The sequence below is a fragment of the Bos javanicus genome, chromosome 1, assembly GCF_032452875.1.
Source record: "Bos javanicus breed banteng chromosome 1, ARS-OSU_banteng_1.0, whole genome shotgun sequence".
NCBI lineage: Eukaryota > Metazoa > Chordata > Mammalia > Artiodactyla > Bovidae > Bos > Bos javanicus.
In genome coordinates, this window is record NC_083868.1 from 157,231,453 (window position 1) to 157,303,177 (window position 71,725).

The 71,725-nt window shown below is 43.1% G+C and overlaps 1 protein-coding gene and 1 pseudogene across 1 annotated transcript; both read right to left on the minus strand.

Moving 5' to 3' along the window:
* Positions 1 to 16,529: 16,529 nt before the first annotated feature.
* Positions 16,530 to 34,096, minus strand: SGO1 (shugoshin 1). Its single transcript, XM_061425487.1, has 8 exons — positions 33,863 to 34,096; positions 32,299 to 32,451; positions 32,024 to 32,217; positions 27,992 to 28,086; positions 26,305 to 26,360; positions 25,031 to 25,792; positions 17,325 to 17,517; positions 16,530 to 17,102 (listed from the first exon to the last, which is right to left on the minus strand). Exons 1-8 carry the CDS (start codon positions 34,011 to 34,013, stop codon positions 17,000 to 17,002), a joined length of 1,707 nt encoding a protein of 568 aa, XP_061281471.1. The 5' UTR covers positions 34,014 to 34,096; the 3' UTR covers positions 16,530 to 16,999.
* Positions 34,097 to 54,705: 20,609 nt separating this feature from the next.
* LOC133252676 (nuclear receptor subfamily 2 group C member 2-like) lies at positions 54,706 to 56,006 on the minus strand (annotated as a pseudogene).
* Between the last annotated feature and the right edge of the window lie 15,719 nt (positions 56,007 to 71,725).

Genomic DNA, 71,725 nt, shown 5'->3' on the forward strand with positions numbered 1-71,725 from the left:
GCCCTTGGCCTGTGCTGTGTTCTGAGCTGCTCCTCTCTGGCCCTGTCCTTACCTTTCTTAACAAAGTAGAAAACCCGAAGAGAAGACCAAAGCCACTCTGGAATCTCAAAAGACATGATGGCTGCACGTTTGCAATTGAGTTGCTCAGTCGTGTCCGACTCTGCGACCCCATGAACTGCAGCACACCAGGCCTCCCTGTCCATCACCAACTCCCAGAGTTACTCAAACTCATGTCCATCGAGTCAGTGATGCCATCCAGCCATCTCATCCTCTGTCATCCCCTTCTCGTCCTGCCCTCAATCTTTCCCAGCATCAGGGTCTTTTCCAATGAGCCAGCTCTGCACAGCAAGTTGCCAAAGTATTGGAGTTTCAGCTTCAGCATCAGTCTTTTCCAATGAATATTCAGAACTGATTTCCTTTAGGATGGACTGGTTGGATCTCCTCACAGGCCAAAGGTCTCTCAAGAGTCTTCTCCAACACCACAGTTCAAAAGCATCAAACTAAGGTAGCTTTTTTTCTTTATCATCATGAAATAAATGTTTAGATTTGTTGACTATTCGTTTATCCCTGGCAGGAAAAGAGGGATGTGTTTGCAGAGGTGGAGGTTGGGGTGGGAGGAGGGCGGCAGGGAAAGAAAGTGGTGCCTTTACCAGAGTCTCCAGGCTTTTAGTGATGCTTTCTCCTCTGGGTGCATCAGTGCTGTTAGTATCAGATGGAGGCTGAAAGGGGAAAATAGGGTCAGTAATGTTCCGGTTTGGGAAAGAGATGAACGTGAAGCTAGAAAAACAAAAACAAAGTAGAAGAAGGTTTTCAGGGGCTTTTTAGAGAAGAAGTTTCAACAAAGTAAACAGGACTTTGGGGGTGCGAGAACACCCGTAAATATCAGTTTTCAGATGTGATTCATGTGTATTCAGGCCTTGGTTTCTTCGTGGTAGAATTTTTTTTTTTTTAACAGAATAAGAATGTCAAAGCTAGAGATGTTCTTTGGGTTTATTTTAAAAAGCAATATAATTTCAACAAAGCAGAGAAAACCCAGAAAAACATAAGCCAGCCTTCCTCCCCGCTCCTGTTACTGGGAAGTCTGGCACCACCTTGGCAGAATTAGCTTAAAAAATGAGAAACAACACATGTTATTTGTGTGTGTAATTTTCTGAGCTGAAGTGAAGGTTACCAGTTTTTGTTTGTCTAAGTTTGAAGTTATTTTTCTTAGGAAATCCCCTGGAAAATATTGGACTAAAGGACCTTCTCAAAGTAATGCACATGTTAACAAACATTTTGCATACCTGTTCCCTTGGTTCTTGGACGCTCCCTAAAATTCACTGATCTCTGTCCTTTGCTCTGTTAACCTCACATTTTTGACAGTAAAAGGTGGATATCTAATTTACACTTTAAAATACCTAAGAACAGAGAATCTGCCTTTTTGTACAGTTGAGCTCTCCGACAATAAACACAGGCAGAGGTGATGAAGTCGTTAGGTTGATGTTGGCTATTTTAAAGAGTTGAGTAGAACACGCTCTTGGTTGATGCAGAGTGTGATCAAGGTCCCTCTCAAGTCTCTGCCCTTTAGAGTGCTGTTCAGTCATCAAGGTCCCTCTCAAGTCTCTGCTGTTCAGTCATCGGGGCAGCACTGTTTCTCCTCAGCACACCCCAAATGCCGTGCTCAGCTGCTCAGTCACGTTCTACTCTGTGCAACCCCATAGACTGCAGCCCACCAGGCTCCTCTGTCCGTGGGATCCTCCAGGAAAGAATATGGAGTGGGTTGCCCTGCGGTCCTCCAGGCGATCTTCCCGACCCAGGGATCTAACCCAGGTCTCCCACGTTGTAGGTGGATTCTTTACTGTCTGAGCCACCAGGGAAGCCTATATACATTTTCAGTTGAAGTATAGTTGATGTACAATATTGTGTTAATTTCTGCTGAATAGCAAAGTGATTTAGTTATTTATATATATACACACACACACACACGTTCTTTTTTTATATTCTTTTCCATTTTGATTATCACAGGATATTGAATACTGTTCCCTGTGCTATAAAGTAGGACCTTGTTGTTTATCGGTTCTTTCTGGGTCTTCGTTTTGGCATGCGGGGTCTCCAGTCTCTGTTGCAGCCTGAGGGATCTTAGTTGTGATGTGCAGACTCTTGGTTGCCACGTGTGGTGTCTCACTCCCTGGCCGGGGATTGAACCTGGGCCCGCTGCACTGGGAGTGTGGAGTCTTAGCTGCTGAACCGCCCGGGGTGTCCCATGTCCATTCTGTATGGAAGAGTCCGCCTCCCGCCCCCTCCATCCCTCCTCTCGCCCTCGGCAGTCACAAGTCTGTTCTCTGCGTCTGTGATTCTGTTTCCTGGGTAGGTTCATTTGCGTCATATCCTCATAAATGATGTCATATGGTATTTGTCTTTCTCTGACTTCTCTAATTCCATCCTCATTGCTACAGACGGCATTATTTCATTCTTTTTATGGCTGAGTAATGTTCCGTCTATATACACACATACACACACACACACGGAGAGGGAAATGGCAACCACTTCAGTATCTTGCCTGGGAAATCCCATGGACAGGGGAGCCTGGCGGGCTTCAGTCCACAGGGTGGCCAAAGAATCAGACACGACTTAGCGACTGAACAACACAGATACGCACACACACACACACCCCCTGCATCTTGTCCATTCATCCAGCAGTGGGCATTGATCGCTGCGTCCACGTCTTGGCTGTTGTAAATAATGCTGCAGTGAACATTGGGGTGCATTATCTTTCTGAACTAAGCTTTGTCTGGATATATGTCCAGGAGCAGGATTGCAGGAGGCAGCTCTAGTCTAGTTTTTTGAGGACCGTCCCTACTGTCCTCCACAGTGGGTGCACCAAGCTGCATTCCCACCACCAGTGTAGGAGGGTTCCCTTTTCTCCACACCCTCTCCCGCATTTGTTATTTGTAGACTTGGATGGTGGCCATTTTGACCGTTGTGGGGTGGTGTCTCACTGTAGTTCAGATTTGCATTTCTCTAATAATTAGCAATGTTGAATGGCTTTTCCTGTGCCTGTTGGCCACCTGTCTCCTTTGGAGAAATGTCTGTTTAGGTCTTCAGGCATTTTCTGATTGGGTTGTTTTGCTGCTATTGAGTTGTATGAGCTGTCTGTATATTTTGGAAACTAAACCTTTGGAGGTCACAAATGTTTGCAAATATTTTCTCTTGTTCCACAGGTTGTCTTTTTCCCCTGGGCATATATGCATAATTTCTCCCAATACATTTTTGAAGCCCTCTCTTCCTTCTTCTAGTATTTCTAATATGTGTAGGTTGGCACATAATCCCATAAGTCTCTTATTTTAACTTCATTTTCTGTCAGCTGTTCTGGCTGGGTGACTTCCATTATTGTTTTCCAGAGCAGTGACTCCTGCATTATTATTTTGGTCTTCAGTACCTGTAGCCTAGCTTTTCGTCTTAGTGAATGTGTTTTCTAAGTTTTCTTGGCTCCTCTTTCTAGTTCGTTCTTATAATCATCTGCATTTCTGTCAATAGCTTTTCTTAATCTCTTCAGTATTTTTATTATCTCCTTTTTGAACTCTATATCTAGACTGAAGAAGTCTTTTTCATTGTCCTTTCAGGGGAGTTTTCTTGGTCTTACAACTGGGGATGGTTCCTTCGCTCCTCAATTTTACTTGTATTTCCCTTGCTCTGTGAAAGTGAAGTTGCTCAGTTGCGTCCGACTCTTTGCGACCCCAGGGACTGTAGCCCACCAGGCTCCTCCGGCCACGGGATTTTCCAGGCAAGAGTATTGGAGTGGGTTCCCATTTCCTTCTGCCCTGCTCTATGAGTTTAGGAGAAAAAAACCACCTCCTGTGTCTTCAAGGGCTGTTTTTGTGGGCGTGCCCCTTGTAGGGTTAAGGTTTCTGGGGCGAGGTCGGTGAGTGTGGCCGCCGCTGCCCGCCCGGAGCCCGCGCCTGGCGGGCACGCCTGCAGCGCGTGGAAGGCTGCGCGTTGCTGAGAGCGAGCGGAAGAAAGCGGCTTCTGGGGCCCAGCAGGCTGTGCGCACCGCCACCCGCGCTCCCCCAGGCCTGTCCGCCAGAGCCTGGGCCTCAGCCCCAGACACGGCAGACGCACGGCTCCGGCGGGGGTGCGGGGCTGCCCCCGGGGGCGGGGGGCGTTGCGGGCCTCTGTCCGTGAGCGAGAGCGGCGCTCTCCCCAGGGGCACTGAAGCGCCGCTCCGTCCTGGCCGACTTCCCTGCCAGTGTGGGGCCTTTCCAGACTTCTCGCTCTGGGGTTCTCTTGCCCTACCCAGTTGCATGGAGACTTTTCTCGCCCTTCAGAAGTCTGAAGTCCTCTGCTAGGGTCCGTGGGGCTCCTGTCAGCACTGTCCCACGTGCGAGTTTTTGCTGTATTTGTGGAAGGATGTGAGCTCTACATGTCTGCCCTGCCATCTTGATTGTCCCCCCCCCCCAATATCTAACATAAAAAATGGAAGTATAATAACAGTGCAGTTTTATACACAGACTTGAGGGGTTCCTTGTGTCCTTTTAATCTGTGGGGCTTTGTTGTAGCCACACGTGGCGTCCGGAGTGCACAGGCTCAGCGGCTGCAGCACGTGGCCTTGGCTGCCCCGGGACTCATGCAAGTAATTTTCTTTCTTGGGAAGCACTTACCAAGCACTGACTAGGTGTCAGGCACTCTTCTCAGCATTTTACTTAAGCATCTTAAGTCACTGAATCCTGGTAACAGTTTAATAAAAACACTGCGAAACAAAGAAGCAGTTTTGCTAAAGAAGTCACACGCTGGGATTCTTGATCCAGAGTCAGGATTATTAAACTCAGAGCAGCACCAGCCACGTCTACAGCTAAAGAGCTATCCTCCTGTGTTGCATGAAGTCTCTAAATACTGTGTATCTACATATTAACTGTAGTTCCAATTCCTTTTATACTATGAATTCTTACTATATTCCACATTAAACATTTTTTATGCATAAAATGACAAGAATACAAAGGTGAGTTGCCAGCTTTTGAGACTAAAATCTATTACTGGAGATGAAACGTAAGCCATGTGAGAGGTATAACATGTGAATTCAGAGGTGGGACTGTGAGGCTGGGGTGAAGGCTGATAATGTGCTCTGGATGGGTCATCAGCCACCTCTCTAAGGAGCCTGGGCTTTGCTAATAGGCTCATAAGAGCTGCGGAAACTGTATGTGTGTGTATTTTGCGTGTGTGTGTTTGTGTGTATTTTGTGTGTGTTTGTGTGTGTATTTTGTGTGTGTATTTGTGTGTGTGTGTTTGTGTGTGTATGCACCAAATGACCAGAGTTGGACGCACACGTCACAGAGGTCAGACACTGAACGAGTTTTGACAAAGGGCTGCTGGGAGAGAGGCAGCTTGCAGAGGGGGCGCAAAGGGGGGCTTCCGCCAACACACAAGTTGATAGAAAAAGACAAGCATATGAATTGCTTATATGTGGAATCTAAAAAAAAGTGAACTTATTTACAAAACAGAAACACGCACAGAAAACAAACATGGTTCTAAAGGGTTAAGGATGAGGAGAGAGGAATCAGGAGTTTGGAATTAGCAGACACACTGATGCGTATAAAATAAACGCGGACCTAGTGTACAACACAGGACACTGTTCAATAACTCGTGACAATCTGTGATGAAAGAAAATCTGAAAATCGCGCACACAGAAGCCCCACAGGTGGTGCAGTGGTAAAGAATCTGCCTGCCAACGCACGAGACATGGTACACATGGGTTTGACCCCTGGGTCAAGAAGATGCCCTGGAGTAGGAAATGGCACCCCACTCCAGTATTCTTGCCTGGGAAGTCCCATGGACAGAGGAACCTGGTGGGCTGCACTGCATGGGGTTGCAGAAGAGTCAGACAGGACGTAGTGACTAAGCAACAACAACAACAGAAATCACAACAGTGGGGAACTGGCACAAAAACAGATACAGTTACATGGAACAGGACAGAAAGCCAGAAGTAAACCCATTACTCTATGGTCAACTAATCCACAACAGGGTAGGCAAGAATACACACTGGAGAAGAGACATCTTCGATGAGTAGTGCTGTAAAAACTGGACTGCTACTTGCAAAAAAAAAAAGAAAGAAAGAAACTAGAACATTCTCTAAACCACACAGAAAACTAAAATGGATTAAAGACAAATGTAAGACTGGATACTATAAAACTCCTAGAGCAAAATATAGAATAATCATTGACATAAACCATAGCAATATCTTTTTGGTGCTGTCTCCTCTGATCAGTTCAGTCGCTCAGTCATGACCCCATGGACTGCACCATACCAGGCTTCCCTGTTCATCACCAACTCCCGAAGCTTGCTCAAACACATGCCCATCAAGTTGGTGATGCCATCCAACCATCTCATCCCGTCGTCCCCTTCTCCTCCTGCCTTCAATCTTTCCACCATTAGGGTCTTTTCCAATGAGGCAGTTCTTCACATTAGGTGGCCAAAGTATTGGAGTTGCAGCTTCAGCATCAGTCCTTCCAATGAGTATTCAGGGTTGATTTCCTTTAGGATGGACTGGTTGGATCTCCTTGCAGTCCAAGGGACTCTCAAGAGTCTTCTCCAACACCACAGTTCAAAAGCATCAATTCTTTGGCACTCTGCTTTCTTTGTAGTCCAACTCTCATATCCATACATGACCACTGGAAAAACCATAGCCTTGACTAGACGGACCTTTGTTGGCAAATAATGTCTCTGCTTTTTAATATGCTATCTAGGTTGATCACAGCTTTTCTTCCAAGGAGTAAGTGTCTTTTAATTTCATGGCTGCAGTCACCATCTGCAGTGATTTTGGAGCCCCCAAAAATAAAGTCTGACACTGTTTCCACTGTTTCCCCATCTATTTCCCATGAAGTGATGGGACCAGATGCCATGATCTTCGTTTTCTGAATGTTGAGCTTTAAGCCAACTTTTTCACTCTCCACTTTCACTTTCATCAAGAGGCTTTTGAGTTCCTCTTCACTTTCTGCCATAAGGGTGGTGTCATCTGCATATCTGAGGTTATTGATATTTCTCCCGGCAATCTTGATTCCAGCTTGTGCTTCTTCCAGCCCAGCGTTTCTCATGATGTACTCTGCATAGAAGTTAAATAAGCAGGGTGATAATATACAGTCTTGATGTACTCCTTTCCCGATTTACAACCAGTCTGTTGTTCCATGTCCAGTTCTGTTATTTCTTGACATGCATAGATTTCTCAGGAAGCAGGTCAGGTGTCTGCTATTGCCATCTCTTGAAGAATTTTCCAGTTTGTTGGGATTCTCACAGTCAAAGGCTTTGGTGTAGTCAATAAAGCAGATGTTTTTCTGGAACTCTCTTGCTTTTTCAATGATCCAGTAGATGTTGGCAATTTGATCTTTGGTTCCTCTGCCTTTTCTAAATCCAGCTTGAACATCTGGAATTTCACAGTTCACATATTGCTGAAGCCTGGCTTGGAGAATTTTGAGCATTACTTTACTAGCGTGTGAGATGAGTACAGTTGTGTGGTAGTTTGAGCATTCTTTGGCATTGCTTTTCTTTGGCATTGGAATGAAAACTGACCCTTTCCAGTCCTGTGGCCACTGCTGAGTTTTCCAAATTTGCTGGCATATTGAGTGCAGCACTTTCACAGCTTCCTCTTTCAGGATTTGAAATAGCTCAACTGGAATTCCATCACCTCCACTAGCTGTGTTCGTAGTGATGCTTTCTAAGGCCCACTTGACTTCACATTCCACGATGTCTGGCTCTAGGTGAGTGATCACACCATCGTGGTTATCTGGGTCATTAAGCTCTTTTTTGTACAGTTCTTCTGTGTATTCTTGCTACCTCTTCTTAGTATCTTCTGCTTCTGTTAGGTCCATATCATTTCTGTCCTTTATTGAGCCCTTCTTTGCATGAAATGTTCCCTTGGTATCTCTAATTTTCTTGAAGAGGTCTCTAGTCTTTCCCATTCTGTTGTTTTCCTCTATTTCTTTGCATTGATGACTGAGGAAGGCTTTCTTATCTCTCCTTGCTATTCTTGGGCACTCTGCATTTAAATGGGAATATCCTTCCTCTTCTCCTTTGCCTTTCATTTGTCTTCTCTTCTCAGCTATTTGTAAGGCCTCCTCAGACAACCATTTTACTTTTTTGCATTTCTTTTTCTTGGGGATGGACTTGATCACCGCCTCCTGTATAGTCATGAACCTCCGTCCATAGTTCATCAGGCACTCTGTCTATGAGATCTAGTCCCTTAAATCTATTTCTCACTTCCACTGTATAATCATAAGGGATTTGATTTAGGTCATACCTGAATGGTCTAGTGGTTTTCCCTACTTCCTTCAATTTAAGTCTGAATTTGGCAATAAGGAGTTCATGATCTGAGCCACAGTCAGCTCCTGGTCTTGTTTTTGCTGACTTTATAGAGTTTCTCCATCTTTGGCTGCAAAGAATATAATCAGTCTGATTTTGGTGTTGGCCATCTGGTGATGTCCATGTGTAGAGTCTTCTCTTGTGTTGTTGGAAGAAGGTGTTTGCTATGACCAGCGTGTTCTCTTGGCAAAACTCTATTAGCCTTTGCCCTGCTTCATTTTGTACCCAAAGGCTAAACTTGCTTGTTACTCCAGGTATCTCTTGACTTTCTACTTTTGCATTCCAGTCCCCTATGATGAAAAGGACATCTTTTTTGGGTATTAGTTCTAGAAAGTCTTGTAGTTCTTCAGAGAACCATTCAACTTCTGCTTCTTCAGCATTACTGGTTGGGGCATAGACTTGGATTACTGTGATATTGAATGGTTTGCCTTGGAAATGAACAGAGATCATTCTGTTGTTTTTGAGATTGCATCCAGGTACTGCATTTCAGAGTCTTTTGTTGACTATGAGGACTACTCCATTTTTTCTAAGGGATTCTTGCCCACAGTAGTAGATATAATAGTCATCTGAATTAAACTTTCCCATTCTGGTCCACGTTAGCTGATTCCTTAAATGTCGATGTTCACTCTTGCCATCTCTGGTTTGACCACTTCTCATTTACCTTGATTCATGAACCTAACATTCCAGGTTCCTTTGCAGTATTGGACAACCTAAGTCCATAAATTTTCCTCAAAAAAAAAAAAAAAAATTGCACTGAAAGATGAGCTCACAAAAAGCTGGGAAATATGCGTGACCAAATCATATTCAAAAGTCAGATGATCAAATATCAGGTTTAGCCACCTAATGTGAGAAAACCATACTCTGAAAGAAAACGCATGTTTATGGTTGTTAGAAGAAGGAAACATAAGGGGCTGGCTAAACAGACTAGGATACAGCCAAGAATAGAGTGAACTAGAACACAGAGCCGAAGAAATTTTATAGAAAGAACACAGCTAAAGAGATGAAAATAGGAAAGAGGCACAGGACAGACCCAACAATGTGAATTGCATCAGAGCCGAGCATTTGCTCACTGAACTCTTCTGAACGCCAAGAACCGTGCCTGCTGCTGCTGACAGTTGATGCTGAGTATTAGTTAAAGCCTAATAATTATCAGAAGTTAGGAGAGAATGAGGAAAAGGTAATTTTTAATGAACTAAGAATTTTTCTTACAATGAAAGGCATGAATATTTATAATCAGTTGAATCCCAAGCATGGTGAATTACGCTCCACTTGTTCCCATGAATGCGTATCAGCTGCAGGACTTCTTGACCCACTGTAAATGAGAGAACTGGACTTAATGTAATAACCACTTTTATAAAGTGGGCAATAGGTATTACAGGTTTATGATCCTAGACAGAAGGAAATGAGGAGAGTGAACCCTATTTTCATCCCATAGTTCTTCCCCAGAGTTTCCCTAGGAAAGGAGAGGGAGTCCAGAGTCCAGTGTGATCACTGGGTTAAGGAGACAGAGAAGGAAGTTTCAAGGAAGAAGAACTTGCAAACAAAGTGTTGGAGAGGAAGGAGCCATGCAGGGGAAAGGTTCCAGAATTCTGCTCAGGGATCCCTGAATCTCAGTTGAATACTAATCTGCCGTGTGTGGGATGAAACTTCATGAAGCCAGGGAAAGAACAGCTGCAGGGCACAGAACAATCATGTAAGCCAAATCACTGTCAGAGTTTACACGGGGTGGGAGCCACTCGTGCACTCAGCAGCCAGAAGGGACAGATCTGATCACTAACAGATACACGAGACAAGCAGTGGAGACCTTAGATGCTTCGCATTTACTACTGGGGCTAAAGGAGCCTAGAGGAAAAGGTATCCTAGACCTGCCCACAAAGCCTAAAACCAAGCTCATGAGGGATCAAGCTGATCTCCAAGAAATTTAATTGCCCAACAAAGTTCAAAACTCTGTTTGAAGACCTATAATAAAATATAGCTTATGGCTTCCCTGGTAGCTCAGACAGTAAAGCATCTGTCTGCAATGTAGGAGACCCGGGTTCGATCCCTGGGTTGGGAAGATCCCCTGGAGAAGGAAATGGCAGCGCACTCCAGTATCTTTGCCTGGAGAATCCCATGGATGGTGGAGCTTGGTAGGCTACTGTCCATGGGGTCGCAAAGAGTCGGACACAACTGAGTGACTTCACTTCACTATACGGATGTTAAATTCCCAATGTACAATATCCAATAAAAAAATTAAGATATATGAAGCCGGAAACTGTGGTACATAACTAAGAGAAATTTGCCAATAAAACTGATCCAGAAATTAGCAGAAAAGGATATTAACATGGCTTTTTAAACATAAATATGCTTAAGGATATAAAGAAACCATGAATATACTGAGGAATAAAATAGAATATATATATAAAGAAGACCCACATGGAGTTTCTAAAGGTGAAAACCATACAGTATGAATCATTTCCCATTCAATGGGTGGGATCAATAAAAGATTTGACACAGCAGAAAATACAAGTAAACTTAAAGATGCAGCAATAGAAGATACCCAAAATGAAGCACAAAAAAATGACCAAAAGTCACAAACAAAATTAGAGCATATACTGAACTAAATGAAAGTGAAAATACAACACTTCAGATTTGTGAGATGGAGCTAACACAGTGCGTAAAAGAAAAATTACGAATTATTACCAATATCAGGAATGAAAGAGGGAAAATTAGAGCTCTTTCACGCAAGATGTTAAAAGGATAAGGAGGTTATTATAAACATCATTCCCATGTATTTGATAACTTAGATGAAATGAACAAATACTTTGTGTTACACAAAGTAGTGAAACTGAAGAAATTAAAACCTAAACATCTTTTTTATCAAGTTAAAAAAAAACAGATAAAAACTGAGGAGAGAGTGTTATAACCCATGTAAATAAAGACAAGGAACAGAACCTAGACTATTAAAGAGCCCATACTATTTATCAAGGAAAAGACACTCCAGTAGAACAGGAGGCAGCTTTCAGTTGCATAAGCAACGCACAGAAGCGGTGAGAATGACCACTGACACTCGAGTTGTCTCAAGTGATGAACTCAGTGAAAGAAAATCTCATAAGTAATTAGGAAGAAACTGTGTCACATTCACTGGCGTGGCTACTTTAAAAGCTCAGTAATACCAAGTGATCACGGGTGGGGGAGCCTGGAACTTATAAACTGCTATTAGGGACAGTGGCCAAGATGGTGGAGGAGAAAGGCCCCGAGCTCACCCGTCACAAGCAGGCCACGATCACACCTATCTGCAGAATAACCTCAAAGAACAAGACTGGAACCTCAAGGTAGCAGCTTCGACAGCTAAAGACATAAAGAAGGAACCACAAAAAGGCACACCTGTCTCGTGAGACAATCAAATCTGACATGCCCTGGGTGGGTGACCCACAGACTAGAGAATAATTCTATCACAGAAGCTCTCCCACAGGACTGAGAGTTCTGAGCCCCACGTCAGGTTCCCAGTCTGGGGCTCTGGCACTAGGAAGACGAGCCCCCAGAGCATTTGGTTTTGAAGAGCAGCAGGTCTTGATTGCAAGAGTTCCACAAGGCTGGGGGAAACAGACTCTATTCTTGGGAGGGCTTACAGGAGATCTTTATGTTTTTTTTCTTTTGTAATTTACTTATCTTTGGCTATGCCTTAGGAAGCATCACTACAAACAAAGCTAGTGGAGGTGATGGAATTCCAGTTGAGCTATTTCAAATCCTGAAAGATGATGCTGTGAAAGTGCTGCACTCAATATGCCAGCAAATTTGGAAAACTCAGCAGTGGCCACAGGACTAGAAAAGGTCAATTTTCATTCCATTCTATTGGAATGACTATCTCAAAGAATGTTCATACTACCGCACAATTGCACTCATCTCACATGCTAGTAAATTAATCTCGAAATTCTCCAAGCCAGGCTTCATCAATACGTGAACTGTCAACTTCTAGATGTTCAAGCTGGATTTATAAAAGGCAGAGGAACCAGAAATCAAATTGTCAACATCCGTTGCATCATCAAAAAAGCAAGAGAGTTCCATAAAAACATCTGCTTTATTTATTACATCAAAGCCATTGACTGTGTAGATCACAACAAACTATGGAAAATTCTTCAAAAGATGGGAATACCGGGGTAACTTACCTGCCCTTCTGTGAAACCTGTATGCAGGTCAGGAAGCAACAGTTACAACCAGACATGGAACAACAAACTGGTTCCAAATCAGGAAAGGAGTATGTCAAAAATTTCTCATCAAAACGTGGAGAAAACATTTGAAGAGAGAGTAACTGAAAAATGAAAACTTTCCTAACCTGGGAAAGGAAATAGTGAACCAAATCCAGGAGTGCAGAGTCTGATACAGGACAAACCGAAAAGGAACACACCAAGACACATTGTAATCAAAACGGTAAGAACTAAAAATACAGATAAGGTGCTAAAAGCAGCAAGGGAAAAGCAATGAATTACATGTCAAAGAATCCCCTGAACATGACCAGCTGTTTCACTCACAAACAAAAAACACAGAAAAAGCATTTGACAAAATCCAACACCCATTTATGATAGAAACTCTCCAGAAAGTGGGCATAGAGGGAACCTACCTCAACATACCAGAGGCCATATATGACAGTCACAGCCACTTACGTACTCAAATGTTAAGAGTTGAAAGCCTTCTCTCCAATATCAGAAGCAAGGATGCCCACTCTTGCCACTGTTTTGGGGGCTGCACCAGCTGGCATGTGGAACTTCACTGGCCAGGGCTTGTCCCCTACACTGGGAACAGTCTTAGCGCTGGACCATCAGGGAAGTCCTCTTGCCACTTGTATTTAATGTAGTTTAGGAAGCCTGAGGCGAAGCAACCAGGGGGAAAAAGAAAGAATCCAACTGCAAAAGGAAGAAGACTGTCACTGTTTGCAGACGCCATGATATTAAACAAAGAACGCCTAACGTGCCATGAGAGAACTACTATAGCTCATCAATGAACTTGGTAAAGTTGCAGGATACAAAAATTAACATATTAGAAATCTGTTATATTTCTATAAACAACAAATTATCAGAAAGAAATTAAGGGGACCATCTAATTTACAACTATATAAAAAAGAATAGCATACCTAGGAATAAACCTACCTAGGAAAACAACTTGTACTTCAAAAACAGTATCTTACAGTTCTCACTCAGCTGTAAAAGAGCAAAAGGGTGCCACCTGCAGCAACATGGATGGACCTAGAGATGACCGTGCTCAGGGGGTCAGACAGAGCAGCACAGACACCACACGACGCCACTTGCACGTGGGATCCAGAAAACGACACGGGGCTCCCCCTGTGGTCCAGTGGCCAAGACTCCATGCTCCCAACGCAGGCGGCCTGGGTCTGATCCCTGATCGGGGAACAGGGTCTTACGTGCTGCGACTGAAAAGTCTGTTAGGAGGAGGTCCTGTGTGCTGCAGCCAAGACCTGGGACAGCCAAATAAGTAAATATTTAAAAAGTGGCACAAGTGAGCTTATTTACAAAACAGAAATAGGCTCAAAGAAAACAAACTTACGGACTAAAAGGGAAAGGTGAGGGACGGAGGATAAGTTTGAGACCAACAGACACGCACTGTATATGGAATAAACAAGGACCTACGGTGTAGCACAGGGACGTCGAGTCAGTGCTTTACAATAACCCTTGAGAAGAGTCTCCACTATAGGCTATATATAAGTGGATGACTTTGCTGTGTACTTACCAGAAACGAACGAAACATTGTAAATCAAGTATACTACAAAGAGTACACACATATTTAAATTTTAAAAAATTGTTGTTTGGAAAATGACATACTCGTTTTATCAGGAGAAGAGCAACCCTACTCTTAGGTACTAACTCCCTGGAAACTTATTTATACATATGAGAACACAGAATATTCAGTGAAGCACTAATTTATAATAATGACAAAGTGGAAGCCAATTATTTCTGAAAAGAAGAGGAAGTCTGGTTTATATAATAAAATTTTGTACACCAAGCAAAATAAGTTACATCTGTCAACATGGACAAGTCTAAAAACAGTGCTGAGTAAAAAGTTATTATTAAAAGATGTATACAACATAACATTCATCTAAAAATGTTAAAATACAAAGCAGTTTTAATAGTCTACAGATAAACACTACAACAAGAATAAAGAAATAGTAAAAAACAGAAACTATAGAAGTACAGGATTTCCCTGGTGATGCAGTGGATAAGAACCCGCCTGCCAATGCAGGGGATACAGGTTCGACCCCTGGTCCAGGAAGGTTCCGCATGCCGAGGAGCAACTAAGCCTGTGTCCCACCACCACTGGAGCCCACGGGCCCTAGAGCCAGCGAGCCGCCAACACTGAGCCGGTGTGCTGCGACTGCCGAGGCCCGCACACCAAGAGCCTGTGCTCGGCAGTGAGAGGGGCCGCTGCTGTGAACACCCGCGCACCACACCCGAGCAGAGAAACCGCAGAGAAGGTCCGCGTGCGGCAACGGAGACCCAGCCAGAAGTAAAGTAAACCAAATTCAGAATAATCGAGTTTGGAGATGAAGGGAAGGTGAGGATAAAGGTAGATCAAAAGCGTCAGTAGAGAAAGATCCATAAAGTGATAAACAGTAAAGGCAGTCAATGGCGAAGAGCAGGACTTGGCAAGCTTTTGGGGTAAAGGGCTTGAGAGTAAATATTTTAGACTTTGCAAGCTTAAGGGATAAAATAAATCAACAGTACGTTTTTGATTTAAAGACAAAAAAGCATCTTTACCTGGCAGACCATGCAAAAGCAGACTGTGTTAAAACATTATTTTTTGATTTAAAGAAAAATACACTTTACAAAACAGATTCTTTTTCACTGAATGCATTATTACTAAGACAGAAACAAGTTATACTTGGACCTGCAGGCTGCACACTGCTAGCCTAGAAGAGCCATCAGCCCGGCAGGACCTTCTGGAGTGACCGGAGTGGACTGCGTCTGCGTGGTCCCCAGCGTGGTAACCTCTAGACTTGTGGCTCCTGAGCACTTGCAATGCAGCAGCTGTGACTGAGAAGTTAAGCTTTAAAAATTGTACTGAATCCTAAGACAGCCATCCTAGAGTTTGAATGAATTCAAACAGCAGGTGGAAGGGCAGCAGCTGAATAAACAAACTGGAAAAGTAAGACTGTGATGGGAGAGTAGGGCATGTGAACCCATGATTCCATCAGGGGCAGGAAAGTCTGGGCTGACTCTCAAGGAGCGCAGGTGGGCGTGGAGGTGCAGGAGAGAGCTTGAGGTCAGGGTTGGAAGAGGCAGCTGGGACACAGACACTGCTCCCAGGACAGGGAGGCTCCCGTGAGAAGAGGAAAGAGAAGAGACACGTGAGGATGGCATTGTGACAGAAGCGACGACCACGGGGAAAGCCAAGGTTTGGGGGAGAAACGTCCAGGGAGGATGAGAGCCGTGACGGCTGAGACAGAGACGACCGGAGAGACAGGATACCTCTGTATTTAAAGACTGGAAAAAAACAAACTCACTGTCTTATACAAACTTTATTGCTCTCTAAACACGAATCAAAATTTATAGAAGTATATAAAAGTATGGGCTTCAAACTCTCAGAACTGAACTCTTATTGAATTTACTTTTTTCTTAGAAAGGTAGATTCTATTCTCTAATTAGGAACCTTGAGAAAATGAAGTCACACCAGGATCTACAGGCAGAGGCAGAGACCCCAAGCCAGCTGGTCCTCCCCGGGCAGCTGGAGCAGTTAAACCAGGCCAGACCCACTCCAGCTCGGGCCGCCATCTACTCTCCACATTGGGGTCCCAGGGTGGCTGGGTCGCAAGCTGGCTTCACATCACCTGAGTCCCTGACTCGAGTGAATTCGTGGCTTCAGGTTTGAGCACGCCTCACTTCTGCCGCTGGAGTGTCCCTCGGCCATGGACTTAGGAATTTGATCAAATGCACAAAAAAGGTCTTGGCTTTCACACACTTAACATCTGGCATTTTTGACTAAACAAGGAACTATTCTGACAGGCCGTGACGCAATAATCTGTGATTTTGCTAACGCATCACTTTCAACAACGGGCACGTGGCATTGTGGGTTTAGAGGCAGTCACTTGCCCAGTCCCTGAGCCTAAGCAACCTCCAGTTCTCTAATCACGATCTCAAACACATTTTGTCCGAAAAAATCAAATACAGCGATGGTATAAGGAACCCACAAGCAGCTCAGTGTATACTCTACTGTGAACGACAAGGATTCGTTTTATTCAAACACTGTACAAAGAGTTTCAAAAGGTCTTCAGTCTGTCTTCAAAAATTCATTCAGTCATAGTACTACCCACTTAAGGGAAAAAAAGATGCCTTATAACGAAAACATCTTAATTTGGAGAAACATGATTAATTTCCCAATGTTGGTATAAGATACATCAATTAAGTTTTTGGCAATATAAAAAAATCTAAACTACGATAGTGCTTCAGTCCAATTACTTAAAGCTAGAAGGAAAATAAACCAAGTGTATCAAAGGTTTAGGAAGACACATCACTTTTGAAGTACAGTTTTGAAGACATGTTCATGATCTATAGACTTGTCAAGAGAATATTCTATGGCAACAGTTCAACCATTCGAGTACTTTTATAGATTCCCTCTTGGCGCCACAGAAGCGGGTGCAGGATGAATTTCAATAGCATCTAACACAGGCTTCATTGTACTTGCTTCACATTTTTTTTTTAGAACAGTGTCTGGAATCTTTTTTCTGCTTGAAAATAGGCGAATTCAAGAAACACAAATCCGTGAAAGGGTCCCCTCTCCTCAGTTTCCTGGAAGAGCAGAGAGAACTCTTAAGCATGAGGATAAGCATCCCAATACTAACTTACTCTTCAGTTTAAGTTTATTGTAGATCATGCCATTGTTAATATTCTCATTTCAGTTTTTCATCAAAACAGTGTATTTCAAATAAGGCTCACCCTTTAATGAAGCTCTGTAACCTTACTCTCCCAGGGGTGTCATTAAAAGTGAATTCCCACAAGCCAAATACTTACGAAGCGAGCGTGGGTTCCTTATAGTTCACGACGGCGGCTGTGCACCTACGTTTACGTAAAGACACTGGTGGGCTTTCTACATTCTTTTTTGGAGAAAGAGAAAGCTTTCTGGTTTTCATCACAGGATACAAAGGGACATTAGTGATATCCTTCAGGCTAAAATGAGGCGACTGGGGAGCTTCAGGTAGTACACCTACAAAAACAAGAACAAGTTTTATTGAGTACGCTTCCAAAAATTAGACAAACACAGGGACTGAAGCCATGTGATTACACACCTTAGATGCATCCAAAATCTGCAGAGGAAGGAAAACTCCCAAACTCATTCTACAAGGCCACCCTTACCCTGACACCAAAATCAGACAAAGATACACAAAAAAAGAAAATCACAGGCCAATATCACTGATGAACATAGATGCAAAAATCCTCAACAAGATTCTAGCAAACAGAATCCAACAATACTCTGACAGGATCAGGGCTCCTGTAATGTAGGAGATGCAGGTTCAATCCCTGGGTGGGGAAAAAAGAGCCCCTGGAGGAGGAAATGGCAACCTATTTACGATAAAAAACTCTCCAGAAAGCAGGCTTAGAAGGAACATACCTCAACACAATAAAGGCCACAGACAACAACCCCACAGTAAACGTTATTCTCAACAGTGAGAAACTGAAAGCATTTCCTCTTAATATCGGGAACGAGACAGGCTGCCCATTCTCGTCATGATTATTCAACGTACTTTTGGAAGTCCTGGCCATAGCAATCAGAGAGGAAAAGGAAATAAAAGAAACCCAAATCAGAAAAGAAGTTAAACTCTTATTTGCTACTATACACAGAAAACCCTAAAGATTCCACCAGAAAATTACTAGAGCTAATCAATGAATACAGAAAGTTGCAGGATACAAAACCAGCACAGAAATCCCTTGCATTCATACCCACTAACAATGAAAAATCAGAAAGAGAAATTAAGGAGACAATCCCATTCACCACTGCAACAAAAAGAATACCGAGGAATAAACCTACCTAAGGAGACAGAAGTCCTGTATGCAAACAACTAAAACACTGATGCATGAGATCAGAGATGACGAGTGGAGAGATACACCACGTTCTCGGATTAGAAGAACAATATTTTGAAAAATGACTATACTACCCAAAGTAATTAGATTCAATGCAATCCCTAATCAAACTGCCATTTGTATTTTTCACAGAACAAAAAATTTCACAATTTATATGGAAACACAAAAGTCCCCAAATAGCCAAAGCGATCTTGAGAAAGAAGAATGGAGCTGGAAGAATCAACCTTCCTGACTTCAGACTATACTACAAAACTACAGTCATCAAGCCAATATGGTACTGGCACAAAAAAAGAAATATAAATCAATGGAACAAGATAGAAAGCCCACAGACAAACCTATGCACCTATGGGTAGCTTTTTTTTGACAAAGGAGGCAAGAATACACAATAGAGAAAAGACAGCCTCTTCACTGAAGTGGTGCTGGGAAAACTGGACAGCTACGCGTGAAAGAATGAAACTAGAACACTTTCTAATACCATCTGTCCATGGGATTCTCCAGGCGAGAATACTGGAATGGATTGCCATTTCCTTCTCCAGAGGATCTCCCTGACACAAGGATCAAATCCAGGTCTCTTCCCTTGCAGGCAGATTCTTTTGTCTGAGCCACCAGGGAAGCCCTTCTAATACCACACACAAAAAATAAACTCAAAATAGATGAAAGATTTAAATATAAGGCCAGAAACTATAAAGCTCTTAGAAGAAAATATAGGCAGTACATTCATTGACATACATCACAGCAAGATCCTCTGTGACCCACTTCCTAGAGTAATGGAAATAAAAACAAAAGTAAACAAACGGGACTTAATAAAACTTAAAAGCTTTTGCACAGCAAAGTGAGTCACTCAGTTGTGCCTGACTCTTTGTGACCCCATGGAGTTCTCCAGGCCAGAATACTGGAGTGGGTAACCATTCCCTTCTCCAGGGGATCATCCCAAACCAGGTCTCCTGTACTGCAGGGAAGCCCAAGAATACTGGAGGGTGTAGCCTATCCCTTCTCCAGGGGATCTTCCTGACCCAGGAATTGAACCAGGGTCGCCTGAATTGCAGGCAGATTCTTTACCAGCTGAGCTACCTGGGAAGCCCTCCAAAGGGCAAAGCAACGGAAACGATAAACAAGATTAAAAGACAACCCTCAGAATGAGAAAAAATAATTGCAAACAAAACTGACAAAGGATTCATCTGCAAAATATACAAGCAGTTCACACAGCTCAATACCAGAAAAACAGAAGACCTAAACAGAGTTTTCTCTAAAGACGACATAAACAGATGGCCAACAAACACATGAAAAGATGCTCGACATTGCTCATTATTAGAATGCAGTATCACCTCACACCAGTCAGAAAGGCCATCATTAAAAAATCTACAACCAATAAATTTGCAGAGATATGGAGAAAAGGGAACCCTCTTACACCACTGGGAATGTAAACTGATACAGCCACGTACAAAGAACAGTACGGAGTCTGCTTAAAAAACTAGGACTAGAACTACCATATGATCCAGCAATCCCACTACTGGGCTATACCCTGAGAAAACCATAATTGGGAAAGAGATGCATGTACCCCAATGTTCACTGCAGCACTTTTTACAACAGCTGGGACATGGAAGCAGCCTAGATGTTCATCAACAGATGAATGGATACAGAAATTGTGGTACATGATGATGCTGTGAAAGTGCTGCACTCAATATGCCAGCAAATTTGGAAAACTCAACAGTGGCCACAGGACTGGAAAAGGTCAGTTTTCATTCCAATCCCAAAGAAAGGCAATGCCAAAGAATGCTCAAACTACCGCACAATTGCAGTCATCTCACACGCTAGTAAAGTAATGCTCAAAATTCTCCAAGCCAGGCTTCAGCAATACGTGACCCGTAAACTTCCAGATGTTTAAGCTGGTTTTAGAAAAGGCAGAGGAACCAGAGATCAAATCGCCAACATCTACTGGATCATCGAAAAAGCAAGAGAGTTCCAGAAAAGCATCTATTTCTGCTTTATTGACTATGCCAAAGCCTTTGTGTGGATCACAATAAACCGTGGAAAATTCTGAAAGAGATGGGAATACCAGACTATTTGACCTGTCTCTTGAGAAACCTGTATGCAGGTCAGGAAGCAACAGTTAGAACTGGACATGGAATAACAGACTGGTTCCAAATAGGAAAAGGAGTACGTCAAGGCTGTATATTGTCACCCTGCTTATTTAACTTATACACAGAGTACATCATGAGAAACACTGGGCTGGAGGAAGCACAAGCTGGAATCAAGACTGCTGGGAGAAATATCAATAACCTCAGATATGCAGATGACACCACCCTTATGGCAGAAAGTGAAGAGGAACTAAAAAGCCTCTTGATGAAGGTGAAGGAGGAGAGTGAAAAAGTTGGCTTAAAAGCTCAACATTCAGAAAATGAAGATCATGGCATCTGGTCCCATCACTTCATGGGAAATAGATGGGGAAACAGTGGAAACAGTGTCAGACTTTATGTTTTGGGGCTCCAAAATCACTGCAGATGGTTATTGCAGCCATGAAATTAAAAGACGCTTATTCCTTGGAAGAAAAGTTATGACCACCCTAGACAGCATATTAAAAAGCAGAGACATTACTTTGCCAACAAAGGTCCGTCTAGTCAAGACTATGGTTTTTCCAGTGGTCATGTATGGATGTGAGAATTGGGACTATAAAGAAAGCTGATCGCCGAAGAACTGACGCTTTTGAACTGTGGTATTGTAGAAGACTGTTGAGAGTCCCTTGGACTGCAAGGAGATCCAACCAGTCCATCCTAAAGGAGATCAATTCTGGGTGTTCACTGGAAGGACTGATGCTGAAGCTGCAACTCCAATACTTTGGCCACCTCATGTGATGAGTTGACTCATTGGAAAAGACCCTCATGCTGGGAGGGATTGGGGGCAGGAGGAGAAGGGGACAACAGAGGATGAGATGGCTGGATGGCATCACCGACTCGATGGATATGGGTTTGGGTAAACTCTGGGAGCTGGTGATGGACAGGGAGGCCTGGCCTGCTGCGATTCATGGGGTTACAAAGAGTCGGACACAACTGAACTGAACTGACTGATACCATTGAAAGTTACTCAGCCTTAAAATAGGACACATTTGAGTCAGTTTTGATGTGGTTGAACTTAGAGCCTACTGTACAGAGTGACGTAAGAAAGATATTGTATACTGACACACGTGTATGGAATCTAGAAGGGTGGTCCTGATGAACTTATTTGTGGGGCAGCGATGGAGACAGACCTAGAGAACAGGCTTGTGGGCGGTGTGGGAGGAGCTGAGAGCGGCAGGGAGACACACATCAGCACGTGTAGACAGAGCGCCACGCCCGTGCTCTGCACAACCTGTGGGGTGGGGTGGGCTGAGAGATGCGAACGTGAGGGGGACACGCGGACACCTGTGGGTGATTCATGCTGATGTGTGGCAGAAACCAGTACACTGTAAAGCAAGTATCTTTCAGTAAAAAAAAGTACACAAAATCCAGCATTTTATAATACAGGTTTTTAAAAACTTGTTCATCTTTTCCTCTCGGTATAACACTGAAATAATTATTGTGGCTGTGAAGAACTTACTAAAACAAAAGCTTACTAAAACTTAAAATTCTTAAAAAATTTAAAGAAAAAAAATGAAAATTCTTCCATGATAGCTGGGGCACAATGAATTAGTTTCAACTATGCAACTTCACTTAGTCACACCTTATTCTTTAGAATTATCCAGGTCTCTATCGCTTTTAATTCTAACGGTTATCATCAACTGACTTCTTACAGTCTCAGAAAGCCACTCAAGTGCATTCTATTCTCCATACAGTGTTAACGGAAAAACCCAAGTGAACTTTTTGGCCAACCAAATACTAAATAAAAGAGAATTCCAAGTCATAGTCTCTGTGTAAACCAGGAGAAACGGGGTTCCCTCTAGTAAAGCTTTCCAGCTGGTGCTAGGAGTAAAGAATCCACCTGCCAAGGTAGGAGATGTGGGTTCGATCCCTGGGTATCCCCTGGAGGAGTAAACGGCAACCCACTCCAGTATTCCTGCCTGGAGAATCCCAGGACAGGGAAGACTGGCGGGTTACAGTCCACGGGGGGACAGAGTTGAACATGACTGAGCATGCACGTGTGCTAATAAAGCTGGAAGATTAAAAAGTTACCCAAAGTTTTTCCTATCAGAAACACCCAAGTTATTCTACCTGGATCTACATCTATATAGGGAGACAGGTACCCAGCACACAGGAAGAACACAAGGCAGATAATCTCTTAAAATTGCTTTAAAAAGCAAAGTCTTTCCCAGGAAAAACTAAACTTTAACTGTAAAATGATTTTATGTTTAATAACCACTGTTCAGGGCTACCTGGGTTTCAGATATTCTGCCTTTCTTGTCTCTACATAAACAAACTGTACTATGCTAATTATTCCAACTTTTGGTTTGGAAACTATGGTTGAACAACATCAGATCAGTTGCTATGTTCTGGAATAAAGCTTCTAAAACTTTTACCCGTATATCAATCTTCCAGGAAATTTGTTAAAAAGATACAGATATGATTCAGGATGCAGGGTATGGCATGCGATTCTGCTTTTCTAAGAAGTTTCCAGGTGATGCTGAAGGTCTGGGGACCAAACTCTGAGCAACACTAGTGCTTTTTTCCTTTAAAAACTTATGAAAATCTAAGTGCAAAGATGGAGACGGCAGTATGAGCCCCATTTACCCAGCTTCAATAATTATCAACATTTGGCCAATCTTGTTTGATGTACTCTAAAATCATTACAGCATACTTCTTAAAAGAGATATTTGCATGCTACCAATGGGGAAACCAGAGAAGGCAATGGCACCCCACTCCAGTACTTTTGCCTAGAAAATCCCATGGATGGAGGAGCCTGGTAGGCTGCAGTCCATGGGGTCGCTTGAGTCAGACACGACTGAGCGACTTCACTTTCACTTTTCACATTTATGCATTGGAGAAGGAAATGGCAACCCACTCCAATGTTCTTGCCTGGAGAATCCCCAGGACTGGGGAGCCTGATGGGCTGCCGTCTATGGGGTCGCACAGGGTCGGACACGACTGAAGTGACTTAGCAGTAGCAATGGGGAAACAGTGGAAACAGTGGCTGACTTTATTTTTGGGGGCTCCAAAATCACTGCAGATGGTGACTGTAGCCATGAAATTAAAAGACGCTTACTCCTTGGAAGAAAAGTTATGACCAACCTAGACAGCATATTAAAAAGCAGAGACATTACTTTGCCAACAAAGGTCTGTCTCGTCGAGGCTATGGTTCTTCCAGTGGTCACGTGTGGATGTGAGAGATGGAAAACAGAGTGCAGAATTGATGCTTTTGAACTGTGGTATTGTAGAAGACTGTTGAGAGTCCCTTGGACTGCAAGGACATCCAACCAGTCCATCCTAAAGGAAATCAACCCTGAATCTTCATTGGAAGGACTGAGGCTGAAACTGAAGCTCCAATACTTTGGCCACCTGATGCGAAGACCTGACTCACTGGAAAAGACCCTGATGCTGAGAAAGATTGAAGGCGGAGAAGGGGACAACAGAGGATGAGATAGTTGGATGGCATCACAGACTCAATAGACATGAGTTTGAGTAAACTCTGGGAGTTGGTGATGAACAGGGAGGCCTGGAGTGCTACAGTCCATGGGGTCACAAAGAGCTGGACACCACTGAGCAACTGAACTGAACTGTACCACCTAACTGGGCTTCCCTGGTGGCTGAGCTGGTAAAGAATCTGCCTGTAGTGCAGGAGACGTGGGTTCGATCCCTGGGTTGGGAAGATCCCCTGGAGAAGGGAATGGCAGCCCACTTCAGTATTCTTGCCTGGAGAATCCCACGGACAGAGGAGTCTGGTGGGCTACAATTCACAGGGTCACAAAGAGTCAGATATAATTGACTAACACCATCCTAACAACCAGAGAACAGTGCTGTTATGGGGATCCAATGAGCTAGCCTGACAGAATTTTGAGAATGATAAAATTTGCCTGTTTATGTTCGCATACTAACTATTAATACAGTTCCCAGATGAGAATCTTTGTGGGCAGCAGCAGGCTGTATTGTCAATATTTGGACTACTTTCTGATCTAACCAATAAAAGCAAGATTTTCTAAGCCACAGTTTTTAGATGTTTTACACATGTCTTATAAAATACTACTAAGGAATTGAGGAAAAGGTTTTCTTGGTCTTATTAGGCCACCTTCACGAAATAGAAAATTCTTTTAAATTCTGGATCCTGTCAAGTTGACGATAAAGCAAAGTCATTAAAATTACAGGTCGCTGGATTTAAGTTTGATTTCATTTTCAGGGGGATGTTTTGGAGGAGTGCATAACAGGCATTTTAATTCAACCTAACTCCACAACTTTCCTTGCTTTGGAAGGTTTCATTTACTGAAAGTAAAAACTCTCTCTCCATGACAAGTCCTATTTGTTCTTAAAGAGGATTTAAATTAGCTTAAAGTATGTCAAAGCTACACACTGTGGTTTGCACCCCCAGTCCCCCACTATTTAATTTTCCCCAAAGAGACAGATGGTAAGTCTATAACCTCCTCCAGAGAAGCAGATGGTAAATGCTAGTATGAAAGTACAAGGAGTGATCATTTATCATAAACATCAAGAGTGCAGGCAAACAAGTAAATCACTTACCAGGAGGCGTCTCCGTTGTCTCAGAGCCCCCATGTCTCAGCGCTCGTCTAGGCCGAGGCCTGGGGACAGGACTCCTCGTTGATTCACTGCTGAGATCTGGACTGGACTTGGATGTGGGAACATAGAGGTCATCAGAATCATCTCCTGAACAGCTTGATTCACAGGTGCTCACTTCAGATTCATTGTTGGCTTCCTCTCTTGTAGCATCATTGCACACTTTTTGCCGGAAGGGAGTAAGGTGAACACCTTCTTCCGAATTAAAATTGTAAGCGTCACAGGAGGTGAGAGTTTTATTCCCACTTTTGCTCCCTTTACACTTTGATACAGATCTTGATTTCCCCCTTTGGTTAGCTTTCGCTTTTCCTTTTCGTTCTTTGGCACCTCTGTGCTTGCTTTTAGTTGGCTGTGATTTATAGTCATAAGCATCTTTCTTTGTTTTGGTAGATCGTCCTGGGTGAACCAGCCTTGGGGATAAGTAAATCTGACTCCTGCTGTACCGACAAACACTTTGTTCTACGTTTTCAGGTATCCGTGTGCTTATTGGCGGGTCTACAAATCTAATCCTTTCTAGTTCCAAAGAGTCCTCTGACAAGTGACTGATTCCAAAATCATCCACAGCACTAATCTGACATGGACTGTTAATGTATTTCTTTAAACCACGACGGAGAGATATAGTTCTAGGTAAGACAATATCAGTTGACTTATCTTCACTTGAATCCAAATCGAATCCTGGTCTGTCTTGAGAAATAGTAGATACTGGCTCTGAGAATTAAAAAAATAAAATAAATGAGAAAAACAGGTTCACTTTATGGAAATTTAAATTAAGAATGTTAGAATTCAAAGTTAAAAATGGAACTAATGAAAATTCTTTCTGTAGTTTTCCATTTACTCTAAATAAATAAAAATCTGGGGAGCTTACTATTTACTTCCTTTTGACTGTCTATACCTGTATAGCCCAAGGTTGTTACAAGGGTTAAGTAAGATAAGATAATGTATGTTAAGCGCCTAACAGAGTGTAACACATCGTAGGCTCAGTAAACTGCAGCCGCAGTTGTAACCAAGGTTTCTGACTACAGATTTGGAAAAATAAAAATGGATGGATTTTAAAACTCTTTTGTGATTCTGTGTAAAATAGACAGATATTTGCTTTGAGCAGAATACCAGATGAGCAGATCTTAAAAGGTAAAAAAACAAAAATTAGAGAAATTTAATTGCTACTTGTTCTCAAAGATCTCATCATGCCTTCGCGGTATTTTTAGATTCACTGGGATTACCTTCTCCGTGGAATGATTCTTCGTGTCCTGGACAGTCAGCACCCTCACGCACTTGCCTTAGAAAGTACCAATAAAAAATAAAAACTTAAAACATTTATGCAAGAAAAGAATTTAAGACTTTCTACAAAGTTTTTTCCTTTTAGTAACATTTCATAATTCCATTCTGTATCAGTATATCTGTTCTGTATCAAAGGAAACCAAAAAACACTGATGATGATGACATGGAAGCAGATTTGTTATGACTGATATTCAACTCCCCCTAGGAGGAGCACATCAAACTGAACAGTTTCTCCTGAACACTTTCCCTAACTCATCATTTTATTTAACTGGAGAAATAGCCAATCAGATTGATGTATAAACTACATTAAAAGAAATTCAGTTAGATGCCTCTTCTGGAGCCTACTGTATCATTAGCCAAGCTGTGATTTTCTTTGGTACAACATACTTTTGTGACATTTACCTACTGACTCCTCTGAATTCACACTGTTCATTTTCTTTAAAAAATTTTGTCCCTTTGGTTCATGAAATAAGAAATTTCCATTTTTATGCTTTAATATGGCCATCTCATTCTAATTTTATTCTTTTTTTTTCTTACAAAATTTACCCCTCTAGACATCAAAACTTAAGCACAAGTTGTGGAAATAGAGTAATAGCAACCAGTCAATAAAATTTTAGAAATCTTATAAAAACTCAATTACCTCATCTTACTTTTTGGCCATCACATAAATATTGCATCAGATCTTTAATATTCAACAGTTTAAAAACTACTCATGATTAAAATTAATATGGGGACAGAAATCACATTAGTGATTACTTCCACAAGGAGAGGGGCACAAAGGCACAAACTCCAAAGGGACACGAAGGGATGGTTTATGACGGAGCTCTCACCTGGGGACACTTAACCTGCCCGTTCCCCTGGGGCCTCAGAACGTCTGCAATGTCTAGACACACCTTTGGTCCTTACAGCTATTAGAGGCGGTTGCTGTTGGCATTTGGTGGGTAGAGGCCGAGGATGCTGCTAAATGCCCCACAGTGCTTAGGACCACGCCCACAACAAAGAATGATCCAGTCCAAACAGTCAGCAGTGCTCAGCTGAGAAATCCTGGCCAGAGCAATGGCAATGCTCTGTACTTTAACCCAGGTTTCAGTTCACAGGTGTATATATTAGTCCAACTCACTGCACTCTGTAATTGAGATCTGTGCATTTGACTAATCTAATCTTATTTCAGTAATTCATAAGCAAACAAATAAAGTACCCTAATTCAAGAGAAGGAGTATATGAGGTCTGATGATATTTCAGAACCAACTGGACAAGCGAGTCAGTGTGACAATTTGTTAAATATGGTAGTTTATTAGATTTCTTTTCTAAACCAGACTATTTGTGTTACTGGCAAAATAACCAACATTCGAATGTCCAATTCTTAGAATAAAAACATGATACAAGAAAAATACAAATGAAGCTTCAAGAGAAGCTTCTTATCCCTAGACGTCAAAAAGTAACTAAATAGAAGAAAGCTTTGGTGTGGCTATATAGGACAGAATTTCAACATATCAAAATTTTCTTAAATACATTCTTGAGAGAGTACCAGTCTTCAAATACGTGACTCAGTATGATGCTGATTTCCTTTCACAAATGGATCACAGTTAAATATTTATTGGTATTGATAATAATGAATTCGATACTAACGGTAAATGCTTCACAAATACATCTCTGGAGTTGTCGTCACTACTGGAGTCCATTCCACTTTTGGAGTCCATTCCAGAGGGACATAATTCTAGGTTCTGTTAATGTATTGAAACAAAGAAAACACTGGTACAACCAAAATATTCACAACGAAGCATTCATTTACTCAACAATAGATACTTACTGATAGTCTGCTATGGTCCCAGGGACTGTTCTAGGAACTGAATCCAAAACTAGAAAACAAAGTACTACCCTCTTAAAGCTTACAGTCTAGCATAGGGAGAGAAAAGGTAAAAAAGCTAGTAGTCATAAATGCAATGGAGGAAATATTTACTCAGGGTGAAATGGCAGAGTAACTGATGTCTGGAGGGCTTTTAGGTGGGATGACTTTCATCTGAAATCTGAAGAAATGCAAAGAGCCAGCCACTTGAAGGAGAAGCACTGGGAACAGAAAATACAAAAGTCATGATGTAGGAAAACCCTTGCTGTGTTTAGGAAAGAAGGCCACTGGGGCTGGAACAGTCACAGGAAAGACCAGGAGGTGGGCAGAAGCCAGATGATGCAGGGCCTGAGGGCCATGAGTTTGACTTTTTTTTTTTTTTTTCCAGAAAAAGACCAGTCTCTTTGTGGGTGACACAGGTTGGGCATGGACCCCAAGGCAGTTGCCCACCTAAAGGGAGGCCCCCCGACAAGACACTCTGCGAGGCCTGCTCTTCTGGCCCCAGCTGGTTGGCTCTGGATGGGGTTTGGGGGGCCCGTGACACACACCGGGAAGTCATTTAAATATTAAGCAGGGAAGTAAAATGATCTAAGTTTTAAAAAGATCAAGCAGACCACCATGTGACACAGGGACTGAAAAGAGCCAAAGGCACAGCAGCTGGGAGTCGTCATGTCAATCAAGCAAGACACGCCCACTTGGACTGAATCCTACAGCTGTGAAGGTTTGGCCTAGAAGGTTTTGGGGTAACAAAGTGTGCTCGCATTGAATAGGGGTGGAGGTAGGGACAGTGAGCAAGAGGGAAGCTTCTTGTGGTTCTGACTTGGCCAAGCAGCTGGGCTGCCTTATTAAGCCGAGCAAGACTTATAGAGGGAGGCACAAGTCCACAGGATCTTTGGGAGGGGGAAAAAGTAGAGTTTATACTTTGTACAAAGTATGTTTGAGATTCTTTATAATACTTAAGTGAATATATCAAGTAATAACTGTGTGTGTGTAGATCTTGAGCTACACACTTGGAAGTCACCAGCAGGCAGACAGTATTTAAAGCTGTGGGAAGGGATACAGTGGGTCTAGGACAACTGATGTTTAGGAGTAAAGAAGAAGCCAGCAAGAGAGACGCACATGGCATAGTCAGAAAGGTAAACAAGGAGATTATGATGGTAAGAAAGCTAAGATCAAAGTACTTCCAACAAAGTCATCCCTGTACCATAGTAGTACTTCAAGGCCAACAAGAAAGAAAAGTGACCAAAGTTACTGACTTTGGTAACACAGAGGTTTTGGTGACCCAGATATACAGTGATAATAGAATGGTGGGGATCAAAGTCTGACACAGAATTCAAATGTGAATGGAAGCTGAGGAAGGGAAGACAGTAAGTGCTCTGTTCTCTTTGGAAAAGTTCTCCTGTGAATGGAAGCAGAGAAATGAGGAGACAGCAGAATGAGATCAGGAGAGGTTCTATTTATTTTCTTTTCCTCTTAAGGTGAGAGAGATACTAAAGCACATTTGTACATAACTGGAACAATTGGGTAGAGGGAGATAAATGCTGGATGAGAGTGCAAACTTTCAGGAGCAAAGTCCCAGAGGAGAAGAAAACAAGAGAATCAGATCACACAGGGAGGGACTGGCCTTGGATAGGAGCAGACACTTCAGCCAATGGCACCAGAAGGAAAAGGAGAGACAGCGGAGACCTAGGCAGATGTGTATAAATAGATGTGTGTCAGGGAAACAAGAGGCCCAGTCTGATTCCTTAAAAGTCATTCCAATTCAGTGCAGTTGTTTTATGAAATGTGATGGACAAACAATATACAGACATTATAATGAATAGGTTGAAACTGTTCATCAGAAATAAAACTGGAAACTTAATCCTGTTAATAAAAGTTTTAAGTTGATTATCAACACAGCTAATGTTCTAAAGCTAGTATTACTGAAGGTAAATAAAGGCGGATATTTAACTACAGAGAGATATAAAATTTTACAAGATCCATCATAAAATGTAAGAAACGCTATTAGTACTTTCTAATTAATCCTTAAAAGGCAAGATAATTGTTGGTAGGCAAGAAATAAAAACATTCCCATTAAAGCATTTTAAGCTTCTCTATCACTACAAATTGACTTGATAAACAAGGACGCACAAGTACACAATGATGGTTGAGAGCAAGCGACACATCAAACGTGTGGCAGAAAACAAACCCATGTTTTAAATGCTAATACTCTCACCTAGCAACTTAACACTATCTTTTAATACTAAAAATTCATTGATCAATGTCAAAAGGTCTGTAATAAAAGAATTTTTTCACCCGTTTTTGTGATTATCTTATTGAATATTCACTTGACACTATTCTGTGTGGTTTCAGCAAAAATCTGAAAAGGGAAGAGGAAGAATCAAATGTCTTTGGAGAAATGTTTTGCCTCACTAGTTGACCAAAGAAAAAACTTAGGAAAGATTACATTTTGAGGGAAAAAAGTTTTGTTTTGTTTTTAAATAATCTAACCCTTACATGAAGGTTAAAAAGAAAAAACAATCTAATCTTTATAGGTAATTCTCTATCACACTACAATACATATTGCATGTGTGTGTATACATTCTATGTATTATACGCAGAAGAGATACGCAATCACCTTAGTTGCAGGGAGGCAAGAACTCTTTCACTGACGCCTCCTCTAGGTGGAGAAAGGACTTAACTCCTTTCTTGAGCCCACCCCCGACCCTAAGCACTAGGCTCCGGCTTCTGCTGCCCTAGGTGCCAGCACAGCTGTCTTCACTGGTATGGCAAACAGACAAGACACCTAAGTGTTTCCACCTGACTTCTTTCTCTGCCCCATGGAGCTTCCCTGGCAGTGGCCTTTAGGAAATGAGAGGAGACTGACCCAGAGAAGATCCTAAACCAAACTTTCTCCATGTGTTGCTTTGGCTGGCCTTTCTATACACCCCTGGACACAAAAAGAATCAGATTAAAAAGCTGACAGCAAAATGTTCAAGATATTTCCTGTTTGGCAGTTAATGTATAGTTGTCCTGAAGGAAATCAGTCCTGAATATTCTTTGGAGGGACTGATGCTGAAGCTGAAACTCCCATACTCTGGCCACCTGATGCGAAGAGCTGACTCATTGGAAAAGACCCTGATGCTGGGAAAGATTGAAGGTGGGAGGAGAAGGGGATGACAGAGGATGAGATGGTTGGATGGCATCACTGACTCAATGGACATGGGTTTGGGTAGACTCTGGCAGTTGGTGACGGACAGGGAGGCCTGGCGTGCTGAGGCTCATGGTGTTGCAGAGCTGGATATGACTGAGTGACTGAACTGAACTGTCCTAACTTAGCCAACTAGTAGGTAAAAAGGATTCTCCATAAAGCACTTAACTACTTCTCATCTCCCCAATTAAGGCAGTCCTTACATTAACCCCACTGGTGTAGCAAAACTACATAGAAAAGTTGGATTAACAGCACTGATTAAAACTTCTGCACCACTCTGCTTCCACCACCACTTCCAGCCCTTCAGCTTACTTGCCCTCCCTTTGCCTCAGTTTGCTGACCATTCAGAGGGTCTGGCCATGCAAGAGACTCAACTATTTCTTTTATACCTGGTCTTGCTACAGTCTTTCGGAAGTTATATAGGAGTATTACCAGTATTCTTGAAGCATTCTTAACTGGCCACACACAACTACGGGGCCACAGCACTGAGAAAAGACGTTCTGACCAGCTCACTAATAACAGAGCTATCAGTATAATTAATTTAAAAAAAACAATTGATCTAAATTGATAATTTAAGGCTTTAACATTTTCTTCCTAAGAAATCCAGCCTTCCCGATGAAAATACCTGAGCAGGTTCTTCTGTCTGTTGTGACGTAAGTTTATTTTTCAGTGTGTACAGTTGGTAGCTGAGGAGGTAACACTCTCTCCGCAGCTTTAAGATGACATCGTGGGCTTCTTTCAGTTTGGACTTTTCATTTTCCAAAGCTAAGGCTAACATTCTGTTGTTGTCTTCATAGTTTAGCACTTTGGAAGTGTTGGCTAAAAGAAAATAAATTTTTTTAAATCAGTAATTAAATCTAATCTTAAAAAGTGATATATAGGAAACTGAAAGTCTCTTACTGATTGTTTGGCATGGCGCAATGATCAAAGACTTTCGTTTAACCTCTGTTAAATTTTTACTCCTTTTCTCTTTTATTTGTTTCTTTATGTCTTCAAGACTATCTTGAAAAGACTTTTTGAGGCATCTTTCCTTGGCCATCTTCTGCTCTAGGACTTTAAAAATAATAGAAATCATTTAATTTTTGAAGAGGTGGTATCAAATATAAAACAAAATTGAAAACAGGCTGTCCATAAAAAATGATTAGACCCTTGGTAACTGCAGAATCAGCCCAAAGTAGATAGCTAATCTGGTAATAACCTATATTTTGCAGCTTTTAAATTACACTAATGTCTGTGGCATAATTTTATCCTCCTTAGGTACTTTATAGGAAAGGTTTAATCAATAAGATTTCCAACCCAAAGACTCTGTAATATGCCACTTATTAATTCTGTAACAAATACTTACTATTTGTTACTTACTATACACTAGGCACTATGATGGCATCAGTATTTTGCTACTAAATACAGACTACTGTGCATGAACACCTTTGCCCTACATTGTACTTTGCAGATCTTAAAATTACAAAAAAAAATTCTCATTTCCTATGGCAATCTATATACATAAGTTTTCACTACAAAGCATGTCTTCATTTCCTCTGAGTTTGTCAAATGTTTTCCTGAACCTTACATTTTCTTGAGTATTTTCTCCAGGCGTTTCTTATTTTCCTCTGGGCTCTTAAATATAGATACTGTAGATTTCACTTAAATATTTTCTTTCTGCCAATACAGATACATATACTGGGATGCTTCCAGGCCAGCCAGGACAACTACTATTTTTAAAGCGCTGACTTCAAGTGGGATGTATAAAACATACTATCTACCACAAGGAAGCTTCTTTAGTTCAAACCTGGAGATGTCTGCGAGCCACACAAATTAGGCAACTAAGCCAGTTGGCTTAGTTATTTTAAAAGCAGTCTTTCTTAAAAACTTTCGTTCGTACATTAAGTCAACTTAAAATTAATAAGGAGATGAGCCCCGTCAGAAGTCTCCTTCCCGCCTGGGCCGACGGTCTTAACAGGGGGTGTGGCGGCCAGCAGGGCTGGAGAAGTCAGGACAGGGCCGCACTGGACTCGGGTTTAGGGATCTGGAATCCAAAGAACCAGGGCGGGAGCTCTCCACCCGTCGCCCCTGCCGCTGGGTGGCCGGGAGGACCGGCCAGTGCGGCTTCTCCAGAAGGAGAAGCAGCCAAAGCGAAGGACGCCACCAGGTCAGGCTGCCGGCCTGCGGGCTCTTCCGCTCGAGCCTGGGCTTCAAATCCCGCGAACGCTTCACCTCCCGATCTCCGGGGGGCGGGAGGTTCAGGCCCTACTGAACAGGAGGAACTCGGAGAGCGGCGCCAGCAGGGCCGGCCCCAGGTCCGAGCTTCTGGCCGCCGAACTAGAAGGACCGGGAGACCCCGCGGCGGGGGGCGCGGCACGACGACCCTGGGCCCGGAAAGCCGCGGCGCCCTCCCTGGAGAAGGCAGCCGGGGCGGGAAGGCGTGAGGCCCGCAGACCCGCCTCGCGCGGGACGCCCAGAACGGTACCTGGGCCACGGCTTCCGCCGCAGCTGCTGCTCTGCTCACACCAGGCTCCGCGGGAAGGCACAGCCGCGCAAGCCGGGACCTCCGGGACCCCAGCCTCAGACTCCGGGTTGCGCCGCCGTCCGCGTTCAAACTCTCCGCCGCGCGCGTCCATTGGCTGACGGTCACGTGACGCGGCAGCCCTCCCGGCATAGGCGAAGCCCCGCCCCCTGGGCGGTGTCGACTGACGCGATCTCGCGGGGACTGCGCCTTCGCGCGGCCGCGGCCGTTTCCCGCGGGGCGGAGTCTGTGGTCTGGCGCTTTTCGGCCTCCCGCTGTGGGGATTAGGGGACGGAGCCACCATGACACCTTGAGGGGCGGGGACTTTAGGGAGTGAAAAGCTTCCGGTTTACTGCGCCCAGCGCCGGTCTTCGAGGTCGTGCGCAAGGGCTCCCTCTGGCGAGAAGAGTCTTCTTGGTGGTTTGCCGGCTGAAGCAGTTAAAGGGGTGGGGTTCTGCAGGCCAGAGTACTGGAGTGGGTAGGTCGTTCCTTTCTCCAGGGATCTTCCCGACCTAGGGATCGGACCCAGGGCTCCCGCATTGCAGGCGGATTCCTTACCTCTGAGCCACCAGGGAAGCTTCAGTTAAAGGGATATGCAAGCCGAAACAGAGAGGAGCTTTTGGAGAAACTGGATTTTGTTAGGGAGGTTGCAGACATCTGAAATATTCAGGTCCAGGTTCTTTATCTTTGCCTCTCAGAAAATGACAGTAGTGTCTATTGAGTTACCTGCCCAGAAGCCTGGGAAAATCTTCCTGATTATTTATCATCCCTTAGCTTTTCCGTCGGAGAAGGCAATGGCACTCCACTCCAGTACTCCTGCCTGGAAAATCCCATGGACGGAGGAGCCTGGTGGGCTGCCGTCTCTGGGGTCGCACAGAGTCGGACACGACTGAAGTGACTTAGCAGTAGCAGCAGCAGGAGCTTTTCCTTGTCCTATTGGTCACCCAGGCCTGTCAATTCTTCTAAGTATTTTTCAGGTCCACAGTTACAGCAAAACCAGAAATGAGTGAAGGGCCTCTGGCACGTACAAGCCAAGAATTAAACGATGTTGCTTGTTTCTTCAGCTGTTACTACTAACAAACATTTGTAGCTGGACCCATCCTTGACAAAGTGGGTTATTCTTTGACTCTATGTAGATTATACTCTGCACCTGGCCTTCTTCTCCCCCTGTACTCTCTTGTCAGTTCAGTTCAGCCGCTCAGTAGTGTCCAACTCTCTTGTAGCATTCTGTATTTCAGAAAGAAGGTAATGGGCCTATAATTTTAGGGACACCAGTCGCAGTTGCTGAGTTGCCTGATGCTAACTGTGGCGTTTTGAAACTTTGCAAAAAAAAAAAAAAAAAAGGCAGGGCCTTCATGAGAATATAAAAACCTCTCCCTATTCTTGAGAGTGGAGGGCACAATTCTTGAGGCGCTAGCCTTCTGCGTTTCCCTTTTGCTTGGAAAAAATACTGAAGCCACTCTTTTCTATTTCCTTGAAGCTCTGTCTCTGTATTTCTGTTTGGCTTGGGTGGACAGGGAGCCAAGGTTTTAGCAACCAAACCCTATTTTCCATCCCCTAATCCAAGCAACTACCTAATTTCTTTCTATCAACTGCGCTGGGACCTGCTCTGACTGCAAACTCCATTCTGTTGTCAGGGTGTTTTCTCCAAAAGGCGGGCTCTGACCTTAAACAGATTTAAACTTTCTTCATGTTAGTGTGACCTTACTGCTACTGCTACTGCTAAGTCACTTCAGTCGTGTCCGACTCTGTGTGACTCCAGAGACGGCAGCCCACCAGGCTCCCCTGTCCCTGGGATTCTCCAGGCAAGAACACTGGACTGGGTTGCCATTTCCTTCTCCAAGGCATAAAAGTGAAAAGTGAAAGTGAAGTCGCTCAGTTGTATCCGACTCTTAGCAACCCCATGGGCTGCAGCCAGCCAGGCAACTACTCACATGTTAATGTCAGTGACTGCTTGGTAGCCAATCAGCTACAAACAAGTAAGTTTAATAATTCTACTACTACTACTACTACAATAATTCTACTACTCTAAAAAAGTGAAAATGTTAGTAACTAATCACACAAAAATGAACTCATTCATTCATGCTTTATGAACTGAGCTGACTACTGAAAGCTAAGTTTCTAACCACTTCTAGTTTGAATACTCCTAATTCACCAGAAGAATTGATGCTTTTGAACTGCGGTGTTGGAGAAGACTCTTGAGAGTCCCTTGGACTGCAAGAAAATCCAACCAGTCCATCCTAAAGGAGATCAGTCCTCGGTGTTCACTGGAAGGACTGATGTTGAAGCTGAAGCTCCAATACTTCGGCCACCTGATGTGAAGAACTGACTCAGTTGAAGAGACCCTGATGCTGGGAAAGATTGAGGGCAGGAGGAGAAGGGGACAACAGAGGATGAGATGATTGAATGGCATCACCCACCCAATGGATGTGGGGTTGAGTAGACTCTGGCAGTTGGCGATAGGGAGGCCTGGCGTGCTGCAGTTCATGGGGTCGCAAAGAGTCGGACACAACTGAGCGCCTGAATTGAACTGAATTCCCAGTTTGTTTCTTAATGAAATATTCATATCAAGTAGTGCTGTCTGAATTTTCTTTTGAGAATACTTCTGTGTGCAGGTTCTGTATCAGTACCTCTGTACCTGGGGCCCCAGGGGGTACTTACAGCGCTGAGAGGCATTTCTGGTTCCTTTGGGACAGAGCTTGCTTTGGACATAGAAGAGCAATGGTGTTCTATAAAATATGAATAACTGAGGAGCGTTATTATTTTCTAACAGTGTTTTCTTGCCACTCTAAAAATGATGTCAGAAGGAAAATGAAAGATAGGACAACTCATAATTTTCTTTCAGTCCCTCTCTATTCATTAGTAAGCTGAAGGTAAGAAACTGTTGGTAGAATGTGCACATATAAAGAACTATAAACAGTTCGGTCAGTCTTGTGTGGCATTTCTACTGTTCTGGTAAGAATGAAATGCATACACATGTAAGAGTTGTGAAATATGAATTGTGTGATTTTGGTGACTCTGCAAATGCAAGTTAATTGCTCTTATGTTTGCATTTAAAACTAGCATTGTACAGTACAATGATGAATGGTAACATTCATGCTGATGCTTGAAATTTTAAATTTTGCTTTACTTAAAATGACATTATATGTCAAATGAAAATACACATTGACAAATTGAGGCAGATACTGTGGAAGAAAGGTAGAATCTTTATATACATGGGCTTCCCTGGTGGCTCAGAGGTTAAAGCGTCTGCCTCCAATGCAGGAGACCAGGGTTCAATCCCTGGGTCAGGAAGATCCCCTGGAGGAGAAAATGGTAACCCACTCCAGTATTCTTGCCTGGAGAATCCCATGGACGGAGAAGCCTGGTAGGCTACAGTCCACGGGGTCGCAAAGAGTCAGACACGACTGTATACACACACACACACACACACACACACATATACAATGAACATAGGGGTTCATATATCTTTTTAAATTAGTGGTTTTTTCCTCAAGAAAGTACCAGAAGTGGAATTGCATGATCATATGGTAGTTCTATTTTTAATTTTTTAAGCAATCTCCATACTGTTTTCCATAGTGTCTGCACCAATTTACTTTCCCACAAACAGTGTAGGAGGGGTTCCCCTTCCTCCACATTCTCACTCGCACTTGTTATTCATTCTCTTTTTGATAAGAGCCGTTCTGACAGGTGCAAGGTGCTATCTCATTGTGGTTTTGATCTATTATTTCCCTGATGATTAGTAGTGTTGATCATCTTGTCATATGTTGGACATCTGTATGTCTTCTTTGGGAAAATGTCTATTCAGGTCTTCCGCCCATTTTTCAATTGGGTTATTTTTTTTTAGTATTGAGTTGTCTGGGTTCTTTGTATGTTTTGGATATTTACTCCTAATCAGATATATCCTTTGCAAATATCTTCTCCCATTCATTTGTTGTTCAGTCACTAAGTCGTGTCCGACTCTGCTACCTCATGGACTGCAGCACTCCAGTATTCCCTGTCCTTCATTGTCTCCTGGAGATTGTTCAGACTCATGTCCATTGAGTTGACGATGCCATCCAACCATCTCATCCTCTGTCGCCCCCTTCTCCTCTTGCCCTCAATCTTTCCCAGCATCAGGGTCTTTTCCAATGAGTCAGCTCTTCACATCAGGTGGCCAAAGTATGGGAGCTTCAGCACCAGTCCTCCCATTCAGTAGGGTGAATTTTCATTTAGTTTCCTTTGCTGTGCAGAGGTTTTCAGTTTAGTTTTTAGTTTTCAGTTTAGGTTTTCAGATGTAGTCATATTTATTCATTTTTGCTTTTCTTTTTCTTGCCTGAAGGAGATCCATTAAAAAAAATCTTACTAAGACTTATGTCAAAGAGTGTACTGCCTATGTTTTCTTCTAGGAGTTTCAGATCTTATATTTTAAGTCTTTAATCCAGTTTCCATTTATTTTTGTATATGGTATGAAAACATCCTCTTTGTCTCTTTTTGCAGTTTTTGCTTAAAGTTTATTTTGTCTGATGTAAGTATAGCTATCCTAACCTTCATGTGGCTTTCATTTGCATGGAATATCTTTTTCCACCCCTTTAATTTGTCATGTATTCAAATTTCACCTTCTTAAAATATGTTTAATGGAATTATGATTGGCTAGACTTATCTAGGGCTTCCTGATTCTTTTCACTAATGCTGATACATTTTCTTTTAGGTTTTTAACATGTCTATGATGCTAATTAAGAAAATTTATTGAAGTATAATTGATTTCTAATGTATTAATTTCTCCTATTCAGCAAAGTAACTTAGTTATACATATACATATATTCTTCTTCATATTCTTCTCCATTATGGTTTGTCACAAGATATTCAATCTAGTTTCCTATAGTAGGACCTTGTTTATCCATTCTATATATAATAGTTTGTATCTGCTAATCCCAGACTCCCAATCCATCTTGCCCACTTGGCAACCACAAGTCTGTTCTGCATACCTGTGAGTTTGTTTTTGTTTTGTAGATAGGTTGATTTGTATCATATTTTAGATTCCATATATAAGCAATATCATGATATTTGTTTTTTCTCTGTCTGACTTACTTCACTCAGTTTTATAACCTCTAGGTCCATCCATGTTGTTGCAAATGGCATTATTCCATTCTTTTTGATGGCTGAGTAATATTCCATTTTATATATGTATCTCATTTTCTTTATCCATTCATCTCTTGATGGATATTTAGGTTGTTTCCATGTCTTGGCATGGAAGTACTGAAAGGTTGTTGTTGAATCACACGAATACACCAGGATTCTTGGCCCCCGGAGGAGAAGAATTCAATCCGGGGCCAGAGACGAGGCTTGATCGCTCAGAGCTTTTGTGTTTATTAAAGTATAAAGGAGATAGAGAAAGCTTCTGACATAGGCATCAGAAGGGGGCAGAAAGAGTACCCGCTTGCTACTGTTAACAATGAGGTTATATAATCCAAAGAATGTCTGGAGGTTGTAAAGACCTCATCAGACCTACTCCCATAATTTACATTTTAAGGTAACAGAAGGTTTAATCCAAAGACTGTCCTCAGGCAGAATACATTATTGTTATATAATCCTAAGGAATGTAGAGAAGGAAAAAAGTTTGTCCTTTCTTCCTCCTTGATAATTCCAGACCCCTCTCTCCTTGGGGACCCCTAGACTCCCTATCAACCTGCCTAGGAAATGACTCTCTCAGTACTATTGTAAATAGTACTGCTGTGAACATAGGGACACATGTGTCTTTTCAGATTAGAATTTTATCTGATTATATGCCCAGGAGTGGGATTACTGGATCATATGGCAACTCTATTTTTAGTTTTTTGAGGAAACTCCATACTGCTTTCCATAGTGACTGCATCAATTTACATTCCCACCAACAGTGTAAGAAGGTTCCCTTTTCTCCACACCCTCTCCAATTCTGATACTTTAAAAAATCCACAGTAGGAACATACACAAAACAATTTGAGTTCTGCAGTAATTAATCATAATAGAAAGTGGTTATTTCCCTTATCTCTTTTGTAAAGTACGTTATTCCTTCAAATATCAGGAATTACTTATTGCTATGGTTTGAATGTTTGTGTTCTCCCCAATTCATAGTTGAAATCCTAATGCTTGATGTGATGGTATTGGGAAATGGGGGTCTCTGGGAGAAGACAGAGCCCTTATGAGTAGGATTAATGTGCTCACAAAAGAGACCCTACAGAGCTCCCTGGTCCTTGCCACCATGTGAGGACACAGCAAGAAGCCTGATATGAACCTGGAAGCTCTCACTAAACGTAGACTCTGCCCTGATCCTGGACTTCCCAGCCTCCTGAACTAGGAAAAATAAACTTCTGTTGTTTATAAGCCCCCCAAGAATGTAATGTTTCATTATGGCAGTTTGATTGGACTAACACATTTAAGTGAAATAATTTATAGTACACTGATAGTAGTCTACAAATAAAGACGAAAAGGTATACATAGGGCTGTGGACAATTAGGTAACAGTTATTTCATAACTAAGCAATCTAACAAATTTATATTATATGGAAATGAATATTGCCAAGTGAGAATTAGAAAATGAATGTTACTAGTTGAGAAAACTAGTAAACACGAAACTGTTAAACACAAAGGCAGAGACTGCTCTTGCCCACCTGATACTCCTTCTCTCTTAATGATTGAACCTCGGTGCTGTGCTGTGCTTAGTAGCTCAGTCGTGTCAGACTCTTTGTGACCCTGTGGACTGTAGCCTGCTAGGCTCCTCTGTCCATGGGGATTTTCCATGCAAGAATAGTGGAGTGGGTTGCCATGCCCTGCTCCCAACCCAAGGATTGAACCCAGGTCTCCTACATTGCAGACGGATTCTTTACCATTGAGCCACCAGGGAAGCCCGACTGAACTTTTCCATTATTGAAATAACAGTGTGCTCAGCTATAAAGATGGAGAAGGCAATGGCAACCCACTCCAGTACTCTTGCCTGGAAAATCCCATGGACAGAGGAGCCTGGTAGGCTGCAGTCCATGGGGTCGCTAGAGTCGGACACAACTGAGTGACTTCACTTTCATTTTTCACTTTCATGCATTGGAGAAGGAAATGGCAACCCACTCCAAAATTCTTGCCTAGAGACGGGGGAGCCTGGTGGGCTGCCGTCTATGGGGTTGCACAGAGTCGGACATGACTGAAGCGACTTAGCAGCAGCAGCAGCTATAAAGAGCATTTAAAATCTCCCTGTCACAGAAATACCTAATGTGAGTGGAAGTGCTTATATGGGAAACTATGTAAATTCCGTAACCTATTTTTTTAAACTTCTGTCTTCAGTTCAGTTCAGTTGCTCAGTCATGTCCGACTCTTTGCGACCCCATGAATTGCAGCACGCCAGGCCTCCCTGTCCATCACCAACTCCCGGAGTTCACCCAAACTCATGTCCACTGCAAAGAATGCAATGGCACCCCACTCCAGTACTCTTGCCTGGAAAATTCCATGGATGTAGGAGCCTGGTAGGCTGCAGTCCATGGGGTCGCACAGAGTTGGACACGACTGAAGCGACTTAGCAGCAGCAGCAGCAGCAGCAGCAGCATGTCCATTGAGTCGGTGATGCCATCCAGTCATCTCATCCTCTGTCGTCCCCTTCTCCTGCCCCCAATCCCTCCCAGCATCAGAGTCTTTTCCAATGAGTCAACTCTTCACGAGGTGGCCAAAGTACTGGAGTTTCAGCTTTAGCATCAGTCCTTCCAAAGAACACCCAGAACTGATCTCCTTAGAATGGACTCGTTGGATCTCCTTGCAGATCAAGGGACTCTCAAGAGTCTTCTCCAACACCACAGTTCAAAAGCATCAATTCTTTGGCATTCAGCTTTGTTCACAGTCCAACTTTCACATCCATACATGACCACTGGAAAAACCATAGCCTTCACTAGACGGATCTTTGTTGGCAAAGTAATGTCTCTGCTTTTGAATATGCTATCTAGGTTGGTCATAACTTTCCTTCCAAGGAGTAAGCGTCTTTTAATTTCATGGCTGCAATCACCATCTGCAGTGATTCTGGAGCCCCCCAAAATAAAGTCTGACACTGTTGCCACTGTTTCCCCATCTATTTCCCATGACGTGATGGGACCAGATGCCATGATCTTCGTTTTCTGAATGTTGAGCTTTAAGCCAACTTTTTCACTCTCCTCTTTCACTTTCGTCAAGAGGTTTTTTAGTTCCTCTTCACTTTCTGCCATAAGAGTGGTGTCATCTCCATATCTGAGGTTATTGATATTTCTCCTGGCAATCTTGATTCCAGCTTGTGCTTCTTCCAGCCCAGCGTTTCTCATGATGTACTCTGCATAGAAGTTATATAAGCAGGGTGACAATATACAGCCTTGACATACTCCTTTTCCTATTTGGAACCAGTCTGTTGTTTCATGTCCAGTTCTAACTGTTGCTTCCTGACCTGCATATAGGTTTCTCATGAGGCAGGTCAGGTGGTCTGGTATTCCCATCTCTTTCAGAATTTCCCACAGTTGATTGTGATCCACACAGTCAAAGGCTTTGGCATAGTCAATAAAGCAGAAATAGATGTTTTTCTGGAACTCTCGTGCTTTTTCGATGATCCAGCAGATGTTGGCAATTTGATCTCTGGTTCCTCTGCCTTTTCTAAAATCAGCTGCGATGGCGCAGGAATGACCGAGAGGAGCTACCCCACGTCCGAGGTCAGGGGCGGCGGCCGAGAGGAGCTACCCCACGCCAAACTTCTATCTTAAGAGAGTCTAAATTTTAAACCAGGTAGAGCAAACAGGGTTTCACCTCTCATGCCACATTTCATCTTGCTGTAATTATTTGTATCAATGTCTTTTCTAAAATGTGTACACTCTCTGAGGACAGGGGCTGACTATATCTTGTTTTACAGTGGAACTCAGAAGAGGCAGAGAATAAATATTTGTTGCATGAATAAATGAATGAACAAATTAATAAATGAACGAACGAATGAGTGAAGCGATGACTATCTAAATTTTGTGTTGAGAAGGATTCTGAGTTATTATTTTACTTAGGGGAAATAATGTCATTACCCATTTGTTAGGACTGTCATAGGCATGTGTCATTTTCATTAGGGATTTATGTTGTAAACACAAGTCACTAACATTATGCTATTTTATTGCAAAGTTTGATTTTGTGTTATGTGTTCATGTAATAACCATTAAAGAAATAATAAAAACATTAAAGTTGGAATAAAACTGGTTTGTTTAGTTCAATCTCCTTAAAATTGTAGATCTGGGAAATTAAGTGCTTTATTGAAAGTCTCACAGCTGCTTGAAGTGATTTCTTTTATTTTTTTCTCCCACATGTTGCTGCCTCACCTTATTAATCCCTTCACCTCCCTAATTTAACTACCAGTTAGAGTCATATGGCAGTTATTCCAGCACAAGGGAGAGACAGAGAAAACAATGTCAGAGATTATTTTGAAATTACATGCGAAGTCCTGAAACTCTGAAACTCTGAAGTTCCAGTTCCTCTCCTTTTCCAGTGCCCACTCACTCCAGTGTTTGTAAAGTGAAACTAATAGTAAGCGCACAGCTTCCTGTTGATAAGTTTTTCTTTTCACTTTTTTAACTTTCTGAATCACATACACTCAATTCTGTCCATTTTTTTTGAGAAGCATGGTTATTCAACTTTCGTTTCTGTTACACAAAATATTATAGAGTATTTACATTTTGGCTTACCCTTAGAAATTTTAATTTCATTTAATGTTGCTACTTTATAATTTCTTTTGGAAATGTTTCATCCAATAAATATGATCTTTTTTGCCCTACAAACCGCTAAAAGACTATAGACATGTGGACTGAGAAAAGGTCAGTTTTTTTCTTTTTTTAAATTGAAGTAAGTATAGTTGATTGACAATGTGTTCGTTTCAGGTGTCCAGCAAAGTGATTCAGTTATACACATATATATTCTTTTAAAAATTCTTTTCCGTTGTGCTGCTACTGCTAAGTCGCTTCAGTCGTGTCCAACTCTGTGCGACCCCATAGACGGCAGCCCACCAGGCTTCCCAGTTCCTGGGATTCTTCAGGCAAGAACACTGGAGTGGGTTGCCATTTCCTTCTCCAATGCATGAAAGTGAAAAGTGAAAGTGAAGTCGCTCAGTCGTGTCCGACTCTAGCGACCCCATGGACTGCAGCCTACCAGGCTCCTCCGTCCATGGGATTTTCCAGGCAAGAGTACTGGAGTGGGGTGCCATTGCCTTCTCCGCTTTTCCATTGTAGGTTATCACAAAGTAGTAGGTTCTGTTGGTTATATTATATGCATAGTAGTTGAGTGTATGTTAACCCCAAACTGCTAATTTATCCCTCCATTCCCACCCCAAGAAAAGGTCAGTTTTGACTAAGATAGTACCATGTGTCAGAATAAGGGAGGGGCTGACAATGAGAAAGAGGCAAACAGCAAAGGAGGTATGACAACCAGAACATGGTGTTTAGAATAGGCAAGAGATACCCACACACTTGTGAAACCCCACACTAGTGTTTGGACTATCTACGGGAGTGCTATTATATAAGCGTGGCTAGCTACACGATAAAGTATACTGGCCTCATGTGCAATGTGAAATAACAGGAAAAAATGCTGACATTACGTTCCAGCATTGTGTTTTAAATATTGTTTTGCTCAAAGAGAAATGCAGTGTTCTTAATTTCAGACTTTGGTCATGATTTAGTATAAAGTTATAAAATAAAAATAAAATATGGTTGACTCAGGACACTTGTAGATTATCCTATTAAATTGCCTCAGTGGCAGGGCATTAAATAGTATATTATTCCTTTTAAGGTGCTCACATGCTTACTTGCTCAGTTGTGTCTGACTATTTGCAACCCTATGGACTGTAGCCCACCAGACTCTCTGTCCATGGGGTTTTCCAGGCAGACATACTGCAGTGGGTTGCCATTTCCTTTTCCAGGGGATCTTCTAGATCCAGGGATAGAATCCATGTTTCCTGCACTGCAGGTGGATTCTTTACCACTGAGCCACTGGGGAAGCCCGGTAGTAACTTGGAGCATACTAAATCGAATTCCAGCCATAAAGGGTCACAGAACTGGAATTGAATTGGAAGGGGTCTTAGGTGGTACCTGGTCCACAACCTTCACCCGAGGAACTCAGAAGTAGGTAAGTAAGTGTGGCCCCAAACCTACGAAATTGATTCGAGGGCTAAATATTTAACAGCAATTCTCGTTTTGAACTCTCAAGTTTTTCTTACAATGCCATTTGAGTTATGTAACAACTGTTACCTGTAAAAACCATTTTTTTCTTCCCTCTGGAGATTTAGGAATTCAGTTCTTGGCCAAGGTGTATTAGACCCTTCTTTTAAATTCTAAAGTTGACTCTCAAGGCCCTAGGTGTTAATCCCTCGTGCTCACACCTTGTCCTTTCCCACCGCCGAAGTTTGAGAACAGTAATGTTCTAGAAACTTGGGTTTGAGCCTGGATTTGATCCCTGGGTTGGGAAGAGCCCCCTGAGAAGGGAATGGCCCATTCCAGTATTCTTGCCCAGAGAATTCCAGGGACAGAGGAGCCTGGCGCGTTGCAGAGTGGGACAGACTGAGCGACCAACACTTTCACTTTTCACAGTAAAATTAAGAGGCCCTGAAATTGGCTCCATCTCCTCTAAGCGCTTCTTATGCACCCTCCCCCAGCCTCTGGCTCTTCCTCGTCGTTCTCACACCCCAATCCTCCCAACAAGTCCGTTTGTCGTTATCCTAGGAAGAGTGTGAAGGTGGATGACACCTGCCTTTGCACGGACCCCTGGCTCTGGGAGATTTGTTCATCTCTTTATCTCACAGAAACAGCAAAGTCGTCTCCGGCAGCCTCTGCAGGCCCTTCCCGTTCCGCTCTGTGATAGTCACGTGACCGCGAGAGCAGCGGCACAAAAGCGGAAGTCGGCCGCAGGGCAGGACGCCGGCGTCCAGCCCTGTAATCGCAGCTGCGCGCGTGTGCCTTTTGACAGCGGTTGGCAAACCCCGTCAGATTGGAAGAACGGACCTGTGCCCAGAGGGAAGGCAAATTTTGTCTAACCTAAGAGATTGACTGAGACTGTCGATACTGAAACTCTTTCACTGGGGGAACTTGGTAAAAACAGGCGCGGACCTTACTGTGCCTCCACGACTCGCCTTCTTTCTCGTGTTTATTAGTTCTCTGGTAGTTCTGATATTCATCAGATTCTTTGTTGTTGTTTAGTGGCTAAGTTGAGTTCAACTCTTTGTGACCCCATGGAGTGAAGCCTGCCAGGTTCCTCTGTCCGTAAGATTGCCCAGGCAAGAATACTGGAGTGGGTGCCATTTCTTTCAGGGGATCTTCCCCACCCAGGGATGGAATTCTGCAGGCGTCTTGAATTGCAGGCGAATTCTTTTACCGCTGAGCCACCAGGGAAGCAAGTGCACGTAAATCACCCGTGGGTCTTGTTGAAATGCAGCTTCTGGCTCAGTATATTTGAGGTTAGGCCCCAGATTCTGTAGTTCTAACAAGTTCCCAGGTGTTGCTTATTTATTGGTGATCTACGCAGAGCACACTTTGAGGAGCAACACTCTAAGACACTGATTGGCAAACCCTGCCTTGGGACCACCTGGGGATAGTGAAAATTACCCTCTAGGGCCATCCCCGCATGTCTTGATTAGGTGAGTAGAGAGATGCAGTGATGCTAAGACACTAGGCATTTTTAAAAGCTTCCAAGTGATTCAGCCAAATCTGAGAACCACTGAGATAAGCCACCGATTCTAGGGCACCTGGTGTCTTTGGCTGCTCACCTTCTTGACCACTTGGGTTCTAAACCCTTTTTGGAGAGTGACCTACCTTCCCGCCTCCACCTGCAAACAGGTTTACTCCATTTGAAAGTAGATTAGAGGTATGGTTCTCCTACCACTTAAATTCCACTCCTGGGCATATACCCAGACAAAACTATAATTAGAAAAGATACCTCATGTATCTCAATGTTCATAGCAACACTATTTACAGTAGCCAACACATGGAAGCAACCTAAGTGTCCATCAACAGAGGATTGGATAAACAAGATGTGGTACATATATACAATGAAATATTACTCAGTCATAAAAAGAATGAAAATTTGCAGCAACATGGATGAACCTAGAGATGATCGTACTAAGTCAGGCAGAGAAAGGCAAATACCATAGGATATCCCTTATATGTGGAATCTAAAATACAAATACAGGTGCCTGAGAGCTGATTGGTTAAAATGCCAGAGTAGAAGGGCGCATGCTCATCTCTTCCTGAGAAAGCACCCAAATCGCAACTAGCTGTTGAACAACTATGGACAGGAGGATGCTGGGATGCCTCCCGTCCAGAGACAAAGGAGAAGCTGCAACAAGATGGTAGGAGGGGCACAATCATAATAAGGTTAAATCCCATACCCGACAAGTGGGTGGTCCACAAACTAAAGAACAATAATATTAAAGAAGTTCTTCCACTGTTGTGAAGGTTCTGAGACCCACGTCAGGTTTTCCAGCCTGGGGATACAGGCAAAGGGACTAGGAGCCCCCAGGAAATCTGATGTTGAAGGCCAGTGGGGTTGGATTACAGGACCGGGGGAAATGAGACTCCACTCTTAGAGGGTACACACAAAGTCTTGGGCTCCTAGGACCCAGGGGGGAAGGAGACTGAACCCAACATACCTACTAGTGTTGGAGAGTCTCCTGAAGAGGCGTGGCTTGGCAGTGCTTTGCCACATGGATGTAGGTACTAGCAGCTGCGGTCCTGGGAGTTGCCCACTGGTGGGAACCCTACGGGAGGATGCCATTAGCCCTACCATAGAGCCTGTAGACTCCAGGGCAGGGTCACCTCAGGTCAAACCACCAAGATAGGATGCAAAGGAATTTATTTACAAAGCAGAAATAGGCCCACAGAGGAAGAGAACAGACTTGTGGTTTCGAAGGGGAAGGGGTGGTGGGGAAGGGTTGGATTGGGAGTTTGGGGTTAACAGATGCAAACTATTATATGTGTGCTGTGCTAAGTCACTCAGTCATGTCTGACTTTTTGCAGCCCTATGGACTGTAGCTGCCAGGCTTCTCTGGCCATGGGATTCTCTAGGCAAGAGTACTGGAGTGGGTTGCCACGCCCTCATCCAGGGGATCTTCCAAACCCAGGTAACAAACTCATGTCTCTTATGTCTCCTGCATTGGCAAGAAGGTTCTTTACCACTAGCACCATCTGCTGCTGCTGCTGCTAAGTCACTTCAGACGTGTCCGTCTCTGTGCAACCCCATAGACGGCAGCCCATCAGGCTCCCCAGTCCCGGGGATTCTCCAGGCAAGAACACTGGAGTGGGTCTAGCACCATCTGAGAAGCCCTCAACTATTTTATATAGAAAATGCATCAACAACAAGGTCCTACTGTATAGCACAGGAAACTGTGTGCAGTATCCTGTGATAAATTTTAATAGAAAAGAATATGAAAAAGGATGTGTATATATATATCATATAGCTGAGTCACTTTGCTGTACAGCAGACATTAACACAGCATTGTAAATCAAAAGTGAAAGTCAGTCAGTCGTGTCCAACTCTTTGCAACCCCATGAACTGTAGTCCACCTGACTCCTCTGTCTCTGGTGTTCTCCAGACAAGAATAGTGGAGTGGGTTGCCGTTCTCTTCTCCACGGGATCTTCCCGACCCAGGGATTGAACACAGGTCTCCCACGTTGCAGGCGGATTCTTTACCATCTGAGCCACCAGGTAGAGCGGAAATTAACACAGCATTGTAAATCAGCTGTACTTCAATAAAATTTTAAAAACCTTATGTATTTTCTGGGGAAAAAATGACCTCTTACATGCTTTAGCACAATGATCAAAGTCAAAAACTTACTCTGGTACAATACTGTCACCTAACCTACAGCCTGTATGCAAATTTCATCAATTATTGCATTAACATTTTTTATAGATACAGATTTTCTCCAGTTCATAATCTGTCTAGAAGTACTGTTAGTTTGTTCCTCAAGATTCAGTTTGATTTTAATTCCTTTGCTCTTTTAAAGCCAGAGCAAGATGGCTGTCATCACTTCCCAAAGTGACAAAAGACAAAGTTAATAGGGTTTTTGCCTTTTAAAATATAGCTTTATCTGTGTTATTTTGCCCACTTGCTATCAAGGCCTTCACAGATTAAAGAGGGCATAAATTTTCTTTCACTTCTGTTCCAGCCTACATTTCCTCCTGTAATGACTGTGTTTGCACACAGGACTCTTCAGTTGGTGCCAAAATAGGTGGGTCTCACCTGTTTGCTTCTCAAATGAGCACATCCACTGGATGCCTAAAGATGATCCATAAATGGAGATATTGATAAACTGTACCTCATCAAAATAAAAAAACTCTGGCCCTGTGAAAGATCCTGTTAAAAGGATTTTAAAAAGCTACTGACTGGGAGAAATATGCTTACAAATCACTCATGACTGACTGAATAATGGCTACTTAAAAATATCAAGTCCTGATGCCTGGAACTTGTAAATGTTATTTTATTTGGGTCATTGTTGATGTAATTAAACTAAGGCTTTTGAGATAAGGAGATTATTTAGGTTATCCAGGTGGGCCCTAAATGCTAACACAATTTTCCTTGTAAGAAAAAGGCTGAGGGAAATTTGACAAATACATACAGAGAAGAGACGCCAGCATGAAGACGGAGGCAGAGACTGCAGCGATGCAGTCACCAGGGAGACACAGAGAGGAGAGCAGGTGAGGACAGAGCAGAGAGAGCAGGGGCCACAAGCGCAGGCATGCCCACAGCCACGAGGAGCTGGAGGAGGCAGAAGATGGCCTTTCTCCAAAGGGTGAGCAGGCCTGCTGACAGCTTCCCTTTGAGCTTCATGTCTCCAGAACTGCCAGGGAGTACATTTCCATTGACACACTGTTGGTGGTGATTTGCTTCAGCAGCCTTGGGAAGCTAATACAACATCTATCCGACAAAGGGCTACTGTTTTATTTTTTAATTTTAAAATTTTCATTGGCTTGTAGTTGATTAACAATGCTGTGTTTCAGGTGCATAACAAAGTGAATCAGTTATAGGTATATCCCCTCTTTTTCACATTCTTTTCCCATATAGGTTACTGCAGAATATTGAGTAGAGTTCCTGTGCTGTACAGTAGAAGGACTAGTATTCTAAACAATGAAAGAGCATCACAAACTCAACAGTAAAATGCAGTCTGATTAGAATGAACAAAAACATATACAGACATTTTACTGACAAGGATAAACAGGTGGCAGAGAAGCACAGAAAAGGGTGTTTAACAAGACTATCCATCAAGGAAATGCATATTGAAACAAAAAATGGTACAAATGTATTTACAAAATAGTTACAGATATAGGAAACAAATTTATGGTTATTGGGAGGAAAGGGGGAGGGATGAATTGGGAGTTTGGGATTGGCATAAACACACTACTATATGTAGTAGTACATGTACTACATGTACTATTGATACAGGTAACAACTTGGAGGAATCGCCAAGAAATTATGTTGAGTGAAAAAAGTTAATCCCAAAAGGTTACCTCGGGTATGATCTTAACTTTCAGTTCAGTTCAGTTGTTCAGTCGTGTCCAACTCTTTGCGACCCCATGAGTCGCAGCACGCCAGGCCTCCCTGTCCATCACCATCTCCTGGAGTTCACTCAAACTCGTGTCCATCGAGTTGGTGATGCCATCCAGCCATCTCATCCTCTGTCGTCCCCTTCTCCTCCTGCCCCCAATCCCTCCCAGCATCAGAGTCTTTTCCAATGAGTCAACTCTTCGCATGAGGTGGCCAAAGTACTGGAGTTTCAGCTTTAGCATCATTCTTAACTTAGGTAACATTTTTTAAATAGCAGAATTTTGAAATAGAAGGCAAAGTAGCGATTGCCACTAAATAGAAAAGAGGATTGGGAGGGGTGGGAAGAAGGCGGGTGTGATTATAAAAGCACAACATGAAGGGTCCTCATGATTTACCTTTTTTTTTTTTTCCTTAAAAAATAAATAACAACTGTATTAAGTTGTAATTCACATACCATAAATTCGCCCATTTACAACGTATACAGATCATTGTTTTTTAAGATATTCACAAATATTTGCAATGATTCTCACAATCAATTTTAGAACATTTTTGTCATTCTGAAAATAAGCCCTGATAACTACTAAAAGTCATTCCCTACTTTCCAGCCACCCTGCCCGTGGTCATAGGCAAACACTAATAGATTTTCTGTCGCTCTATATTAGGAAACTATGATCCCACAGGTGCAGGGCAACTAAGCCTGTGCACTCTGGAGCCTGGGCGGCAACTCCTGAGCCTGTGTGCCACACTAGAGAATTTGTGTGCAACAGTGAAAGGTTACATGTGATGCAATGAAGACCTTGTGTGCACAACTAAGACCCAGCACAACAAAATAAAGACAAGTCGTAAGCATGCGAGGCAGCAAGAATCGCAGAAGAGCTGCACAGAAAAGATCTTCACGACCCAGATGACCACGATGCTGTGATCACTCACCTAGAGCCAGGCATCCTGGAATGAGAAGTCAAGTGGGCCTTAGGAAGCTTCTCTACCAACAAAGCTAGTGGAGGTGATAGAATTCCAGTTGAGCTGTTTCAAATCCTAAAAGATAATGCTGTGAAAGTGCTGCGTTCAATATGCCAACAAATTTGGAAAACTCAGCAGTGGCCACAGGACTGGAAAAGGTCAGTTTTCATTCCAATCACAAAGAAGGGCAATGCCAAAGAATGCTCAAACTACTGCACAATTGCAGTCATCTCACACACTAGCAAAGTAATGCTCAAAATTCTCCAAGCCAGGCTTCAACAGTACATGAACCATGAACTTCCAGATGTTCAAGCTGGATTGAGAAAAGGCAGAAGAACCAGAGATCAAATTGTCAACATCTGCTCAATCATTAAAAAGCTACAGAATTCCAGAAAAGCATCTACTTCTGCTTTATTGATTATGCCAAATCCTTTGTGTAGATCACAACAAACTGTGGGAAATTCTTAAAGAAGTGGGAATGCCAGACCATCTTACCTGAGAAATGTGTATGCAGGTCAAGAAGCAACAGTTAGAACCAGACATGGAACAACAGACTGGTTCCAAATCGGGAAAGGAGTACATCAAGGCTGTATACTGTCATCTTGCTTATTTAACTTACATGCAGAGTACATCATGCGAAGTGCCGGGCTGGATGAAGCACAAGCTAGAATCAAGATTGCCGGGAGAAATATCAATAACCTCAGATATGCAGATGACACCACCCTATGGCAGAAAGTGAAGAGGAACTAAAGCTTGTTGATGAAAGTGAAAGAGGAGAGTGAAAAAGCTGGCTTAAAACTCAACACTCAAAAAACGAGGATCATGGCATCCAGTCCCATCACTTCATAGCAAATAGATGGGGAAACAATGGAAACAGTGACAGACTTTATTTTCTTGGGCTCCAAAATCACTGCAGATGGTGACTGCAGACATGAAATTAAAAGATGCTCGCTCCTTAGAAGAAAAGCTATGACCAACCTAGACAGCATATTAAAAAGCAGAGACATTACTTTGCTGACAAAGGTCCGTCTAGGCAAAGCTATGGTTTTTCCAGTAGTCATGAATGGATGTGAGAGTTGGACTACAAAGAAAGCTGTGTACCGAAGAATTGATGCTTTTGAACTGTGGTGTTGGAGAAGACTCTTGAGAGTCCCTTGGATTGCAAGGCGATTCAACCAATCCATTCTAAAGGAACTCAGTCTTGAATATTCATTGGAAAGACTGATGCTGAAACTCCAATACTTTGGCCACCTGATGCGAAGAACAGATTCACTGGAAAAGACCCTGATGGTGGGAAAGATTGAAGGCAGGAGGAGAAGGGGACAACAGAGGATGAGATGGTTGAATGGCATCACTGACTCAATAGATAAGAGTTTGAGCAAGCTCCCAGATTTGGTGATGGACAGGGAAGCCTTGTGTCCTGCAGTCCATGGGGTCGCAAAGATTCCGACATGACTGAGTGACTGAACTGAAGCATGCAAGAGTTTTAGTGTAATTTTACATACTTTCCTTATTTCAACTTGTAGTATTGATTTTTATTTCCACTAAATACTTAATCATAATGGCAAGGGTAAGTGAAAATTTGGAAAGTAGGAATAATTTTAGGGGCAGTACTTTAAAAAATGTATCTACATGTTTGAATACAGTCTAATTAACATATAATAAGTAAAAGCATAGGTTATCTAACTACTTGAAATTTTAAAATCAGATCTTGTCTAAACGATTTTATTTTTGCTAAAGAACAGCTATTCTTAATAGGCAATAACTGCTTTCTTAAATATAATGAGAAAACCATCACAAACTATTAATGCAAATTATTATAATAAGTATGAGGCAAAAGGGCTTATGATCCTTTGGCTTTATTCTTCTTTGGAAGAGGTCAGGAGAATATTGGCTTGAATTCTGTCATCCTTATCTACTTACTTTACTGTGTTCTTAACACTATTCATAAAACTTCTTAGGTGACAAGTTGAGCATTCAATGAAATGTTAATGGCAAATTATTTGCAAATGTCTATCTTAAGGTGTTTAAAAAATGAATTGGAATTTATCATGGAATATAATTTGGGCTTCACTGGTGCTTCCATGGTAAAGAAGACACAGGTTCTATCCCTGGGTCAGGAAGATTCCCGGGAGAAGGAAATGGCAACCCACTCCAGTATTCTTGGCTGGGAAATCCCATGGACAGAGGAGCCTGGTGGGCTACAGTCCGTGGGGTCCCAAAAGAGTCAGACACAACTTAGCAACTAAACAGCAATAACAACAAATAAGGCTTCTTTGTTTTTCAAGAGACTTATCTTGAAAGTTTTCTTTAATACTAGTCTCTGACATTATAAAATTTTTGTTTTTTGTGCTCTGACAATTTCTAAATACAAACTGGGTTAAAAGATTGTTTCAAAAATCTGCTGCTTCATCAGAAGGCATTAGAACATTTCTTACAGGAAAGAATCCTATTAGTCTTTTAGTTGCTAATGTATGAATCATAACAGGTAAGAAAAAACCAGGTGGAAAATGACTAACATACTGGTAATATTTGCATGTGCAAAAATACCGCTACTTCATTTTTTCTGTATCTGAGCGGCCCCGGGAGGATCCCTGTGCTTCTCATCCTCAGCAGGTGTGTGGTGTGCTCTGTAGATTGGCATCAGTTATCTGGCTGTTATGCTCGGCCATCTGCTTAAGGATGTAGGGGATTATGCTGTCTATGGAAGCATTGCCCATGTGACCAGTAAAAAGCGTTCTTTGGTTATGTTAGTGCTCATCAGCCTGAGTGCCCGCAGGCGGTTTGAGGATCTGGGCCGGTCAGTAGGTGTCTTCCAAGTAGGTTTTCTGAACACAATCCTCCAACTCCATCTCTGCTTTTCTTCTAATCTTAAAATCTGGCTTGTGCTGGCCAAATCTGGATTAGTTCAGTCACTCAGTCGTATCTGACTCTTTGTAACCCCTTGGACTGCAGCACACCAGGCCTCCCTGTCCATCACCAACTCCCGGAGCCAACTCAAACTCATGTCCATCGGGTCAGTGATGCCATCCAACCATCTCATCCTCTGTTGTCCCCTTCTCCTCCCACCTTCAGTCTTTCCCAGCATCAGGGGCTTTTCCATTGAGTCAGTTCTTTGCATCAGGTGGCCAAAGTATTGGAGCTTCAGCATCAGTTCTTTCAGTGAATATTCAGGACTGATTTCCTTTAGGATTGACTGGTTTGATCTCCTTGCAGTCCAAGGGACTCTCTTCAAAGAGTTCTCTCCAACACCACAGTTTGAAAGCATCAATTCTTCAGTGCTCAACTTTAATTATAGTCAGACTCTTACATCCATACATGACTACTGGGAAAACCATAGCTTTGACTAGACGGGCCTTTGTTGATAAAGCAATGTCTCTGATTTTTAATATGCTGTCTGGGTTGGTTATAGCTTTTCTTCCAAGGAGCAAGCATCTTTTAATTTCATGGCTGCAGTCACCATCTGCAGTGCGTTGGGAGCCCAAGAAAATAAAGTCTGTCACTGTTTCCATTGTTTCCCCATGTATTTGCCATGAAGTGATGGGACAGGATGCCATGATCTTAGTTTTAGAATGCTGGATTCAAAAACCTGGATGCTGGGGACTAAAGAGAGCTATAGCTTTAAGATACGCATACTCATAGCTGTCTATACCCAGCTTTGCTCTTCTGTTACACGGCTCCTGAAACTTCCAGGTGTGCTCCATGACTGAATTTATCCACTTGCCAGAAGGTTTGTCTTCCTGGATATTGTCCTGCAGCTGATTGACTCTGGCCACAGGGTAGTGGGAGGCTTATGTTCTGGGCCAGGCCAAGGTTGGGGAGCTCATTTGAGCAGGCTTGCATCAGGCTGGTTCGGCAATCCTGCCCAAGTGCCTGAAGGGCTAGGCTTAACCCGGCTCAGTGCGTGGAGAGGAAACACAGGCAGAAGTAGCCTTGAGAGGCAGTGCACATTGAGGCACTCTGGAATCGGGCTGGCCACAGGATGTGAATGCTGAGAAGAAGGAGGGCGTGGGCCCCAGTGATGAGTGTGGACTGGTCTCTAATGATGACATAGATGTTCCCTCCTCTGCTGGTGTCTGTCTCACCTGCCAGGCTTGGAGGTGAGGAGCTGTCTGAGGTTTTCAGTGTTTTAGCTAAAGTATCACATGCCAGAGTAATCTCACTTGCCGATTGATGCTCCTGGGGTATTTCTGCAGCATCACCACTGATAAGGGATTCACTTCAGTTGACAAAGGCAGTCACTTCATTTGCCAGTGTGCTCAGATCTGGCTTGTTGCAGCCTTGGAATCCACGGTTAGGAGAAGGGTACCAGCCTCGTGTATGAAGAGTTGCACGCAGTTCACAAGCATCCTGGATCAAGACCTGTTGTCTTGTTCCCCTTTATCTGCCTTGAGTGTGGGAGTGGCTATCAGAGGATTTCTCAGATCCTTCTGGATAAAGGGTTTTCTCGGTTGCAGCAGCACAATTGCTTGGTCTCTCCCTTTGCACGTCAAAGTGCTTCTGTTCACCAGTCCCAAACTCTGAATTTATCCCTCCCCCTTCGCTCACCGTAAGTTTGTCTGTGAGTCTGGGAACGTTGATCTTATACATCTACAGAGCAGCATTCATGGATGACACTTGTGGTTCATTCCCTGTATGTGGGCAAAGTGTACCTTCTTGCACATGGCTTTCTTCTTCAGAGTCTAAGTGTAGAACACATTACTCAGCAAGGTCTTGTACACAGTAGATCTGTGAGAGTTTAGGGGCACTTTGACTGTTGATAGATATTTCATTAAATGGCTGTCAGTGTCTGAGGGCTATTGCTGTGGGGAGACGTGCCACAGTGGTATTCAAGAACCTTATTTCAGGGATTTCCCTGGTGGCCCAGTGGTTAGGAACCTGCCTGCCAGTGCAGGGGGCATGGGTTCAATCCCTGGTCTGGGAAGATACCACATGCCACAGAACAGCCAAGCCCGTGCGCCATGGCTGTTGAGCCTGTGCTTCAGAGCCCGGGAGCCGCAACTGCTGAGCCCTCACACTGCACCTCCTGAAGCCTCAGCTCCACCTTCTGAAGCCTGGGCGCCACACCGAGAGTGGCCCCTGCTCGCTGCACCATAACTAGAGAAAGGCCATGCACAGCCTTGTTAAATTTATTTGTTAAGTAAGCTCACATGCTAGTAAAGTAATGCTCAAAATTCTCCAAGCCAGGCTTCAGCAATATGTGAACCATGAACTTCCACACGTTCAAGCTGGTTTTAGAAAAGGCAGACGAACCAGAGATCAAATTGCCAACATCTGCTGGATCATCGAAAAAGCACGAGAGTTCCAGAAAAACATCTATTTCTGCTTTATTGACTATGCCAAAGCCTTTGACTGTGTGGATCACAGTAAACCATGGAAAATTCTGAAAGAGATGGGAATACCAGACCACCTTCCCTGCCTCTTGAGAAATCTGTATGCAGGTCAGGAAGCAACAGTTAGAACCGGGCATGGAACAACAGACTGGTTCCAAATAGGAAAAGGAGTACGTCAAGGCTGTATATTGTCACCCTGCTTATATAACTTCTATGCAGAGTGCATCATGAGAAACGCTGGGCTGGAAGAAGCACAAGCTGGAATCAAGACTGCTGGGAGAAATATCAATAACCTCACATATGCAGATGACACCACCCTTATGGCAGAAAGTGAAGAGGAACTAAAAAGCCTCTTGATGAAGGTGAAAGTGGAGAGTGAAAAAGTTGGCTTAAAGCTCAACATTCAGAAAACGAAGATCATGGCATCTGGTCCCATCACTTCATGGGAAATAGATGGGGAAACAGTGGCAACAGTGTCAGACTTTATTTTGGGGGGCTCCAGAATCACTGCAGATGGTGATTGCAGCCATGAAATTAAAAGACGCTTACTCCTTGGAAGGAAAGTTATGACCAACCTAGATAGCATATTCAAAAGCAAGAGACATTACTTTGCCAGCAAATGTCCTTCTAGTCAAGGCTACGGTTTTTCCAGTGGTCATGTATGGATGTGAGAGTTGGACTGTGAAGAAAGCTGAATGCCAAGGAATTGATGCTTTTGAACTGTGGTGTTGGAGCAGACTCTTGAGAGTCCCTTGGACTGCAAGGAGATCCAACCAATCCATTCTAAAGGAGATCAGCCCTGAGTGTTCTTTGGAAGGACTGATGCTAAAGCTGAAACTCCAGTACTTTGGCCACCTCATGTGAAGAGTTGACTCATTGGAAAAGACTCTAACTCTGGGAGGGATTGGGGACAGGAGGAGAAGGGGACAACAGAGGATGAGATGTCTAGATGGCATCACTGATTCGATGGACGTGAGTTTGAGTGAACTCCAGGAGTTGGTGCTGGACAGGGAGGCCTGGCCTGCTGCGATTCATGGGGTCCCAAAGAGTCGGACACAACTGAGTGACTGTTCTGAATCTGAATTAAAAAGAACCTTATTTCAAAATTACACAAGCCCTTCCTGTAGCTTGATAGGCTGGTGTATCAGATCAGATCAGATCAGTCGCTCAGTCGTGTCCAACTCTTTGCGACCCCATGAATCGCAGCACGCCAGGCCTCCCTGTCCATCACCAACTCCTGGAGTTCACCCAGACTCACGTCCATTGAGTCAGTGATGCCATCCAGCCACCTCATCCTCTGTCGTCCCCTTCTCCTCCTGCCGCCAATCCCTCCCAGTATCAGAGTCTTTTCCAGTGAGTCAACTCTTCACATGAGGTGGCCAAAGTACTGGAGTTTTCAGCTTTAGCATCATTCCTTCCAAAAAAATCCCAGGGCTGATCTCCTTCAGAATGGACTGGTTGGATCTCCTTGCAGTCCAAGGGACTCTCAAGAGTCTTCTCCAACACCACAGTTCAAAAGCATCATGTATACCTGTGGTGGATTCATTTTGATATTTGGCAAAACTAATACAATTATGTAAAGTTTAAAAATAAAATTAAAAAAAATATATAAATAAAATAAAATCTTTCCAAGATAAAAAAAAAAAAAAAAAAAAACAAAAGCATCAATTCTTCGGTGCTCAGCCTTCTTCACAGTCCAACTCTCACATCCATACATGACCACAGGAAAAACCATAGCTTTGACTAGACGAACCTTTGTTGGCAAAGTAATGTCTCTGCTTTTGAATATGTTATCTAGGTTGGATGCCGGAGCCAGCCGGCAAAGTCGATCAGGTCCCGAGAACGTGCACGGCGGGGCTAAGAAAGAAACTAAAGCAAGAGACTACAAAGATGGGGTCGAGAGGTTCAGACACGTCGCCACGAAGGGACGCAGTCTGACACCAGCTTTATTCAACATCTCATATTTATACAGAAAAGCGTGAGAGAGACAAAACAGTTGACCTTTTTTTTCTTGGTTAGCCTATACATCTTACAAACAGTCACAAGAAATCTTGAGAGCATGGGAATGGCTCCCTGTTATTATTTCTTACACCAGATAACATTTCTCTGTGCGTGAGAAGTTTGCACAGAACTCCAGGTGCCTGCAGTAAATAAGCGCCTAATCTCTGGGGTGGCGGGACAGAGAGCTATGTTTGCAAGCAAACCCTCAAGGACTGAGGCAGCTCCCAGAGCTGTGTCCTTCGGACAAAGGACCCCGTTCTCACGGGCAGCTCCCCGCAGTTGGACATAACTTTCCTTCCAAGGAGTAAGCGTCTTTTAATTTCATGGCTGCAATCACCATCTGCAGTGATTCTGGAGCCCCCCAAAATAAAGTCTGACACTGTTGCCACTGTTTCCCCATCTATTTCCCATGAAGTGATGGGACCAGATGCCATGATCTTCATTTTCTGAATGTTGAGCTTTAAGCCAACTTTTTCACTCTCCACTTTCACTTTCATCAAGAGGCTTTTTAGTTCCTCTTCACTTTCTGCCATAAGGGTGGTGTCATCTGCATGTGTGAGGTTATTGATATTTCTCCCAGCAGTCTTGATTCCAGCTTGTGCTTCTTCCAGCCCAGCGTTTCTCATGATGTACCCTGCATATAAATTAAATAAGCAGGGTAACAATATACAGCCTTGACGTACTCCTTTTCCTATTTGGAACCAGTCTGTTGTTCCATATCCAGTTCTAACTGTTGCTTCCTGACCTGCATACAAATTTCTCATGAGGCAGGTCAGGTGGTCTGGTATTCCCATCTCTTTCAGAATTTTCCACAGTTTATTGTGATCCACACGGTCAAAGGCTTTGGCATAGTCGATAAAGCAGAAATAGATGTTTTTCTGGAACTCTCTTGCTTTTTCCATGATCCATCGGATGTTGGCAATTTGATCTCTGGTTCGTCTGCCTTTTCTAAAACCAGCTTGAGCATCAGGAAGTTCATGGTTCACATATTCAATACATTGTTTTGTACTAATAATAACTGGAATGCTTTAAACTAGTTTCTATTTTTTGTGTCATATTTTCAAGAAATTTTTGTTCTGTTTATATTGTTAACCTTTTTTTGAAAGAATTTCAGATTTACAGAAAAGTTGCAAAAGTAGTGCAAAGATCCACTGGGTTCTATATATCCTTCAGTCAGATTTTCCAGTTGTTAACAATGTCCATATTTGCATTCTTTTTCTCTCTCTCTCTACACACACAAATACATATACATACATTGACTGTGGATTTTATTTTTTTCCTGAACTTACTTGAAAATAAGTTGCATACATGATGCCCTGTAGCCTTTCATATTCAGAGTGTATTTACAAGGCAAAAATCAAAATTAAGAAATTGACATTCATCTAACTTGACCATCTAATCCATAGATTCTGCTCAGAATTTGCCTATTTTCTCCACATTTTCCATTATGAGTTCAAGATCTAACTCTGGACCGTGCAGCATTTAGTTGTCACTCCAGCTTGGAGCAGCCCCTAAATCTTTGTCTTTCATGACTGTGATGTTTTTGAAGAGTAAATGCCACATTGTAGAATCTCTCTTCATTTATGCATTATGAGCAACAATTGTCTTATCTGTTTAAATGTCTATTTTTGTATATGTTACATAAAATAGATAATTTGTCAGTAGTGTAACACGTGTATGATTTATAAACAAAAGGAGCTACATGCTTAAACATTTTTCCATACAATTCATTCATTCCTTCATTTCTTTATTTTTGGCCACACCCACATCACGCAGGATCTTAGTTCCCTGACCAGGGATCAAATCCACATCCCCTGCATTGGGAGCACAGAGTCTTAACCACTGGACCACCAGGAAAGACCCTTTTTAAACTGATGGTGATACATGGAGATAAAGACTTAGAAGCTGCTTTACTAAGTGGTAAGGAGAATAACCAGCCACAATCTAGGAGCCTAGAAAGAAGCTGGAGTATTTCAACTGGGAAATTACTGTGGGAGGCCAGGAGCTTTGAGCTGAATTATTCGGGCTCTGGGTAAGCACATGATTTGTCTTGCATCATTATGTGATCAGATGCTTTGCTGCTGCTGCTGCTAAGTCACTTCAGTCGTGTCCGACTCTGTGTGACCCCATAGACGGCAGCCCACCAGGCTCCCCGGTCCCTGGGATTCTCCAGGCAAGAACACTGGAGTGGGTTGCCATTTCCTTCTCCAATGCATGAAAGTAAAAAGTGAAAGTGAAGTTGCTCAGTCGTGTCCAACTCTTAGCAACTCCATGGACTACAGCCTACCAGGCTCCTCCATCCATGGGATTTTCCAGGCAAGAGTACTGGAGTGGGGTGCCATTGCGTTCTCCGGATCAGATGCTTTACTGTAATGAAAAAACTTGGTTTAGCATTTGGTAATGTAGCAATTCAAAAGCATATGTTTTCAATTTATTTAGATACTTGATTTTTTTTGGCTGTCATGGCTGAAAAAGTTCTTCCAATAATATGCTAACCCAAATGGAAAAAGTATATCTTTCACTGTGCTTTCAAAATTGTAACTGTCATTATTTAAAGTCAGACATCCTGGAGTGTGAAGTCAAGTGGGCCTCTACCAACAAAGCTAGTCGAGGTGATGGAATTCCAGTTGAGCTATTTCAAATTCTAAAAGATGATGCTGTGAAAGTGCTGTACTCAATATGCCAGCAAATTTGGAAAACTCAGCAGTGGCCACAGGACTGGAAAAGATCAGTTTTCATTCCAATCCCAAAGAAAGGCAATGTCAAAGAATGTTCAGACTACCTCACAATTGCACTCATCTCACACGCTAGCAAAGTAATACTCAAAATTCTCCAAGCTCAGCTTCAACAGTATGTGAACCTCGAACTTCCAGATGTTCAAGCTGGATTTGGAAAAGGCAGAGGAACCAGAGATCAAACTGCCAACATCCGTTGGACCATAGAAAAAGCAAGAGAATTACAGGAAAATATCTACTTCTGCTTTATTGACTATGCTAAAGCCTTTGACTGTGTAGATCACAACAAACTGTGGACCAGACCACCATACCTGCCTCCTGAGAAATCTGTATGCAGGTCAAGAAGCAACGGTTAGAACTGGACATGGAACAACAGACTGGTTCCAAATCGGGAAAGGAGTATGTCAAGGCAGTATATTGTCACCCTGCTTATTTAACTTATATGCAGAGTACATCATGAGAAACGCTGGGCTGGAAGAAGCTCAAGTTGGAATCAAGATTGTCGGGAGAAATATCAATAATCTCAGATATGCAGATGACACCACCCTATGGCAGAAAGTGAAGAGGAACTAAAGCCTGTTGACGAAAGTGAAAGAGGAGAGTGAAAAAGCTGGCTTAAAACTCAACATTCAAAAAATGAGGATCATGGCATCTGGTCCCATCACTTCGTCGCAAATAGATGGGGAAACAATGGAAACCGTGACAAACTTTATATCCTTGGGCTCCAAAATCACTGCAGATTGTGACTGTAGCCATGAAATTACAAGTCGCTTGCTCCTTGGAAGAAAAACTATGACCAACCTAGACAGCATATGAAAAAGCAGAGACATTACTTTGCCAACAAACGTCTGTCTAGTCAAAGCTATAGTTTTTCCAGTCATCACATCCAGTCATGTATGTATGTGAGAGTTGGACCATAAAGAAAGCTGAGTGCCGAAGAATTGATGCTTTTGAATTGTGGTGTTGGATAAGACTCTTGAGAGTCCCTTGGACTGTGAGGAGATCCAACCAGTCCATCCTAAAGGAAGTCAGTTCTGAATACTCATTGGAGGGACTGATGCTGAAGCTGAAACTCCAATACTTTGGCCACCTGATGTGAAGAACTGACTCATTTGAAAAGACCCTGATGCTGGGAAAGACTGAAGGTAGGAGGAGAAGGGGACGACAGAGGATGAGATGGTTGGATGGCATCACCAATGTGATGGACATAAGTTTGAGCAAGCTCTGGAAGTTGGTGATGGACAGGGAGGCCTGGTGTGCTGCAGTCCATGGGGTCACAGATAGTTGGACACGACTGAGCAACTGAACTGTCCACTAATTGTCACTATAGCCGAAGTCAACACATTTGGATCACTTAATTTCTTTGTAAGAGAAAAGTGAAGACTTCATCTTTCAGTCAGTCTGTTCTTTCAGGCCCACAGTCTCTCCTGCAGTCCTCTACGTGGTTACCTCTGTGGACGCTGGCGCGCTTCTCCCAGTCCTTTGCGCCATGTTGGTGGCTGGCAGGCCATTCTAGGTACAGCACTCAGCGGAAGAGGGGAACCTCACCCAAGGTGCATCCCCTCCCGGGGCGGCGCTCCGTCAGCAAACGGCTGGTGCTGGATTAAAGGCGGGCTGACTCGCTGAGAGCTGAGACCGCAGCGAATGGCCATCACAGGCCCTGAACTGTGCAGGGCATTGGTTAAGGACCTCGTGGGAGCTGCATCTCAGTTCAGTCCCTCTTCCTGCCTCCGTCACGTCCCTGCAGTTAACCTTAAGGGCGCTCCCCAGTGGCATTTCTATATGTGACTGTTCCTGTCAGAATCTGCATCCCAGGGAACCTGATCTAAGAAAGTTACCCTCTAAAAAAGAGTGCAGAGAGTCCCCTATGTTTTAAAATGTCTTGTTTTTATAGATCTAACATCACCTACCACATCCATTGCTGTCTTATGCATTGTCTTTGCTACCAATACCTTGCCTGTGAATGATGGAGGGAATACATTCCATGTGGGGTATCAATACTTTATCTGTACCTTTGCTTGGGAATTTCTACAATTCAGTTGAAGTAGTTTTCTGAACTTTTCTATGTATTATAGGTTTTCTAAAAGATGTTATTTTTAGCTGAGGGAAAATATTATTTGGTTCTTTTTTTGTGTGTGGTTCATAAAAAATAGTTCTTCATGTATTTTGTTATTGGAAACAGAATCCAGAAAATACCATAAGCTGAAATGTGTTAGAAATATCAGTGCTTCATACAAATACATAGCAAACATTCAACACTATGTAATTTGTTCCAACAGTTGTTCCTTTAGTCTTCTATAATGCTTTCACATGTCATGCAACAAGATTTGACTAACAAAGATACACATTTTGGGTTTCGCCGTATGCTTTTTTGGGTATTATTTCAGCCACCTTAACTGTGACAGAACAACTATTTCCTCACTGGATGTGGCTGTGCTTTTGTAAAATGCCTTCGATTTACATGAGAAACCTCAAAAGAAGCTTCTCAGCATGTATATTACCACATTTCATGACACTGTAGAGTTCTGTGTGTGCTGTTGCATGATTGTAGAAATCCCTGAAAAACTGTAAGCGTTTTTCCTCAAGTCTGAGATGCTTCGTTTTAACCTATTCCGTTCATCTTTATGGCATCATGCTACCATTTGCTATGTCTGTTTCTGGCAATATGGTAAACTAGATTACCCAGAAAGCTTCCTGTTATAAAATGCTCTCACATATTAGTGAAAATATAAAAAAGTATCATTTTAAAATGTGTAACTGAGGCAGAAAGCATGTAAGAACATTTCCAGTGGACTAAAAATGAAGTATGAACTGAAAACCAGAGCCAAAAGCACACTGGAAGGGGCTTTGACAGCCTGGGGCGTGGGATCAGAAGATCACTACAGGGAATCTTTGTCTCAGTCGCATAGAGGTTTAGACCTCAGGACCTACACGAGAATAGGGGATAATACCTTGGGACTCTTACGAGTCTAAAGGCTGCATTTGAGACTCCCACAGAAAGCTGGGGCCTTTGAAGATTCACACTAGAAAACTTACCCACTGGTGCAGAATAGTGTCTGAAGGACTTTTGTATGTCTTTATTTAGATTTTGGATAGAAAAAAATTTTCCTGAAAATCCATAACCAGGTCACTATCTTCACCCAGAGCTGGGATTGAAATCTTTCCGTCAGTATGGTTCTAGGAAACTCCAAGTCAATAAACTAACAGAGATCCAAGCCTCTGAAAATCCTGGGCTTCTGGCGAAGTAAGTGTAAACCTCTCAGGAGGAGAGCCCTCCTCGAGTTCTGAGAGTGCTGGAGAGCTGACAGTACAAAGTTACAAAGCATGTGAGGAAAGACTTAACACCGGTTGAGTCAGTGTCCTCAGGGAGCTGCAGTTATCTGCTCAAGAGCTTCAGATTAGAGAACTACTGAGGAGTCAAAATCAAATACGGATGCCTAAATCAGTGAGACTCAAGGGTGACTCCTAGAGCTTTCGGAAGGGTGGTGCTGAAACTTACTGAGACGGGAAAGACTAAAGCAGGAAAAGAACATTTTTTGTGGGGGCATAAATCAGGATTTTGGATTTTTACATCATAATTCTGAGGTATCTACTAGCTATTTAAGAAATGAGACCTTTACAGGCAGCTGGATCTATCTATGTATCCATCCATCCACCCATCTGTCCATTTACCTATTAACTATCTCTAACTCTCTTCTGAATCTCTCTGTATATACATCTAGACTTCTGAGTATGGACATTTGGCCTGTGGTTGGCCTCTGCTGAGTTCTCCCATTACAATTCCCTCCAGCTCCCCACAGGCATGAGGCCCCTTTTGGCCCTTTGAATGCCAAGGATTCTCAACTATTGTTGCATCTGGAACTACCTGGGGGAGATCTTAAAAATCCTGATGCCTGGGTGCCTGGGTTGCATCCTGTTATATCAGCCTGTTGGGGGTGGAGCCAGGCATCAGTACCTTAAACATTTTTTGTCTCCAGTTTTATTGAGAAATAATTGACACACAATGCTGCATGAGTTTAAGGCATAGAACATGATGGTTTGATTTACATGTATTGTAAAATGTTCGTGGCAATACGTGCAGCTAACGTCCATCATCTCACATAGATACAGTATAAAAAGAAAGAAGAGAAAGGAGGCAAGTGATTTTCTCCTTGAGGGGAGAACACTTAGGAGGTTCTCTCTTCACAGCCTTCCTATCATAGAGCAATGTTTGCTGTGGTCATCATGTACATCATGTTCCAGTACTTATTTAGTGTATAGCTAGAAATGTGTGATGGAGAAGGAAATGGCAACCCACTCCAGTGTTCTTGCCTGGAGAATCCCAGGGACAGCGGAGCCTGGTGGGCTGCCGTCTATGGGGTCGCACAGAGTCGGACACGACTGAAGCGACTTAGCAGCAGCAGCAGCAGCAGAAATGTGTGAAGTGAAGTCGCTCAGTCGTGTCCAACTCTTTGCGACCCCGTGGACTGTGGCCTACCAGGCTCCTCCATCCATGGCATTTTCTAGGTAAGAGTACTGGAGTGGGTTGCCATTTCCTTCTCCAGGGGATCTTCCGGACCCAGGGATCGAACTCGGGTCTCCTCCATTGCAGGGAGACACTTTACCCTCTGAGCCACTGGACTGGGGAAATGTGTGTATTTATTTACTTCATATGGCTGCTCCTGGGTCTCTTGCTGTGCATGGGCTTCCTCTAGTTGCGGGATGCGGGTGGGGCCCTCTCTTCCCGCGGGGCTTCTCTGGCTGCAGAGCGTGGGCTTCTGTGCCCCAGCTTCAGCAGCGGTGGCGCTCGGGCTCAGCAGGTGCAGAGCACAGGCTCCGTGTGTGCCCGGGCTCGGAACATGGAGTTGCAGATAACTTTTTGACTTAGTGTTTTCATTTTCTTTTGGATATATTCCCAGAAATGGAATTACAAGATCTGTTGTAGTTCTACTTTAATTTTTTGAGGACTCTTGTGGGTTCCTCCACACTGTTTTCCATAGTTGCCGTACCAATTTACATTCCCACCAACATTGCACAAGGGTTCCGTTCTCTCCACATCTATACTAGCATTGTTATTTCTTCTCTTATTGATGATGGCTATTCTAATAGATCCGATCAGATCAGTCACTCAGTCGTGTCGGACTCTGCGACCCCATGAATCGCAGCACGCCAGGCCTCCCTGTCCATCACCAACTCCCGGAGTTCACTCAGACTCACGTCCATCGAGTCAGTGATGCCATCCAGCCATCTCATCCTCTGTCGTCCCCTTCTCCTCCTGCCCCCAATCCCTCCCAGCATCAGAGTCTTTTCCAATGAGTCAACTCTTCACATGAGGTGGCCAAAGTACTGGAGTTTCAGCTTCAGCATCATTCCTTCCAAAGAAATCCCAGGGCTGATCTCCTTCAGAATGGATTGGTTGGATCTCCTTGCAGTCCAAGGGACTCTCAAGAGTCTTCTCCAACACCACAGTTCAAAAGCATCAATTCTTCAGTGCTCAGCCTTCTTCACAATCCAATTCTCACATCCATACATGACCACAGGAAAAACCATAGCCTTGACTAGACGAACCTTTGTTGGCAAAGTAATGTCTCTGCTTTTGAATATGCTATCTAGGTTGGTCATAACTTTCCTTCCAAGGAGTAAGCATCTTTTAATTTCATGGCTGTAGTCACCATCTGCAGTGATTTTGGAGCCCCCCCAAATAAAGTCTGACACTGTTTCCACTGTTTTCCCATCTATTTCCTATGAAGTGATGGGACCAGATGCCATGATCTTCGTTTTCTGAATGTTGAGCTTTAAGCCAACTTTTTCACTCTCCACTTTCACTTTCATCATGAGGCTTTTGAGTTCCTCTTCACTTTCTGCCATAAGGGTGGTGTCATCTGCATATCTGAGGTTATTGAGATTTCTCCTGGCAATCTTGATTCCAGCTTGTGTTTCTTCCAGTCCAGCGTTTCTCATGATGTACTCTGCATATAAATTGAATAAGCAGGGTGACAATATACTGCCTTGACGTACTCCTTTTCCTATTTGGAAACAGTCTGTTGTTCCATGTCCAGTTCTAACTGTTGCTTCCTGACCTGCATACAAATTTCTCAAGAAGTGAGGTGATATCTCACTGTGGTTTTAATTTGCATCTCCCAAATGACTAGTGATGTAGAACATCTCTTTTATGTACCTATTGCCCTTTTATATACATTCTTTGGAACATTGTTTATTTAGATTCTTTGCCCATTTTTAATTGGGTTATTTGCTTTTTTATTAGTGAGCTGTATGTCTTCTTTATATATTTTGGATATCAACCCCTCATCAGATATATATCTGATATATACCATATGAACAATAGAGTTCGCAAATATTTTTTCTCATTCTGTAGGTTGTCTGGTCCCTTCAGGCTTCAGTACTTTTTAAATCTCCACGTGATTCCAATGTGTAGCAAAATTTGGAAACAGACTGCTGAAGCCCCTGTCTGCTTTAAGTGCAGTTCTCACGCAGCAAACGTGGTCCTTCCAGCAGCAGCACTGGCATCACTTGAGAGCTTGTTGGAGAGGGAGATCTCAGCAGCCCTCTTGAATCAGATCCCACATTTTAACCAGCTCTTCCAGGGATTTATGCTCACAGTAACATCTGGGCAGCACCATGTCTGTCTCTGCCGAAGCTGTCTTCTCCATCATGCTTGCACCCCCCACCCCCATCCTGCTGGCTCATTCCCACCTCCTTGATTGGTCTCAGGTATTTCCCTCTCCTGGAAACCTTCCTCATCCTTCCCCCTACATACTCAGGCTGGTCTTCAAGGGATGCCCTAACTGTGACCTTTGGCTCAGCCACTAGTCTTCTCGATTTTACCCACAGTGGGAGGGGCAACATTGCTGATAGTAGTTGCTCAGTGTTTGTTGAATTGAGTGGCTAAGGCGGACGTCAGCCAGGTGGGACTCATAGGTGTACATGGTAAGGACCTAGGTCTGTGAGATCAAACTCCTGAGGATTCTGGCTCTAACAGCAGTAGCCCCTGATGTGATGAGGTCTGACCACAGGCTGCATGAGGCTATTGATTTTCTTTTATCTTTGCTGTGGCGAAGGAGACTGTGGCTTGCAAGGTGTGTGCTCATAGCTAGAGGAGGAATCTGAATTCTGTAGGTATCTCCCTCATAAGCTTCCCTGGTAACATGCAGAGAATGAGGAGTGAGGATAGCTTGGGTTTCTTCTATGATCTTATTAAAATTATTTCCATGATAAGTTTATTTTCCTAATTGTAAAACCAGTACACAAAGAAGCACAATTGGAGGAAGGTGGTTAAAAAGTGCGAACTTCCAGTTATAAGACAAATAAGCAGTAGGGTGTCCTGTTCAGCATGACGACTGTGGTTGACAGTGCTGTGTGATACATGGTTGACCCTTTGAATAATGCAGGGTTAGGGGTGCCTACCCACCCTCCTCGCATGGAGAATCTAAGTGTAACTTTTGACTCCTTACAAATTTTACTAGTAGCCTACTGTTCACCAGAAGCTTAACCAATAACCTAAACAGTTGATAAACACATATTTTGTATGTTGTACTTATTATATCCTGTATTCTTACAATAAGGTAAGCTAGAGAAAATAAAATGTTTGTAAGAAGATCAGTTCAGTTCAGTCACTCAGTCACATCCGACTCTTTGCAACCCCATGGACTGCAGCACGCCAGGCCTCCCTGTCCATCACCAACTCCCAGAGCTTGCTCAAACTCACGTCCATTGAGTCGGTGATGCCATCCAACCATCTCATCCTCTGCCGTCCCCTTGTCCTCCTGCCTTCAATCTTTCCCACCATCAGGATCTCTTCTACTGAGTAAGTTATTTGCATCAGGTGGCCAAAGTATTGGAATTTCAGCTTCAGCATCAGTCCTTCCAATGAATATTCAGGACTGATTTCCTTTAGGATTGACTGGTTGGATCCCCTTGTTGTCCAAGGGACTTTTCAAGAGTCTTCTCCAACACCACAGTTCAAAAGCATCAATTCTTCAGTGCTCAGCTTTCTTTATGGTCCAACTCTCACATCCCTACATGACTACTGGAAAAACCATAGATTTGACTAGATAGACCTTTGTCAGCAAAGTAATGTCTTTGTTTTTTAATATGCTATTTAGGTTGGTCATAGCTTTTCTTACGAAGGAGCAAGCATCTTTTAATTTCAAGGGTGCAGTCACTATCTGTAGAGATTTTGGAGCCCAAGAAAATAAAGTCTGCCACTGTTTCCATTGTTTTTCCATTTACTTGCTATGAAGTGATGGGACTGGATGCCATGATCTTAGTTTCTTGAATGTTGAGTTTTAAGCCAGCCTTTTCACTCTCGTCTTTCACTTTCATCAAGAGGATTTGGTTCTTCTTTGCTTTCTGCCATAAGGGTGGTGTCATCTGTGTATCTTTTTATGGTGGCCTAGTGTAATCAGTCGTTTCATGGTAGCCTCACCTGCACAGTAATGAAAGAGTCATTATACAATTTGTACGGCATACAGTTCTACAGTCATTTCATAATATAGTGTTGAAACACCGTTATATTTGAAAAAACCCCACAAAAACACTTACCTGTTATGATAGGCTGATAATACAGTTTCTCCAATTACAAGAGAGAGGCATACTGTATGTTAACAACTACTGTATGTTAACATAACTGTATGTATGTAATTCTTTGAAAATGAAGTTATAAAACAGTAAGAAAACTGATACATTACTTACAGTAAATGTCACTCACCCTGTGCCTGTGTTGCTGTTCAGTCGCTAAGTTGTGTCTGACTCTGAGACTCCATGGACTGCAGCATTCCAGGCTTTTCTGTGCTTCACTGTCTCCTGGAGTTTGCTCAGATTCATGCCCATTGATTCGGTGATGCTTTCTAACCATTGCCTCCTCTGATACCTACCTGTGTGTGTGGTGTGTATATATACATATATATAAATGTATATATGCTAGTAATATCTTATGAAAAAATGGTGGTGGAGAAGCTGAGGGGATAAAAATTCTAGTTGTATACTGAAATGACATTCTTGCAGACAGAAGCCATATATGACTTAACTCTCTCCTTGTCGCTGGGGAGAAGTCCTCTCTAGCTCTGGCAGAGGCCATGTGTGACTTAACTATTTCTCCCCATCGCTGGGGAGAAGTCTTCTCTAGCTCTGCTTGGGGTCGCCGCCCTCAGAGTGGCCCTGGAGGTGTCCGTGTCAGCCACTGAGCCTTCTGCACAGAACCGGCAGCTCCTCTCCTCCTGCCTCTGCCCCTGGTTCCACGTGTGGAGGGCCCTCTGGTGACAGACACATGACTACAGACTGAGACGCACCCTTTAGTCTTCAGCATCATTTTCAGATTTAGGGGGGAATTGTGTGCCACGGGAAAGAGGAAGCAAACATTCCTTTGATTCGTGGAAGGAACTCCTTTTGCTTCTGGTCCCTGCCTTTGTTCCTTGGTGGGGCTTCTTCTCCCTTCTCCATTGTTACGCTGCTGACTGTCGTGACTGTGACAACCTGTGGCTTTTTCATCTGTTTTTCAGCCCGGTTCACACACTCCAAATGCCAGCAGAGACATAAGAATCTATAACTCAGACTGGGGAAATGGCTAGCCTTTCATATTGTTCTTTGGTATTTGCATTGTTTTAATTACTCTTTCTTATTATAATGGTGACATTGTCGAAAGCTTCAAAAGCTCACCATGGGGCCTTCTTATTGATGATAGCGATAGGATGCTCTCAAGGGGAGAGGGGGAAGGCTCGAGTGAGTAGCTGGCTGAGTTCTTTAGCAAGCTGGTTATGTGGGGGTTAGAAATGAATGTGTGAAATATTCATTGGGGAGAACGGTTTGGGGATTGTCTTCCCTGATTTTCTCGTCAGCTTGCTCCACCTTCTGAGGGCAAGAGAGATTTCTGTCCTTATTTAGCCTTGACTGGAAGTGTCATAGCAGTGGTGCATGATGGGAACTTATCTGCAAGGCTGATTTTATTGTAATGAGGGCAGAATGAGCAAAAAGTTATATTCAGACATTGGAGATTCCTGCCTTTCTCCACTTTTCTTTGTCTGCCTCTAGGACACTTACGGAGAAGGCAATGGCACCCCACTCCAGTATTCTTTCCTGGCAAATCCCATGGACGGAGGAGCCTGGTGGGCTGCAGTCCATGGGGTCGCTAGGAGTGGGACACGTCTGAGCGACTTCACTTTGACTTTTCACTTTCATGCATTGGAGAAGGAAATGGCAACCCACTCCAGTGTTCTTGCCTGGAGAATCCCAGGGACGGGGGAGCCTGGTGGGCTGCCGTCTATGGGGTCGCACAGAGTCAGACACGA

Bases quoted from the DNA above. Each gene is read 5' to 3' on its own strand.
- SGO1 (XM_061425487.1), bottom strand. From the start codon at position 34,013: ATGGACGCGCGCGGCGGAGAGTTTGAACGCGGACGGCGGCGCAACCCG. The intron at 32,218-32,298 runs GTAAGAGACTTT...ATTTTCTTTTAG, and splicing joins TGCGCCATGCCAAACAATCA to CCAACACTTCCAAAGTGCTA. The intron at 26,361-27,991 runs GTTAGTATCGAA...GTACTTTCTAAG, and splicing joins GTATTTGTGAAGCATTTACC to GCAAGTGCGTGAGGGTGCTG.